The sequence below is a fragment of the Chiloscyllium plagiosum genome, unplaced genomic scaffold (genome assembly GCF_037043375.1).
Source record: "Chiloscyllium plagiosum isolate Xiang-an unplaced genomic scaffold, Cpla_swu_hap1 HiC_scaffold_46, whole genome shotgun sequence".
Classification (NCBI taxonomy): domain Eukaryota; kingdom Metazoa; phylum Chordata; class Chondrichthyes; order Orectolobiformes; family Hemiscylliidae; genus Chiloscyllium; species Chiloscyllium plagiosum.
In genome coordinates this window covers 34,798,539-34,870,627 of record NW_028270184.1, presented here as the reverse complement: position 1 = coordinate 34,870,627, position 72,089 = coordinate 34,798,539, and the positions used below count along the sequence as shown (strand labels likewise).

At 43.4% G+C, this 72,089-nt stretch overlaps 1 protein-coding gene across 1 annotated transcript; it reads right to left on the bottom strand.

Moving 5' to 3' along the window:
* Positions 1-31,748: 31,748 nt before the first annotated feature.
* LOC148136316 (putative G protein-coupled receptor 139) lies at positions 31,749-33,120 on the bottom strand. The gene is made up of 2 exons (XM_087983775.1): positions 33,051-33,120; positions 31,749-32,677 (listed from the first exon to the last, which is right to left on the bottom strand). The coding sequence occupies exons 1-2, from the start codon at positions 33,118-33,120 to the stop codon at positions 31,749-31,751; spliced, it is 999 nt and encodes a 332-aa protein (XP_087839901.1).
* Positions 33,121-72,089: the final 38,969 nt, after the last annotated feature.

The following is a 72,089-nucleotide window of genomic DNA, read 5'->3' as shown; positions in this document are numbered from 1 at the left end:
TACTTTGCTCCACAGATGGTGCAAGACCTGCTGTGCTTTGCCAGCGCCACGCACTCTCGACTTTATTCTGGACAGCGCCAAGCTTCTTGAGTATTGGTGCTGCAGCCATCTGATAAAGTGGAAGAATTCCATCAGACTCCTGTCTTGTGCTTTGCACATGATGGGCAGGCAGGAGCCAGGAGGTGAATTATCTGCCGTAGTATGCCTAGCCTCTGACTGTTTCTTGTCGCCATTATGTTTTTTTGTGCAGTTGAATTCAGTCCAGGTTATTGATAGTGTGGCATTTAGTGATCGGAACACCTCTGAATGTCAATGAGGCGGTTGTTACATTTTCTCTTACTGGTGATAGTCATAGCCTATCATTTCTGTGGCATAAATGTTACTTGCCACTTGTCAGCCTAAGCCTGAATATCGCTCAAAGCGTGTTGCATTTGCACATGGATCGCTTCAGTATCCAAGGAGTCGGGATCGGTGCTCAACATTTTGAAATCATCGGAGAATATCACCATGTCTAAACTTATGATGGATTGAACAACATCGAAAAAAGAGCTGAAGTATTTTTTCCTCTATTCAAGCATGGAATGAGGACGCTGTTGGCTAAACAACATTTATCGCCGTTCCCTAATTGCCCATGGGGCAGTGAAGACTCAAACACACAGTGTCACATATCGGCCAGACTAGGTAATGATGGCAGTTTCCTTCCAGAAAGGACATTGTTGAAGCAGAGGGTTTTTTTCTGAAAACGGGTAAAGCATTCATAGTTATCGTTGGATTTTGAATTCCAGATATATATTAAATTCATTTTTCTCCCTCTGCCGTGGTGGAGTTTGTACCCAGGTCCCCAAAACGTTATCTGAGTGTCTGGACTAACAGCCCCCTGATGACACCGTGAGGCCATCATCTTGGACAGATGTCAATGCCCTGAGAAAATTCTGCAGAGATGTTCTGGAGCTGAGTCGATTGACCTGTAATAATCGTCTTCAGATGCCACACTCGATCGAATGCAGACTTGATGTCAATGGCTTTCACTCCCTTCACCTCACATTCGACGTTGGACTGGCTGTTTGAAGTAATTACTTTCTCCAAATAACTTGTCAAATTCATCTGCATGACAATCATTTATCATAGTTATATGCCAGTTACAAAGCAAATATTGAGGCCGTTCTGTTCACATATTTTCAAATTCTTATTTTGATGGGCATAATAATTAATCTTGAACCCCTGTGCATAGTCTTGTCTTTGTTTCTTTGCGTGTTATTCCATGAACAGGTTTTTTTTAAAACAATGAAGTTTACAGTGTTACGTTCCCTCCTCGATATTCGCTATTTTAAATATGGTGAATAGATCCCAGTACAACTGGTCATTTGCCACCATTTTGGTTCACATCAAAGCTGTGTTGCTGCACTACGTTTTCAAAATGCAATATTTCTTTATGTGTTACAGATATGCACAAGCAATAATGAATCAATGAGGGAAAAAATCATCAGCAAGTGGGAGATACTAAATGAGTAATTTACATCAGTGTTTACTGGAAAGTATAGCACGTTGCGAAATAGATGATGACATTTTGAAAAATGGCGATACGACAGGGGAGGATGTTCTGGATGTCTTGAAATGGAAAGAAGTGGATAAATCCCCAGGACCTGATCATGTGCACCCGAGAACTCTGTGGGAATCTGTCGAATCCCTACTATGTGGAAACAGGCCTTTCGGCCCAACAAATACACACTGACCCTATGGGTAATTCACTCAATCTACACATATTTGGGTTATGGGAGGAAACCAAAACAGCTGGAGCAGACTCACGGAGAATGTGCAAACTCACCACAGATCGTCGCCCGAGGATGGCGTCAAATCCAGATCCCTGGCACTGTGAAAGAGCAGTGCTAAGCACTGAGCTACACTGCCGCTGCAAATCTAGGGGAAGCTATGGTAAAGAATGTCTGGCTCCTTTCTGGGAGATTTGTATCATCGACAGTCACAGGTGAGGTTCCAGAAGACTTGAGGTTGGCTAACGTGGTTCCACTATTTAATAAAAGTGGTAAAGAAAAGCCAGGGAACGATAGACTGGTGAGCCTGACGTTGCTGGTGGGCAAGATGATGGAGGCATTCCTGAGGGATAGGATTCACATGTATTTATAGTGGTGAGGATTGATCAGGGATAGTCTGCATGTCTTTGTGCGTGGGAAATCATTTCTCATGAACTTGACTGAAATTTGGAAGAGGTAACAGGATTGATGAGGGCAAAGTCATGGACGTGATCCATATGGACTTCAGTAAGGTGCTTGACAAGGTCCCCCATGGGAGACTGGATAGCAAGGTTAGATCTCATGGGATACTGGCAGAACCAGCAATTTGTATACAAAACTGGCACGAAGGTAGAAGACAAAGTATGATCGTGGAAGTTTGATTTTCAGAGTGGAGGCCTGTGACCAGTAGAGTGCCACAACGATTGGTGTTGTGTCCTTTACTTTTCTTCATTTATGCAAATGATTCGCATGTGAATATAGGAGGTATAGTTAGTAAGTATGCAGATGACACCAAAAATGAAGATGGAGTGGACAGTGAAAAGGTTATGCCAGAGTACAATGGAATCTTATCAGATGGACCAATGAGCTGAGGAGTAGGTGATGGAGTCTTAAATTAGAGAAATGTCAGGTGCTGCATTTAGGAAAAAGCAAATCAAAGTAAGACTTGTACACATAATGGTAAGGGCCTGGAGAGTGTTGCTGAACAATGAGAATTTGAAGTGCAGGTTCATTATTCCTAGAAGGTAGAGTCACAGGTAGACAGCATAGTGAAGAAGGAACTTGGTATGCTTTCCTTTTTTATTTTTCAGTGTATTGAGGACAGGAATTGGGAAGTCATGTTGCGGCTGTAGGGAACATTGGTTCGGTCATTTTTGGAAAGTTGCATGCAATTCTGGTCTCCTTCCAAGCACAAGCATTTTGTTAAACTTGAGAGGGTGCAGAAAACACTTACCAGGATTTTGCCAGTTTTGGAGGATTTACGCTAAAGCGAGAAACTTTAGAGTTTGGGGCTGTTTTCTCTGGAGCGTCGTAGGCTGAGAAGTGGCCTCAGAGAGGTTTATAAAATCATGATGGCCATGGATAGGACAAATGGATCATATATTTTCCCTATAATGGGGGAGTCCAAACTAGACGGCATAGGTTTAGGGTGAGGAGGGATTAATGCAAAAGGGACCTAAGGGCAACATTTTAAATGTAGAATGTGGTACATTTATAGAATGAGCTGCCAGTGGAAGTGGTGGAGGCTAGTGCAATTGCAGCATTTAACAGGCATCTGGATCGGTTTATGAATAGGAAGGTTTTGGAGGGATATGATCCAATGCTAGCAAATGGTACTAGATTAGGTTAAGATGTCTGGTCGGCATGGATATGTTGGATCAAAGCGTGTTTCTGTACATCTCTATGGCTCTATGACAAAAATGATAATTATGTACAAAGGTATAAACGTGCTCAGACGTGCTCAGACCGCCTCAGACTCCTCCCTCCCCTTCCTAGACCTTTCCATTTCTATCTCAGGTGACCGAATCGACACGGACATTTACTATAAACCGACCGACTCCCACAGCTGACTAGACTACACCTCCGAACACCCTGCCCCCTGTAAAAACGCCATCCCATATTCCCAATTCCTTCGTCTCCGCCGCATCTGCTCCCAGGAGGATCAGTTCCAAAACTGCACAACCCAGATGGCCTCCTTCAAGGACCGCAATTTCCCCCCAGACGTAGTCGACGATGCCCTCCACCGCATCGCTTCCACTTCCCGCTCCTCCTCCCTTGAGCCCCGCCCCTCCAACCGCCACCAGGACAGAACCCCACTGGTCCTCACCTACCACCACACCAACCTCCATGTCCAGCGTATTATCCTCCGTCATTTCCGCCACCGTCAAACGGACCCCACCACCAGGGATATATTTCCCTCCCCTCCCCTATCAGCATTCCGAAAAGACCACTCGCTCCGTGAGTCCCTCGTCAGGTCCACACCCCCCACCAACCCAACCTCCACCTGCGGCACCTTCCCCTGCAACCGCAAGAAATGTAAACCTTGCGCCCACACCTCCCCCCTTACTTCCCTCCAAGGCCCCAAGGGACACTTCCATATTCACCACAAATTCACCTGCACCTCCACACACGTCATCTATTGCATCCACTGCACCCGATGTGGCCACCTCTACATTGGGGAGACAGGCCGCCTACATGCGGAACGTTTCCGAGAACACCTCTGGGACACCCGGACCAACCAACCCGACCACCCCTTAGCCCAACACTTCAACTCCCCCTCCACCAAAGACATGCAGGTACTTGGTCTCCTCCATCTCCAGACCATGGCAACAGGACGGTTGGAGGAAGAGCGCCTCATCTTCCGCCTGGGAACCCTCCAACCACAAGGGATGAACTTAGATTTCTCCAGTTTCCTCATTTCACCTCCCCCCACCTTGTCCCAGTCAAATCCCTCGAACTCAGCACCACCTTCCTAACCTGCAATCTTCTTCCTGACCTCTCCGCCCCCAACCCACTCCGGCCTATCTCCCTCACCTTGACCTCCCTCCACCTATCGCATTCGCAACTCCCCTCCCTACCTTTTATCTTAGCCTGCTGGACACACTTTCCTCATTCTTGAAGAAGGGCTTATGCCCGAAACGTCGATTTTCCTGTTCCTTGGATGCTGTCTGACCTGCTGTGCTTTTCCAGCAACACATTTTCACCTCTGATCTCCAGCATCTGCAGTCCTAACTTTCTCCATAAACGTGCTCGACTAATAACTGTGCCAAAAAGGACAATAAAGAATTATTGTGCGAAAACACTACGTTCTACTTTAAAAATCAACATGTCTGAGCATAACTTATTCCTAATTCCACTGTTGCACATATTGCTGAAGCCAACGGCGTAACATGTAGCAATATATCCACAAGTTCATAAAAAAATCACAATATGTGGCAATAATGGTACAAGAAAAGGTGATAATGTGTGCCTCGTAATGATTCTGTGAGGGTCATAATACGAGGTCAGGCGCCAGGCTCTCATACTTGGTGAATAGCACAGAAGTCTGTGGATTAAATCAATTATTCAAAAGGGCGAAGAGGAATTTGTACACTGGTTAATATAACAATTATGTATAATTCTATGAATAACCAAGTGTTGATGCAGACAGACGGAAGGTGTTCAGAGACAGCTGCACCCAAAGCTTTATTATTTAATATTACTTGCAAATCGGAAGTGAAGTCTGTTTTCACTGAATATTGCACAGAATTTCGGATCACACTCACATTTGCATCAGAAGATATTTAAAACCCTCTAGGCTATCCTGTAGGAATGGAAGCAACAAAAGATACATTAGTTATGAGAAGCATGTTTAATGCATGTATGTAAGCTTTCATCTTGAATCGATATAGGTTCTAATATCGGTTCCAGAATCTTTCCCTAACATTTACAATGAATTGGACAAGATGTTGTACAGTCAAGAGATTTTCAAAGATATAGGTGAAAAAAATGCAAGAGCTCAGTAGTATGATAGGAGGTGCTGCAGTCCTTTGCAAAATTTCTACATTTAGTAACTTCGACTGTCGCATTATAACTAATCGATTATTTCAATTATCATTTGATGTTAACAAGTCTATTCGATACAATGGATAATCATAATAAACCGAGTAGTCAGATCGGAAATTCAAGTAAAATCTCAATGAGTTAAGGCAATGAACAAAAAGGGTCAGCAATAATTTATATATTGTAAGAAACGGAATAGATTTGTATCAGAGATAACTTGTATGTTCATACTTGACAAACTGTTAACTATTACAAAATTACGGATTTTTTGACGGATCCAATATAAGATTTGGCTGAGATTCAGAATGATTTCCTTATGCAGTAGAAAATAAGGTGGAATTGTGGGAACATCACTTACAGAGTACCAACAGACTGTTTATTGTATTTTTTGTCCTGATTCTATCCACACGATTGGACAAACCCGATGCAGTTTTGATTTCAGTGGTAATGAATCACTTAACTGTACTCTCAAAGTATCAAGTACTAGATGAGAAAATAAACGTAGATGCGCAGGTGATGGACTACAGTTTACGGTGATAATATCTTTAACAGATAGCATAATGAGTTTTTCCATTGGACTATGGATCACTCTGCTTACTTCGTAATTTATTTGTGAAAGCCAGCAATTAATTTCCAATTATCACCTTTTTAATTTAACTAATATTCGAAAGAAAAAGAAGTTAGTTTCTGCCCTTTTTTTGCAGATTAACGTTTTCAATTATCTTAAATCTGAATTTTGATCTTCCAAACATTGTACTCATCAGTTTTCATGCCTGTGAAACATTTTATTCCATACTTTCGATCCGTTTATAGCTTCAAAAACACATTTACTTGAACAGTTAAGAAAAAAAAAACGATTGCGGTCAAAACTTGGTTTTCTTCCTTTGTTTGGATGCTGTTAATGTGAACAGGTCATTGCACACCAACCACCACAGTGTGATGTCTTGAACAAATAGCATGGCAATTCATCATGACTACAGACCAGGTTAAGCTTTAGAAATTTGCTGGGTTTCTTTGAACAAAGACGAAATGGAGAGTGCTTATGTTTTCTGAAATGATTTGCAGGGCTGGTAAAAACCCTGTGAGGAAGCAGTCCGGTCAAGTTCTCTGGCTTCTGAAATGCCGTCTTGTGATTACAGAGATAAACTGATTTGTTCTTCTGAATGAATGTCCGAAATATCTTCTGAACATCGAATTTTCTGACCGTTCTTTGTCTGCCAAGAATACACAAGGGATTGCCCTTCAATTAGGCATAGCATCCCAGTCCAAAACATAGCATATTTCATATTTGACCCTTTCATTCTCTCTCCACCGACTAAAGCCTCCTAGACAAAAGAAAATAAATCCAGAAAGACAACCTTTGTACTGAAATTATTTTTCCATGTTTATTTTCAGTCGTGCATGTGTTTGTTTAGGATCCACGAAACAGATAAACATTTATGCTTTTATATTACTGATGATTATGTTCAAAAAACATTTGCTTGTCTATTGAATACGGTTATTTTCCCAGTGTTTACTAGCTAAGCCTTGTCATTAGATCTCCTTTATAAAACAGACATAGATTAGATGTTGAATTCACCATCTGAATAACTGATAAATATATGTTATTTCATGTTATTGTGGGGTAATTATGCCTGTGTGACAGAATGCGCCTGCGGCCTCACATGCATCGGAAATAATCTGTTATTTTCTCCAAGCTTATGTGATTTTAAAGAATTCCCCGCAATTTCTAATCTCACGATGTTGTTTTTGGATTTATCCCTCTTTCCTCTTACAAATAAAGTATTATATTAAAAAATGTTATGATCCTTTCTCTATTGATGCAAGATTGAAAGATTACAACCATATCCACCAGTTCTCCTATCAGTGAGCACCATTCATCCCATTCATTTCGGATAGATTTTCAGGGTTATATGATATCAAGCTGCAGCATTCAGAGGGGTTAACTGAACTACTTGTTTATTGACTGTGATTACTGCCATTCTCCGTGGTTCATTGTTATGGCCGTGAAGAATTTCACTCCCGTATTAATATGGATTTCGAGAACAATAGACCCAAATTTCCAACAATGGATCATATTCTCAGAACAGTACACTGGAATGTTATGACCATGGACAGGACTTCATCGCAGGGTCTTCACTACCATTCATTTTATAATCCGCTGACATTAACAATGAGGATTCAAGCCATTCTTTATGTAATTCGGGTAGGTCACTATACTGTCCAAGCTTTTGTTGGGATTCCTGGTAATTCTTTCAGTCCAGTTGCATAATACTTAACTTTACTATTGTTCTTGCCATTTAAATCTTGTTTTCAACGAAAGCTTTGACTTCTGTCACATTTATAATCTGTGTTCACTGTCAACATGTTAAAGTCCCTTCTTCTTCCAGACCAGAGATTAAGCCCAATGTTCACATGTTGCTCAATGTCTCTGATGCCTCCGATGTGCTCCACAGGATCTTGGGAAGGATCACTGAACTGGAAGCAGTCACTGTCCACTCCACCTGGCCACCGGACCATCGAAATATATTAAAACTTTCAAGGAAACGGGGCAACCGTGCCGGCCTGCTAGTAAGACTGAGACTACGTGGTTTCAAGACCCCCGTTCCTAGCTTCCTGCTAGCAAATGTATAATCTCTGGAGAACAAGAGGGATGAACTCAGATCATGGCTCAATTTCAGCGTGTACTGTGGGACTGCCTCGCACTCTGCTTCACAGAAACCTGGCTCAACCCACGCATTCCCGACTGTGCACTTCAGGCTGATGGTTTTTCTATCCATCATATGGGCCGTACAGCATCCTCGGGGTATAGAAGGTTGGAGAGGTTTGCTTTTCAATCAACAAATTGTGGTGCATGAACATTACAACCCTGCGCAGCCATTGCTCCCCAAACCTTAAATTCCTCAACATCAAATGCTGCCCCCTCTATCAACCACGGAATTTTACCACTACTATCTTAACTGCTGTGTACATACTGCCACTAGCAAAAGTTGAGGAAGCTCTGGGTGTGTTGTACGCCACCAATAACAGCCTAGAGATGGAACACTCCGAGGCCCTGTTTATTGTAACTTGCGAATTCAATCAAATCCATCTAAGGAAGGTGTTGCCCAAGTACCACCAGAACATTTCCTGCCCACCAAGGGCCCGCACTTTTTAGATCACTGCCATACCACTGTGAAAGATGCCTACCACTCCATTCCCCGCTCTCATTTCAGGAACTCCAATCACAATCACAAGGCAAAAGTTCAAGCAGGAGACCGTCGTGCGGATACAATTCCATTGTTGGTTATAGTAGGCAGGGGATTAACTCCAGTACTGTCTGGAATTGGCTTATTTGGATCATACTCAAACAGTCCGCACATACATTGACACACAATTTACCAGCAAGTGTGTGGAGGACTGCATACTGAAGAAGTCAATCCGGGTGTTCCCCAACAGGAAACCCTGGATGAATTAGAAGATACAGAAACTGCTAAAAACCAGGTGTCAGGCCTTCAGATCAGGCGACCCACTTAAATATAGCAAATCCAAATATGACCTCCGCAGTGATATTAAGAAAGCCAAAGACGAATACCGATCCAAATTTGAGACCCAGAGAGACTCTTGGTTGACGATGTTAAGCACTGAATGACATCACAGTTTCTAAGAAGAAGCTGTGCAAGATAGCAGGCGATGACTCATCCTTTCCAGATCCTCTCAAAGCCTTCTACGTTCGCTTTGAGCAGAATTTCGGCGGAGAGGTAACACCTATTCCGACAAGTCCTGACGAACCTATCCCAACAGTTACTGCATCAGAGATCAGATCGGTTTCCCTTCGTGTGAATCCAATGAATGCGATCGGACCTGATGGGGTACCAGGCCGTGCATTGTGAGTGTGTGCAGATCAACTGGCAGACGTTGTCTCGGACATCTTTAACGTCTCCCTGCAACAGGCCACTTTCCCTGCTTGGTTCAGGAGGGCCAACATCATCCCTGCGCCTAAGCAGGCTCATGCAGCAAGTGCTTTGAAAGGCTAGTCATGGCATTAATCAACTCCACCCTTCCCACTGCTCTTGACCTACACTAAATTGCCTATCGGACCAACAGATAATCGTCAGATGCCATGCCACTTGCCCTTCACTCCTCCCTAGAACATCTTGACATCAAGAATAGATATGTAAGAATGCTACTCATTCACTACAGGTCAGCCTTCAACACTATTATCCCCTTGAGACTGATGACTAAACTTAGTGATCTTAGACTAAGCCCCACTCTCTTTAACTGGATCCTCAGCTTACTGACTCACAGGTCATAATCGGTGAAGATTGGCGTCAATATTTCATCGTCACTAGCTCTCAACACTGTAGCCCCCCAGGAGTGCATACTCAGCCCTCTACTGTATTCACGGTATACCTATGACTGTGATGCCAAATACCAGAGTAATTCCATTGCAAGTTCGCTGATGACACTACCATAATCTCAGATGGCGACGAAACAGACTACAGACGGGCGTTGGAAGACCGAAGAAAATAGTGCACAGAGAACAACCTAGCTCTCAATGGCAGCAAAACAAAGGAAGTCATGACTGAATTTCGCGGAATGTTACTCATGCACCCGACCCCGCCACCGCCCCCTCCCCCAACACACACACACACACACACACACATACACACACACACAAACACACATTTACAGCACAGAGATGGAACAAGTGGAGAGTGTCAGGTTCCATGGAGTGGTCATCAACAATAAGCTTTCTTGACTCTTCATGCGACCACACTGGTTACAAAAGCCCAACAGCCTGCCTTCTTCCTCAGACAGCTGAGGAAATTTAGCATGGCGGTGAATACCCTTGCCAACTTTTATAGTTGCATTATTGAGAGCGTTCTGTCTGGATGTATCACTGCCCGGTATGATAACTGTAGTATTTAAATCGGAGACAGTTACAGAGAGTGGTGAACTCAGACCAGGAAATCTTCAAAGCCAGCCTTCCATCTAAGGAATCCAACTACGAGGTCTGCTGTCAAGAAAAGGCCGCAAGCATTCTTAAAGATCCATCCCACCCTGGAAATGCATTTCTACAACCTCTACCATTGGGAAGAAGGTACAGAAGCCTGCACACACGCACCAGCAGGTTTCGACCTTCCTGTTGTTAGAATATTGAATAGACTCACAAATGTTGAGCATTTGCCTGTACCTGTGTTTTGGTTTTTGCCGCCTTTATCTATTATTTTACTTACCTATGCTATTTAACAATGTGATCTGCCTATATTGATCTCAAAACAAAGCTTTTCATTGTGCCTCAGTACACATGGCAATAAATTCAATTCAATTCCTTGCTGAGTGAAATCCTAATGCATTTGGATAGGGACTGTTTCAGTGTTTGTGAATTGTATTGGATGTGAAGTACACGGATCCCGACCTCTGGCGATATACTGGATCCTGAGGATTTCTTGTACAATATCCTGAAGTAGAGATGACTGACCAAAAACAACAATCGTCATCTCTGCAAAAATGATGACAACCTATGGAGAAAGTTTCCTCTGAGTCCCATTGACTCCCATTCTTCTTAGATTTCGTGATATCCAACATACTCAAATGATGACTTAAATTCTAGATCAGACATTTTTCTCTTAACAATTAAGGTTCATGATTTGCAGAAAGTCTTAATGAGTTCCGGTATTGATTTTATTCTATTATTTTTCGGTGGTGTGAAAGTTGATAGCTATCAAACATTGTTCACCTTGTAATGCCACGATAATAATAAAATGCACGGATGTCAGTGATAGAAGAAGCTGCTAATGTCCCTGAGACTTGTTGGATCTGCAGTCCTCCTCGCCAGTGGAAATTATGCCATCGCACTACGGACTTGTGTCTTGCCAATGGTGGACAGTCATTGTAGTTTTAGAAGGTGATCCAATCGTCATAAAATTTTGAGAACTTGAGTGGAGTAACTGCTTTTGGCCTGTTAACTCAGATTTGAATATTTTCACGGTCTTGATGCATAGGGACACAAATCAAACATTTCTCACTCACCGCCCTTGACAATCACGTTCATACATCATCTCTAGCCCTATTAAGTCTCTAATCTTTAATGATACCCAATGACATTTTCATCAAATCACTTATCCCCAAATCTTCATGAATGCAGTTGCTGACCTATTCCTTTAATAAAGCCAAAGAAGACACGTCCAATGTTGTCTCAGTTATTCTCCACTTCATATCCTTACAAGTCTACTCCAGGAGCTGAACAAATGTGAGTGGTTCCCTTGCAACTTCGTGCAGAATCAATCGAGTAGCAATGCCTTTTAGAGCTCGTCCAGCTCAGTCAGTGGTGGTGCATTGGACGTTCATTGGTGATTGTCAATGTTGTAATACATCTATACAGTATTCTATACATATTAGCAGATTTTTTTTAAAAGTGCAGGTGTTTTAGGAGGATATGGTGGCATGTACTGAGAACCAGTTAAGAGGCACAAAAGCAATCTATGAAAGTTTGGAAGATTTGATGCAGCAAATGCAACCTCACTAATGAAAACGTAGAGGCAGGGAGAAGAGAAAGATAGACGGAGATGATATGTCAGCTGATGGTTTCCATCTATGCAAGGGTTGCTTGCTTGAGGAATTCTGGCTCAGAGTGGATGAGTTGAAGTCTGATCTTCAAATCAGACAAAGGTACAGTACACCTACAACTTCATAACACCCCCCCCCCCCTTAAGATACAACTGAAACATCATAATGAAAAGATGGCTTATTTTTTTTCCATTCTTTAAGCACATTACCCTAACATAATCTAAGTTCACTTTAACTTCTTCATATATATATATATATATATATATATATATATATATATATAGTGTGTATGTGTATATATATTGTTCGTGACATATACATGGAAATTTTGTAAGGCCAGTACCACACTCATTAGTACTTTTTTCGATCATGGAGTATTTCCTTTGGAAGATGTTGAGTTTCTTCGAAAAGTACAATCCCATCACCACCCTTCTCTAGCAGTACAGATGTAACTCCTCTGATACTAGCATCGATGGCAACTTTACAAGTTTTTGAAAAGTTTGGTGTGGATAAAACTGGTGTGGCATTCAACGAGGTAAAAACAATGACTGTAGATGCTGGAAACCAGATTCTGGATTAGTGGTACTGGAAGGGCACAGCAGTTCAGGCAGCATCCAAGGTGCAGCGAAATCGACGTTTCGGGCAAAAGCCCTTCATCAGGAATAAAGGCAGAGAGGCTGAAGCGTGAAGAGATAAGACATTGTTCTGTCCACTGAAACTTTGTGTTCCTTTTCAGAAAATTGGTTAGCGGTGCCACTACACTGCTGTATTTTGGAACAACCTTCCAATAAAATATGTTTCTTCCAAATAATCTAAGTACCTTTTTCTTCGACTTTAGTCGTGGAAATTCCTCGATGGCCTTCGTTTGGCATTCCGTGGGGTTAACCTTCCATGGCCGATGTTATGTCCCAAAAACATCACCACTGCTTTCGCGAATTCAGTTTTGTTTAAGTTAAGTAACAGTTTTGCTTCTCGTAGTCATTCAAAGAGCTCTTGTGCCATGTAATTTTTCCTGGTCTTGGTAAAGGTCACTACATCGTCCAAATAAACTGCACAGATTGTAACAGAGCCACAACTCTGATCATGAGTCTTTGGAATATGGTAGGTGCATTCTTCATTCCAAAGGGCATTACTTTGATATGATATAGCCCATTTGGGGTTAAAAACGCCGAAATTTGTTTCGCCATCTCTGATAAAATTACCTGCCAGTAACCATGCAGTAAGTCCAAAGTGTTGATGCAACCGGCTTGTCCAATTTTCTCGATACTGTCCTACAATCTTGGAATTGGATATGTGTCCAATTTGGAACCATGATGACCTTCGAACTCCACTCGCTTTGGCTTGGTTCGATGATATCGTCACCGAGAATGGCCTCCCACCTCCATCTGGACCTTTGTGGCTTTGAACGGATGAAGTCGATAGGGGTGTTTTTCTTTCTGAGCAGCATTCCCTACGTCTACATTATGTACAATAACATGAGTCATCCCCATCTGATTCATACATATGCCCTCGCACTGCAGTAACAAACCTTTCAGCCGTGTTCTTTGCTTATGTGGCAGATAATTTACTAACCTATCCCAGTCCTTAAGGACGTCTTTATTTTAAAATCTATTTTGAGGCACAATAAAATCCATATCATCTGGATTTGATTCCTCACTATGTGGGGTAGTGACTTACATTTGATTCTCCAGTTATTTCTCTCTATTATAGTAATGTTTCAACATGTTCACATGACATAGCCAATGCCTTTTTTTTACGGGCTGTCATCTTTACTATTTAGTTCACCTGACTCGACATTTTCTTAATTTGATAGGGACCACTGTACGTGGCTTTGAAGGGATCTCCTATCACTGGCGACATTAATAACACGTCATCCCCTCAGGAAAATGTCCGAGTCTCAGATACTTTATCTGCTAACTGCTTCGTTATAAGCAGTGCCCTTTTTAGATTCTGTTTAGCTCACTCACCTAATCAATTTAATCTCTCTGTCTCACCTCTTATGCATAATCTAAGAGTGAGATTGCCGAAGTTGGTCCTGCCAATTTTTCTTTACTTTATTTCAAATGGCCTCTCATTTCACGCCCAAATTTCAACTCCAAGATAGGCAACTACGAAAATTCGTTTGGGGCATCTCTAATTTGTCAAGAGGCGAAAGCAAGAACCAGAGGGCTGCTTGGAAGGTGACTCAAACCGGTTAAAAATTATCTCGGGCATCGAGGCCTTCAGTTGTCGTCAGGTGAGAGCGAGGATCAGAGGGCTACTGGGAAAGTGAGTGAAACTATTTTATTTGTGTAGTGGCTGAATCCGAGACACTACATTTTTAGTGTCTCTCACCTGCCCTCATTCTCTATTCGAAAAAAAAAGGACTCTGTGGTGAGTCGATCAAGTAGGGTTTTTGTATTTCCTTTCTTTATTGTTTTATCGATTGATTGGTTAAAAGCTTTCCTTTTTCGTTTACCTAAGCTAAGACTAAAGTTAAATTTAAGGTTAAAAATGCCAGGCGATCTCAGATCCATTTTATGCTCCTCTTGATCAATGTGGGAGCTCAGGGACGCTGTTCATGTTGTTGACTCGTTCACGTGCAGGAAGTGTGTCCAGTTGCAGCTCTTGTTAGTCCGCATGACTGCTCTGGAGTTGGAGATGGACTCACTTTGGAGCATATGGGATGCTGATGGGGTCATGGATAGCTGGTTTAGTGAATTGGTCACACCGCAGATTAGAAAGGCTGAGGGAAAAAATGGAATAGGTGACCAAAAGGCAGAGAAAGAGCAGGAAGGCAGTGCAGGTGACACCTGCGGTCAGCTCCCTCCAAAACAGCTATAGAGTTTTCGAAACTGCTGGGGGAGGTGGCTCAACAGGGGGTGGCAGCAGTTGCTCAGTCCATGGTTGGTTCTGCTGTTCAGAAGAGCGGAAAAGTGAGTGCATGGGCGACATTCCTAGGGGATTCAATTCTAAGGGGAGTAGATAGGTTGTTCTGTGGTCAGAAACGAGACTCCCGAATGGTACGTTGCCTCCCAGGTACATAGGTCTTGGATGTCTCAGATCAGCTGCAGGAAATTCTCAAGGAATAGGGTGAACAGTCAGTTGTCGTGGTGCATGTAGGCACCAATGATATAGGAAATCAGCAGTATGATGTCCTACAAGCAGTATTTAGGGAGTTAGGAGTCAAGTTATAACGTCGGACCTCAGTGGTGGTATTGTGAGGTTTGCTACCTGTGCGAAATGCTAGTCAGAGTCGGAATGATAGAATACGCAGGATGAATGTGTGACTTGAGAGATGGTGCAGGAGGTAGGATTTCAGACTTTTGGGACATTAGGACCAGTTCTGGGGGAAGTGGGACTATTACAAATTGGATGGTCTCCACCTGGGACGGACTGAAACCATCGTCCTTTGGGTGTTTTTGCTTACGGTGTTGTGAGGGTTTAAAATAATGTGGCAGGGGGATGGGAACCAAATGAGGTTGGAGGACAGAAAGGACGCAATAACTAAAGTCTCTAAGGAACTAGACAATGAAGCCATCGATGTTTCAAGCAGGATAGATTGGGAGGCAAAAGGAGTGGAAATTTTGCATTACTGTTCAAAGAAGGTATTACAGCTGTGCTGAAGGAGGGCACGAGCAGTGTGGCAATATGGGCAGAGCTCAGAAATAGGACGGGTGCAGTTGCAATGCTGGGCTGTACTACAGGTCTCCCAACAGCGTGGAATAGATTCCCTACAGTGTGGAAACAGGCCCTTCGGCCCAACCTGTCTACACCGACCCTCCAAAGAGTGACCCACTCCCTCTCTGATTCATGCACCTAACACTATGGGCAATTAGCATTGCCAATTCATCTGGCTTGCACATCTTTGGACTGTGGAAGAAAGCCAGAACACCTGGATGAAACTTGGAGACTATGCAAGCTCCACACAGACAGTCGCCCGAGGCTAGAATCGAACCGGGGACCCTGGTGCTGTGAGGCAGCAGTGCTAACCACTGAGCCACCGAATCGCCTCACGTCGAGAAATCATCATAATCTCGAAGGGAGTTTCTCAAAATGGAGACCTGTGACCAGGGCTGGGAGCACTGCTGCTTGTGATGCATATAAATGATTTGGAGGAAGGATTCAGTTGCCAGATTAGCATGTTTGCAGATAACACTAAGATTCGTGGAGAAGCAAATAGTGAAGGGGACTGGCAAGAATGCTGCAGAATATAGGTAGACTGGCGGTTTGGGCAGTGTATTGGCAGATAGAGTTCAATCCAGGCAAATGTGAGGTGATGCCTTTTGGAAGATGCAATTCAACAGCGCACTATTGCAATAAATGGAAAATTCCTGTGGCAAATTGATTACAAAGAGATCTGTGTATTAAAGTTCATTGTTCACTGAAGGTGGAAATGCAGGTCAATAGAGTGGTCAAGAAGGCCTACGGCGTGCTTTCCTTCATTGGCTGGGGTATTGAGTACAAGAGTTGGCAGGTCATCTTAGAGTTGAATGGTACTTTGATTCAGCAGCATTTGGAATACTGCGTACAGTTCTGGTTGCCATATTAGGAGAAGGATGTGGATGCTCTGGAGACGGTGCAGAGGAGGTTCACCAGGATGTTACCAGAGATGGAGGGTGCTAACTATGAAGAGTCTTCGAGTAGATTAGGATTATGTACATTCGAAAGATAGACATTGAGCGAGGACCTGATTTATGTCTACAATATTATGAGAGATGTAGACAGGGTGGAAAGTAAGAAGATTTTTTCCCAGAGGCGGGGACCCACTTACTGGGGGATCATCAGTTCAAAGTGAGAGGGGAAAAGTTGAAGGGAGTTATGTGTGGAAAGATCTTTATGCAGAGGATGGTGGGTACCTGGAATATGTTGCCACCAGAGATGGTAGAGACGGGCACGATAGCATCATTTAATATCTATCTAGACAGATACATGAATGGGCACGGAGCGAATGCAGGCAGTCTCTTATAAAGGAAGCAACAAGTTTAGATAGAAGATCTGGATCAGCGTCGGCTTGGAGTGATGAAGCTCATGTTCCTCTGCTGTAATATTTTTGTAATATATTTATTGGCAAAAAAAAAGCTTTCTAACTTTACAAAAATGTGAAGTTATGTAAAATATGACAAATACCAGTATAATTAAAAAAACGCGAATTACAATGCAACTACTGTGTATTAACTACTAACCTACCCGATGAAACAGAACAAAACCAAACACTGCAAAACACAACATTGCAAATAATGAACACGGAAGTACCTAAAAAGAATGCGAACACACAGGAACACAAAATATACAAAACAACAATATTCAGTGCAGAGCTCCCAAACAAAAAAAAAAAAATTGGAGTGTTGTATATATGCCTGTCGTGAAAAGTAAATGGACTCGACTCATCTATTAGGTAAAAACAATGACTGCCGATGCTGGAAACCAGATTCTGGATTAGTGGTGCTGGAAGAGCACAGCAGTTCAGGCAGCATCGATGCTGCCTGAACTGCTGTGCTCTTCCAGCACCACTTATCCAGAATCGACTCATCTATTAGCAAGAGCGAAGAAAAAGAATTCTATTATATCAGTTTAACCTGTGTATTACAGAGGGGCACAATGCAGCTAGCAAAATGCAGCTAGCAAAGCCCCGGAACATAATTCAAATTCTTGACTTATAGTGCTTCTTATCACATTATCAAGGACAAAGACTATGCACATTTGAGTTGCTATTCGTTTTCATTTCTTTCGTTATTTGGACACACTGTCCTTCGTATCTCGTAACCTTTGTTGAATTTCGACCGCTCACAAGGCTAGTTTGAATCTTTACAAAATTCTGCAGAAACAGGAACAGGCTGCGTTCTTAACTGCAGAACTCAGCAAAAGCACTCTGCGAGCTTGAGCACAGTACCAAATTTAGAAATCATTTCTCTTCTTACAAATTTCACAGTAAATGGATTTCAGATTTCACCGTAAATGTGAAATTTCCATTACATTGTCCTCCTTTTTGTCATTTTATGACAACAAGAACGACAAATAATAGAGCCAGATTTTAAAACATCTAAAGAGCCAGGTAACTAAAAATCAACGATCTTAACAGCTGTCTGTGTTGTAAGGAGCATTGAAACGGTCCCAGACACTTCTTCGCTTTCCAATCTTTCCTCCTGAAGTCTTTCACCACTGGATAGTCTCCAGGTTCGAGATCGTGCAGCTTCCCTTCTGCTGGTTGTGCTGCTTTCACTTGATTCTTTATTTCAGACAGAAATGTAGACAGTTTTATATAGTAACACAACATCTCATCCTCACAGTGGCCTGTTATCTGTCTTACCTTTGGTCTTGCGCCAATTCCTGTATTTGGCAACCTATCAATCAAAATCTCAAACAGGCTAAGATTTGCTTTTCCTCTCCTCCTAGATCACATATATATTAGCACAAACGGAAATGCCTTTGTCTATGTCACCCCTAGTTCCTCACAACATTTTGTCAATTTATTTTTTAAGGTAGCATTTTCTCTTTCCACTGCCCCACCGCTCGCTGGGTGGTTGGCATAGTGTTGGCTCATGTTTATTCCCAAATAATCACTGGCCTTCTGTAGGGAATTATTTGACAAATGGTGTCTCATTATCAGAACTTAGCCTTTCAGGGATGCCCCTATATCTACTCTAAAAAGGCAACTGGTGTACCTTCCCATTATAACATAGATTTAGGCATTGATTTATACGCATCATCATTGTACTGAACATATGATCCACGCTCTGCAATCTCAGTGCTCAATATCGGGGTGGGACTTGTTTCAGTTCCTGGAAGGTTAGTAGAAGGGATTAGCATTAGCGAGTCTTCATTGCCAAGTGTAAAGGAAAGAGGCTTACCTGTACCTTGTGGGCTGCACACCTCCACGTCAGCCATCCCCTGTCAGTCACTCTGCTGTCCAGCCTCCAGGGCCAATGCGACTGTCTGTGCAGTGACTGCCTCGCCCAGTTGTCCATTGCTCTGCAAAAAAAGCACTTGCCAGATCTTCCTCTGCTCGCATCTCTTCTGCATTCTCTTTTTCTGCAGCACCTTCCTCCAACGGCTGGGCGACCATCTTTTTCGCTATTTCATCCTTCATTCCATTCATGAAGCTGTTTCTCATGTGTGTTTCATACAGTGTCATTTCTGCTGCCGTTATATCTTCAGGTGGTCTCAGTCCACGATGATTCTTATGGACTTCAGTGAGGTGCATAAGGTTATGGGACACGATCACCTCTTCTGATTGATTACACATTGCGATTTTGGTCATGTCCATTCGCACTGGGAATGCCTCCCTACAGGTGGGTGCCAGCACTAAACTCTCCGTTCTCTTGTCCTTGCGGGTTGGCTGCTCGAGCATGAACATTTACGGCTGGTCAGTTATACTTATCTTGGCATTCTTGCTTCAATCTTTTGCGGGTACGAGATGCTATCAGTGATTCAGCAGACCCTGAGGTGGCGGCCGCTGACGTGGAACTTTCGCCAGGCGGATCTCGGAGGGAGGCTGTCGGTCTCAGAGTGCAGTCATCAACGTCAGGATCTGAAACAGACTTAAGACACTGTACAGTGTCGTTAGGTTGTTTTCCCGCACGCATCTGCATGTGCGCTGTTGTTTCTATGCGTACTTGATCTATCTTTTACTTGAGGTTTCCTTTCCCTGATATCAGCCTTCCATATGTTGTAAGCAAACCAATTAACAGGTTCTATTTTCCCCTTTCTTTTCTCCTTCTCTCTCTCCTCCAACCTCGACCTCAATACTTCCAACTGCCTTTTACTAAAACTTCCTCACTCCAGAAAACCACATTCCCTAATCCACAATTCTAACTGCTTTACAGACTCTGAGCCATGCTTATTTAGCATGTATTGTATTTTTGCTTGACCATTCCAAGTCCTCTGTGGACCCTGGTTTTGTTTGCTCTTGCTGGAGCCCCTTTTTAAAAGATCTAAACTAACAATTCAACTCTTCTGCCATTTCTTTGCTCCCCGTAATAAATCCACCCATTTCCATCATCAAGGCCGAATTTTAGTCTTAACCATTTTTTTTTCCACATACCTAAAAAAGCCTTTACTATCCTCCTTTATATTTTTGACCAGATTACCTTCGTACCTTATTTTTTTCTTTGCGTACCTTTTTAGTTATGTTCTGTTGTTCTTTAAAAGCTTCCCAGTCCTCCGGTTTCCCACTCATCTTTGCTATGTTATACTTTTTCCCTTTTGTCTTTATATAGTCCTTAACTTCCCTCGCCACCCCTGCCTTCCCTTAGGATCTTTCTTCCTTTTTGGGATGAACTGATCCTGCATCTTCTGCATTATACCCAGAAATACCTGCCATTGTTGCTCCACTGCCATCCCTGCCAGGGTATTGCACCATTGAACATTGGCCAGCTCCTCACTCATAGCTCCATCGTTTCCCTTATTCAACTGAAATATTTTCACTTCCGAATCTCTCCTCTCCCTTTCAATTTGCAGACTAAAGCTTATTGTATTGTGATCACGACCTCCTAATGGCTCCCTTTCTTCGGGGTCCCTGATCAATCCGGCTCATTGCACAACACCAGATCCAGGATTGCTTTCTCCCTGGTAGGCTCCATACACAAGCTGTTCTAAGAATCCATCTCAGAGGCACTTCAAAAACGCACTTTGTTGGGATCCAGTACCATCCTGATTCTCCCAGTTTACCTGCATGTTGAAATCCCCCATAACAACTGTAGTAATATCTTTGTGACAGGCACATTTCAGCTCCTTATTCAACTGACACACTACAGCCGGGCTACTGTTTGGGTGCCTGCAGATAACTCTCATTAGGGTCTTTCTACCCTTAGAATTTCTCATCTCTATCCATACTGAGTGTACATCCCCTGATTCTAGGTCCCCCGCACTGTGTTGCAGTGGCAAACCGACCTGCCAGAATGCTGGTCCCCCACCCATTAAGGTGCAACCCGTCCCTCTTGTATAATTTATCCTGACCGCAAAACATACCCCAGTCGTCCAAGAATTTAAATCCTTGCTTCCTGCACCAGTTCCCCAGCCACGCATTCAATTCCATTACCTCCCTGTTCCTGTCCTCTGAAGGTTGGGGACAATCTTTCATCGTCACTAACACTCAACACTGGAGCCTGTGCAGGAGTGCGTATGCAGCTCCTTACTATACTCACTGTATACCCATGACTGCGTCGCCATATATCAGACTAATGCCATTTGCAAGTTCACTGATGACGCCACCACAGTCGGTCGAATCTCAGATGCCAACGAATCAGACAACAGATGTGAGGTGGATGACCTGGAAAAATGGTGCACTGAGAACATCCCATCTCTCAATGCCGGCAAAATAAAGGAACTCATTATTGACTTTTGGCAGAATGTTACTCATGCCCCCCACACATTAACAGCAGAGAGGAGGAACGAGTGGAGAGTATCAAACTCCTGGGAGTAGTCATCCACAACAAGCTTTCTTGGACGCTTCATGTGGACGCACTGGTTAAAAAGGCCCAACAACGTCTCTTCATCCTCAGGCAGCTGAGGAGATTTGGCATGACGGTGAATACCCTTGCCAACGTTTATAGATGCGGAATCGAGAGCATTCTGTCTGGATGTATCACTTCCTGGTACGGCAACTGTACCATTCAAGAGCGGACTTGAATCACTAAGGACAACCTCCCATCTGTAGAATCCATCTACCAGGCCGACTATCAAGGAAAGGCCGCCAGAATTCTCAAAGATCCATCCCAACCTTGCAATGTTTTTCTACAGCGTCTACCATCAGGGAAAAGATATAGAAGCCTGAACACACGCACCAGTTGGTTTCACCACAGTTTCTACCCTACTGGTGGTAGAATACTGAATGGACACACAAACTCTTAACATTCACCTGTACCGTGGTTTTGTTCTTTTTTAATTTTGCCGCTGTTTATCTATTATTTACTATATATGCTACCTAACTCTGGGATCTGCCTGTATTGCTCGAAAGATAAAGCTTTTCACTGTGCCTCGGTACACGTCACAATGAATTCAATTCAAATTCAAATTCAAATTCAGATGTATTAGGGAATTGAAAGAAATTGTCTGTTTCTGGGAAACCACATAAGCAAGCAGTTTTCTAGGAGGGAGGAAGTAACAATGCTACTTAACCTGCTGCCTCATGACAAATAGTTGCATAAGATTGGCTTCAGAAGGAATGTCCTGCGGTTGTTTCAGCAAAAGCTGCCCTGCAACAGACCTTCAATTCGGAATTTATCAAATAACAGGGGATCTACCTTTGATATGAAAGCAAGCTGCGTACATGATGGCTCCAGCTGTGTCGTCAATACAGTGAACGAAAATATTGAAAGGATCACCACTAATTTTGCACTTTAAACTTGCGGGACAGAAATTTCAATAAAAATTTAACACCAGGATACTTGAGTCACCGAACTTCGGTAAACAGCACTGCACTACAAAATAATCAAATAATTGGTGCAGCTCGAAGCAAAAATATTTGTTTGAAATCGGAGCTAAATTCCTGCGGTTATTTGGTAAGGACCAGACTATGTTGTCAGATATAATTTGCTGACTTGTGTGGCCATATTTTGTTTGCTCCATGCAATAAAGTTGAAGTTAACTGTTCCAACCCATGTTTGTGAGATTTCTTAACAAGTCCCCGAATTAAATGTAGATTCTGTTAATTTACACCCAACCAAAAGCTTCAAATGTACGGGAATAATTCCTACAGTGTGGAGATAGGCCAAGTCAGTCCAGCAAGTCTACACCAACTTTCTGAAAAGCATCCGACTCAAACCTTTTTCACTACCTTACATCTGGCACTGACTAATACACCAAAGCTGCACAAATACGAACTGTGAAAGAAAACTTGAGCACCTGAGGGAGATAATGCAATCTCTACACAGACAGTCACTGAACGCTTGAATTGAACCAGCGCCCGTAATGCTAAGAGGCAGCAGTGCTAACCACTGAGCCACCGTGACGCCCAATGGAAGGCAAAGCTGCTACACAGCGCTCGTTGAATGCCGTGGAGAAACAGGTCAGCTATCACTTAATGGCAGAACAGGCTGAATTGGCCGAATGTCCTAATTATGTTCCAATATCTTGTCGTCTGAGTCATAGAGTCATACAAATGTACAGCACGGAAACAGATCATTCGGTCCAACCCGTCCATACCGACTACATACCCCAACCCAATCTAGTCCCACTTGCTGGCACCCAGCCCATATCCCTCCAAACCCGATCTATTCATACCCATCCAAATGCATTTTAAATGTTGCAATTGTACTCGCCTCCACTATTTCCTCTAGCAGCTCATTCCATACATGTACCACCCTCTGCGTAAAAAGGTTGCCCCTTCAGTCTCTTTTATATTTTACCCCTTTCACTCAAAAACTATGCCCTCTAGTTCCCGACTCCCCTACCGCAGGAAAAATACTTTGTCTATTTATCCTTTCAATGTCCCTCATAATTTTGGAAACATCTTTAAGGTCACCTATCAACCTCTGACACTCCAGGGAAAAAAGCCCTGAACATCCTGTTCAGCCTCTCCCTACAGTTCAAATCAATCAACCCTGGCAACATCCCTGTAAATCGTTTCTGAACCCTTTCAAGATTCACAACATCTTTCTGATAGGAAAGAGATCAGAATTGTACGCAATATTCCAACAGTGGCCTAAACCATGTCCTGTACAGCCGCAACATGACCTCCCAACTCCTGTACTCAATACTCTGACCAATAAAAGAAAGCATATCAAACGCCTATTTCGCTAACCTATTGACTTGCGACTCCACTTCCAAGGAGCTACGAGCCTGCACTCCAAGTTCTCTTTGTTCAGCAACACTCCCTAGGACCTTACCATTAAGTGTATAAGTCCTGCTAATATTTGCTTTCCCAAAATGCCAGCAACTCGCATTTATCTGAATAATACTCCATCTGCCACGTCTCAGCCGATTGGCCCATCTGGTCAACATCCTGTTGGAATCTGAGGTAATCTTCTTCGCTGTCCACTACACCTCCAATTTTTGTGCCATCTGCAAACTTACTAAGGGTACCTCATTCTCACATTTATGTAAATCACAAAACGTAGCGGGCCCAGCATCGATCCTTGCAGCACTCCACTGGTCACAGGCCTCCATTCTGAAAAACAACCCTCCACCACCTTCTGTCTTCTACATTTGAGGCAGTTCTGTATCCAAATGGCTAGTTCTCCCTGTATTCCATGCGATCTAAATTTGCAAACCGGTCTCCCATGGGGACCCAAGTCGAATGCCTTACTAAAGTCGGTACAGATCACATCTACAGCTTTGCCCTCATCAATCTTCTTGGTTACTTTTTCAAAAAAGTCAATCAAGTTTGTGAGACTTGATTTCCCACGCACAAAGCCATGTTGACTAAACCTAATCAGTCCTTGCCTTTCCAAATGTACGACTCTATAACTCTATGACACGATGTACATCCTGTCCCTCGGGATTCCCTCTATCAACTTGCCCTCCACGGACGTCAGGCTCACCGGTCTATCGTTCCCTGACTTATCCTATCCATCCTACTTAAACAGTTGCACCACGTTTAGCCAACCTCTAGTCTTCCAGCACATCACCTGTGACTATCGATGATACAAATATCTCAGCAAGAGGCCCATCAATCACTTCTCTAGCTTCCCACAGAGTTCTCGGGTACACATGATCGGGTCCTGGGAATTTATGTATCCACCCTTATGCGTATAAAGACATCCAGTACTTCCCTCTCTGTAATCTGGATATTTTGCAAGATGTCACCATCTATTATCCTACATTCTATATCTTCCTTATCTTTTTCCGCAGTAAATTCTGATGCAAAATGCTCGTTTAGTATCTCCCCCATTTACTGCGGCTCCACACAATGACCGCCTTGCTGTTCTTTGAGGGGCCCTATTCTCTCCCTAGTTACACTTTTGTCCTTAATGTATTTGTAAAAACCCTTTGGATTCTCCTTAATTCTATTTGGTAAAGCTATCTCATGTCCCCTTATTCACCTCCTGCTGCCTTTATATTCTTCTAAGGATTCACTTAATCTATTCTGTCAATACTTGATATGTGCTTCCTTCTTTATTTTAACCAAGTCATGTTAAAGTTGTACAAGACGTTGGTTCGGCCGCATTTAGAATACTGTGTACAGCTCTGGGCGCCACATTACCGAAAGGATATGGACGCCTTGCAGAGGGTACAGAGAATGTTTACGAGGATGTTGCCTGGTATGGAAGGTACTAGCTATGAAGAGAGGTTGAGTAGGTTCGGTTTATTTTCATTAGTAAAAGGGAGATTGAGGGGGCACCTGATTGAGATTTACAAAATCATGAAGGGTATAGACAGGGTGGATAGAGACAAGCTTTATCCCAGGATGAAAGGTTCAGTAACGAGAGCACGCTTTCAAGATGAGAGGTGAAAAGTTTAAGGGGATACACGCACTAAGTACTTCACACAGAGGGTAGTGGGCGTTTGGAACGCGTTGCCAACAGAGGTGGTAGAGGCAGGCACGGTAGATTCTTTTAAGATGCATCTGGATAGATGCATGAGGAGGTGCGGAGCAGAGGGATTCAGATGCTTAGGAATTGGCCGACAGGTTTAGACAGTACTTCTGGATGGGCTCAGGCTTGGAGGGCCGAAGGGCCTGTTGCTGGGCTGTAAACTTTCTTTGTTCTTTGTTCTTTGTAGTTAAACCCTCAAATAATTTGGTCCTCCAGCTTTCACTATACATACCAGCCTTCCCTTTCACCCTGACAGGAATATACTTTCTCTGGATTCTCATTATCTCACTTCGGAAGACTTCCCCAATTTCAACCATCCCGTTACCTGCAAACATCTGCCTCCAATCAGCTTTCGAAAGTTCTTGCCTAATACTGTCAAAATTGGCCTTTCTCCAATTTAGAACTTCAACTTTTAGATCTAGTCTGTCCTTTTCTATCACTATTTTAAATTTAATAGAATTATGGTCACTGGCCCTAAAGTGCTCCCCCACTGATACTTCCGTCACCTTCCTGTGTTATTTCCCAAGGGGTAGGTCAAGTTTTGCACCTTCTCTAGTAGGTACAACCACACACTGATTCAGAAAAAAATCTTGAACACACTTAACAAATTCCTCTCCATCTAAACCCTTAACACTATGGCTGTCCGAGTCGATGTTGGAAAGTTAAAATCCCCTATCAAAACCACCCTATTATTCTTACAGACAGCAGAGATCTCCTTACAAATTTGTTTCTCAATTTCTGTCTGACTATTGGGGGGTATATAATACAATCCCAATAAGGTGATCATCCTTTTCTTATTTCTCAGTTCCACCCAAATTATTTCCCTGGATGTATTTCCGGGAATATCCTCCCTCAGCGCAGCTGTAATGCTATCCCTTATCTAAAATGCCACTGCCCCTCCTCTCTTGCCTACTTTCTATCCTTCCTGTAGCACTTGTATCCTGGAACATAAAGCTGCCAGTCCTGCCATCCTTGAGTCATTTTTCTGTAATTGCTCTGATATCCCAGTCCCATGTTCCTAACAATGTCCTGAGTTCGTCTGCCTTCCCTGTTAGGCCCCTCGCTTTGAAATAAATGCAGTTTAATTTATTAGTCCTACCTTGTCCCTGCCTTCCCTGACTGTTTGACTCACTTCTGTTCTCAACTATACCAGTGTCAAATTGATCTCTTTCTTTACTATCTCCCTGGTCCCACCACCGCCCGCCTCTCCCCCCCACCGCCACCTTACTAGTTTAAGTCCTCCCGAGTACCTCTAGCAAATCTTCCTGCCAGTATATTAGTCCCCTTCCACCCTTCCAATTTAGATGCAATCCGTCCCTCTTGTACAGGTCATTTGTGTCTTCCTTCACATCTGATAACCTAATTACCATTTGCCTGATCAGGACTGCTCGATGAAGGGATCATAAATTACAGGTGCTGGTACAAGGTGTCTTGATGAGAACTCGCTCCTGTAATAATTGTATTTGCATGAGGGCTTTTTGTTATATTATACTTTTAAGGTCACGTTTTAACTTTCTCTTTGTTAATTAATTTTATTAATCCTTTTGGTATGTGGTCATGGAACAGCGACTCATGTGGTTGGATTACAAAGTTTCCCTTGCCATCTGTATTGGATGGTTGATTTTCACTCATTGTGAGAACAAAACCTTTTTAACTTTGAAAATAACACACTTATGATAGTGTACATTTGGCACCAAGTACCTTATTGACGACAGTTCAACGAGCAACGTGAGCACGGTGGTTTACCTGATTCTCGATTTGTTTTCCCAAGTTAAGATTTTACCAATTAAATTGCTGCTGTAATCGCTGATAAATGAGATTGCAAAATACACAAGTATTATGAGGAAAATCCTGTCATTTCACAAAGGGCACCAATATCCAACATTCATTATGTCGTTCACTCTTTTCCTCCCCGTACTTTTAAACTGTGTTCGTAGTTAAATGAAGCAGTCAGTTACAGTGTAGCCAAACTCCCACTGGACTGGTATGACTATGAGAAGTCATCTTCACAATGGAAGAAAGATATGAGCTGCCATCTTAGGAGAAGCACGATATGAAATATCCCAAATTCCGACTTGTTATGAATGGTAGTCCCTAAATAATGTAATTTTTCAGAATACTGAAGAGTTCTTTTGTGGGACTGAAGGTCTTTGACCAGCCGTGTCCCACAGCGATCAGTGTGGGATCCACTTTTGTTCGTCTTTTATACAAGTGATTTCGATTATAATATCGAAAGCATGGTTTCTAACATTAGAGATGACAATAATATTGTTGGTACTATGGACAGTGAAGAGAGTTATCTAAATGAGAAATAGATCTGTTGATCACTTGGGTCATAGTGTTAAAGGTTTAGATGGAAAGGAATTTCTTAGGTGTGTACAAGACAATGTTTTGATTCAGTATGTGGATATACCGACTAGAGAAGGTGCAAAACTTGACCTACTCTTGGGAAATAAGGCAGGGCAGGTGAACACTTTGACCATAATTTTATTCGTTTAAATCGTGATGGAAAAGAATAGACCAGATCTAAAAGTTGAAGTTCTAAATTGGAGAAAGGCCAAGTTTGACCGTATTAGGCAATAACTTTCAAAAGCTGATTGGAGGCAGATGTTCGCAGGTAAAGGGACAGTTGGAAAGTGGGAAGCCTTCAGAAATGAGATAACGAGAATCCAGAGAAAGTATGTTCCTGTCAGGGTGAAAGGGAAGGCTGGTAGATAAAGGGAATGCTGGATGACTAAAGAAATTGAGGGTTTGGTTAGAAAAAGGAAGCATATATCAGGTATAGACAGGATAGATCGATTGAATCCTTAGAAGAGTATAAAGAAAGTAGGAGTATACTTAAGAGGGAAATCAGGAGGGCAAAACGGGGACCTGAGATAGCTTTGGCAAATAGAATTAAGGAGAATCCAAAGGGTTTTTACAAATGCATTAAGGACAAAAAGGTATCTACGGAGAGAATAGGGCCCCACAAAGATCAGAAGGGCGGCCTTTGTGTGGAACCACAGAAAATTGGGGAGATACTAAATGAATATTTTGCATCAGTATTTACTGTGGAAAAGGATATGGAAAATATAGACTGTAGGGAAGTAGATGGTGACATCTTGCAAAATGTCCAGATGACAGAGGAGGAAGTGCTGGATGTCTTGAAACGGTTTAAGGCGGATAAATTCCCAGGACCTGATCAGGTGCACCCGAATACTCTGTGGGAAGCTAGAGAAGTGATTGCTGGGCCTCATGCTGAGATATTTGTATCATCGATAGTCACAGGTGAGGTGCCGGAAGACTGCAGGTTGGCAAACGTGGTGCCACTGTTTAAGAAGGGCGGTAAAGACAAGCCAAGAAACTATAGACTGGTGAGCCTGACCTCGGTGGTGGGCAAGTTGATAGAGGGAATCCTGAGGGACAGGATGTACATGTATTTGGAAAGGCAATGACTGATTCGGGATCATCAACATGGTTTTGTCTGTGGGAATTCATGTCTCATAAACTTGATTGAGTTTTTTGATGAAGTAACAAATAAGATTGATATGGGCAGAACAGTTGATGTGATCTATATGGACTTCAGTAAGGCGTTCAACAAGTTTCCCCATGGGAGACTGATGAGCAACGTTCGATCTCATGGAGTAAAGGGAGAACTAGCCATTTGGATACAGAAATGGCTCAAAGGTAGAAGACTGAGGGTGGTGGTGGAGGGCTGTTTTTCAGACTGGAGGCCCGTGACCAGTGGAGTGCCGGAAGGATCGGTGCTAGGCCCTCATATTTTTGTCAGTTACATAAATGATTTGGATAAGAACATAAGAGATACAGATAGTAAGTTTGCAGATGACACAAAAATTGGAGGTGTGGTGCACAGCGAAGAGGGTTACCTCAGATTACAACAGGATCTGGACCAGATGGGCCAATGGGCTGAGAAGTGGCAGATGGAGGTTAATTCAGATAAATACGAGGTGCTGCATTTTGGGAAAGCAAATCTTAACAGAACTTATACACTTAATGGTAAGGTCCGAGGGACTGTTGCTGAACAAAGAGACCTTGGAGTGCAGGTTTACCGCCCCTTGAAAGTGGAGTCGCAGGTTGATAGGATAGTGAAGAAGGCGTTTGGTAAGCTTTCCTTTATCGGTCAGAGTATTGAGTACAGGAGTTGGGAGGTCATGCTGCGGCTGTACAGGACATTGGTTAGACCACTGTTGGAATATTGCGTGCAATTCTGGTCTCTTTCCTATCGGAAAAATGTTGTGAATCTTGAAAGGGTTCAGAAAAGATTTACAGGGATGTTGCCAGGGTTGGAGAATCTGAGCTACAGGGAGAGGCTGAACAGGCTGGAGCTATTTTCCCTGGAGTATCGGAGGCTGAGGGGTGACCTTATAGATGTTTACAAAATTGTAATGGGCATGGAAAGGATAAATAGACAAAGTCTTTTCCCTGGGTTAGGGAGTCCAGAACTAGAGGGCATAGGTTTACGGTGAGAGGGGAAAGATATAAAAGAGACCAAAGGGGCAACATTTTCATGCAGAGGGTGGTACGTGTATGGAATGAGGTGCCAGAGGATGTGGTGGAGGCTGGTACAATTGCAACATTTAAGAGGCATTTGGATGAGTATATAAATAGGAAGGGTTTGGAGGTATATGGGTCGAGTGCAGGCAGGTGGGACTAGATTGGGTTGGGATATCTGGTCGACATGGATGGGTTGGACTGAAGAGTCTGTTTCCATGCTGTACATCTCTATGAATCTATGACTGTATGAGCCAATGGGCTGAAGTGTGGCAGATTGAGTTTAGTTTGGAAAATGCAAGAAATTGCATTTTATAAAATAAAAAAAGCAAGCCATAGCCAGTTAAAAGTTGGTCTTTCAGTAATCTTGTTGAACAGAGAGACCTCAAGGATCATGTATATAATTCTTTCAAGTCTCCATCACACGCTGATAGGGTAATTAAGAAGTGTGTAGCAAGCTTGCCATCATTGGTCAGATGTGGGGTTGGTACGTTATTTTGAGATTGCACAGGATGTGGGGAGGCCTCTTCTGGAGTACTGCATACAGTTCTGTCCTCCCGTTTTTAGGAAGGATTTATCAAGCTCGAGAGTGCTGAGAAGAGGTTTACTAGGATGTTACCGGGAACTGAGTTTGTATTATAACTGGAGACTGGATATGCAGGAACTTTTCCACTGAAACATGGGAGGTTCAGAGCTGACATTGAAGAGGTTTATAAAATCATGATGCGTATGGATGAGGTGAATTACAAATTCATTTTCCCTAGCTTGGAGGAGATCAAGACAACGATATAAATTTTCAAGGTGGAAGGAGAAAGATTCTAAAAAGGCATGAGGTCATTTATTTTAATTTACACAAAGAAAGGTTCGCTTGTTGAATGAACATCCCGAAGAAGCAGTGGATGCGGGTTTAGAACATACAACATAGAAAAGTACAGCACAGAACAGTATTATACCTGTGTACACTGTGGGCTGATTGACAGAGGTTATTTGCTACATCTGTTAAAATATTTTTTTCTTATCATGCAATAACCAGGACGGCAAGAATGGACGTTCCTTTGTTTGATTTGTGCCTGTTGAAAGTTGCTGAGGGTGGCGTTTCAGTGTGTAGTCATGTCGGAAAATCAAGTGTCTTTCTTGCAAAATTTGCATAAAAATCGCCAGTCTCTCATTTTGAGGCGGAAATATCTTTGATTTCCTTTTCCAGACAATTTCAACCTGACGCATCTGATCACGGTGGAAAGTGAGGACTGCAGATGCTGGAGATCAGATGCTGAAAAATGTGTTGCAGGAATCCTGAAGAAAGGCTGATGCCCGAAATGTCGATTCTCCTGATCCTTGAATGCTGCCTGACCTGTTGCGCTTTTCCAGCAACATATTTTTCAGTATCTGATCCCGGTATCAGTAATAGATTCATATATTTGTGTAAAATATCACAGCTCAAGTCTATTTTGTTAAACATTGATACCTGAGTTTGAAGATATCATCCTTGAAAGGACATGCAATTTGTACAATTCAACCAAACATCGTACTAAACAGAAATGATTGCACATGTCGAATTTAGGGGTTCGATAATCCATGAAATAACTGCGTGAATCATTTTGTTTTTTAACTACCGAGGGATGAAGAGAACTCCATTTTGGGAAACAAGATGAAATTAAGTCTCAGCTACAAAAAGATTCCCCTAAAATACATTTCCCTTGTCCACAGTTTTAAAAATATATTTGAAAGTTTGTCTCAATAGCGATTTCACCACATTCTTCAGCTCCTCTCTGAATTTGTTCTGGGTTGCTGCATAAATACATGGGTTCAGGAAACAGCTCAACAACTTGAGACTATTTCCCGTTTCAGTTGCGATATATTTAGGGTCGTTAAATTCACCTCGGTAATAATTCGGGTTTGACAGCCTGGTAATGACCAAAGTAGCGGAACGTGTCAACCAAAGCAATATGAAACTGACAGATACTGAGAACAATAAAACGATCGACTTCCTCCGGTTCTCCATCTCTGTATTGCTTTGATTCTCCTTTCTGTGTCCATGGAGTTTAATCCGAGTTCTGTTCGCCATTACAATACGGCGGATGGTTAAACAATTAAATGAGACAATTAAGACAAATGGAAGCCAAGCAACCCAGGTGCTGTAAACCCAGACAAAAACTATCCCTGGAGATGAAGCAAAGAAAGTTACGCTTGACTGGCAGCCCCATTGGATTTTATTAAGGATTTGCTCTGACACATATGCAAACAAAAGTGGAATATTTTTTAACAAGGTCAGGACCGAAATGGTTATTAATACCGCCGTTGCGGTTCTTTCTGTACAATATAGTGTTTTAAACTTCTGGCAGCAGATCACCACAAATCTGTCAAATGTGAAGGAAACGGTGAACCAAACAGTTAAATCGAGACTGGTGGCACCTATGTATATAATGAACTTGCAAACAGGTGTATAGGAGAAGAAGGAAAAAGGAAAATGATAATGCAAAATGCGATATGCGATAACATCATAGATAATGACCAAGAGATCCGATGTTGCCATGGCTACCAGATAAGCAGAAATGCATTTAGAAAGACCACAGTTTCCTCGTACGATAATTATAACAGTCATCGTGTTCGCTGAAAAAGAGACAGAGCATTTCGGTCATATTGCAATGCATGTTTGAAATAGAGGAGAAGATACTTTTTAAGAGGATGTGAATACTTTCTGAGTGATCTACAAAACAGGAAATGTACCCATATTTAATGTGGTCCCATCTATCTGTATGGTATTGTCAGACTGTCGAAAGATCAACAAAAGCCTTTGCAGGCGACACTTTTGTGAGGGTTGTTATTACATCAGCTATGCTTCCAGATAAAGGGAAAAAGTAGAGGTGTTCAAACACTGTTTTTGACAATGATATGTGAACACTGACAATGGGAAATGTATGATATGCAACATTAACACGGATAAATTAAAATCAACTCGAAAGAAACAAGTTCAATGTCTTACCTGGAAGACAAACAGCTGCAAGAAGTGGATAATAAATCTCCTTCAATAATAAAATCGGTGGTTTCTCCATTTCTGAAAATGAATGACTTCTGTCGGAATAGAAGTTCTATGGCTGCAGTATGACCAACATTAGGCAGATGTAATCTGTATTTATACATGCATCACATCTCCAGAGAGTCAATTATGTCAACTCATCACTTACATTAGTTGCAATCATGTAGAATGTTTTATTTCCATAATACACTAAATAAACTAAGATCTGATCCTGGCATTCTAGACTTCACTTTCATTCTCTTCTCTGCGTTGGACCCCAAATGTCATGTATTTTAACTTATTTATGCATTTAAACAATTGTCCTTTGTAAAAGATAACCGTGCCTTGTGAATTGTTTTTTTTTTGTCATTAATCCCATTATGGTCTGTGGTCTGGTCTTCCCAACTGCCAACAGTTGACTCCACACGTGTACTGTAGCTCATCACATTCGAGCAATTGTCCAGTTTCTGAAATTGTCTACTCAGTTGCGAATAATGGATAAGGGACCATGACTAGATTAACAACTTTGGAGAATTTTGTTTCCACATCCTCCCTAATTTTACGTGAAAGTTATCGGACTGAATTCCATCCTCCCAGCCAGTAAAACGTACTTGACAAGTCGGAAACTTACTCGAATTCGTCTGAATGCCTGGGAATGAACACACAGCACAAAATGTTTTTCAGTGTTCCTTCCAGAAAGCATTAAATATCTTCAAGCGAGCTGTTAATGATAAAGAATAGAGGGTGGAATTAAGGATCAAAGCCATCACTAGAGAAGTGGTATAAATATAAAGCACTGAGTGTGTGACGATGCTGTCAGTTTATAAAGGTCATTTCGTCCTTGTTCCTGGAGAGGTCCTAAAGGCAGAGGTGCCTTAGCGTCTCGTTCAATAATGGAATGGCAGTGGCCAGTTCGCCGAGTTCAAGTTTATTCCTCGAGATTGTTTAGCTGGCCTGCTGGAGTGCTGGCGAGTTGCAAGCTTCAGTAAAGGGTTTTTCTAACTTTCTATTGAAGTCTCTCTCTTTGGATGTTGTTCCCTCCGACCTGTATGAATCTGTGTTTGTATTTACCTTTTTTGCCATTAATCAGCTATTACTGTATTGGAACAATTAGTTATTCATTGTTACTGCATCGGATCGGCGGAGTTTTTCCACTGTTAGGTCAATTAACATTCTGCTTTCCTTTGGATGTGTTTCCAGTGTAGTGTTTAAATGATTTTTGTTTTGCTTAAAGCTGAGTGATTTCACGAGTTGTATCACAGCGGGAACACCCACTTCACATCTTCCTTTATAATTAGAAAAGCTTAGGGGCCAGGCCACCTTTTTAAAATATTTGCAGGGCGTCTGGCCAAGTCCATAACAGGAAGTGCGTTCTAGCTGTCATTGATCCTATAATTTCACTTCGGGTTCAGTGTTGTCGGATACAAAGACGAGTGGTAGGTGTCAGTGACTTTTGGGCTGGTTGTTGAATTCGGTTGATTGAAACAGTGTTTTGTACAGTAATGGCTTTCAGTCACTGACAGATTTCTGGGGGGCGGGGATATGGGGGTTTTACAAAAGGCGAACAAGGTAAAGCAATTTGAAATGAAATTGTGTTGCTGGAAAAGCGCAGCAGGTCAGGCAGCATCCAAGGAGCAGGAGAATCGACGTTTTGGGCATGAGCCCTTCTTCAGGAATGAGGAAAGTGTGTCCAGCAGGCTAAGATAATAGGTAGGGAGGAGGGACTTGGGGGAGGGGCGTTGGGAATGCGAAAGGCGGAAGGAGATTAAGGTGAGTGTGATAGGCTGGAATGGGGGTGGGGGCGGAGAGGTCAGGAGAAGATTGCAGGTTAGGAAGGTGGTGCTGAGTTCGAAGGTTGGGAAGGAGACAAGGTGGGGGGAGGGGAAATGAGGAAAGTGGAGAAATCTGAGTTCATCCCTTGTGGTTGGAGGATTCCTAGACAGAAGATGAGGTGCTCTTCCTCCAACCGTCCTGTTGCTGTGGTCTGGCGTTGGAGGATTCTAAGGACCTGCATGTCCTTGGGGGAGTGGGAGGAGGATTTGAAGTGTTGAGCCACAGGGTGGTTGGGTTGATTGGTCCTGGTGTCCCAGAGGTGTTCTCTGAAACGTTCCGCAAGTCGGCGGCCTGTCTCCCCAATATAGAGGAAGCCACATCGGGTGCAGGGGATGCAGTAAATGATCTGTGTGCAGGTGCAGGTGAACTTGTGGCGGATATGGAAGGATACATTTGGGCCTTGGAGGGAAGTAAGTGAGGAGGTGTGGGCGCAAGATTTGCATTTCTTGCGGTTGCAGGGGAAAGTGCTGGGAATGGAGGTTGGGTTGGTGGGGGATGTGGACCTGATGAGGGAGTCACAGAGGGAGTAGTCTTTTCGGAATGCTGATGGGGGATGGGAGGGAAATATATCCCTGGTGGTGGGTCCGTTTGGAGCTGGTGGAAATGCCGCAGAATGATATGATGTATATAGAGGTTGGTGGGGTGGTAGGTGAGGACCAATGGGGTTCTGTCCTGGCTGCGATTGGAGGGACTGAGCACAAGGGCGGAGGAGCGGGAAGTGGAGGAGATGTGGTGGAGAGCATCGTCGATCATGACTATGGGGAAATTGCGGTCTTTGAAGAAGGAGGCCATCTGGGTTGTACGGTGTTCAAACATGTCCTCCTGGGAGCAGATGCGGCGGAGACGAATGAATTGGGAATATGGGATGGCGGTTTTACAGGGGGCAGGGTGGGAGGAGGTGTAGTCTCGGTAGCTGTGGGATTCGGTCGGTTTATTGTAAATGTCCGTGTTGATTCGGTCACCCAAGATAGAAATGGAGAGGTCTAGGAACGGGAGGGAGGAGTCTGAGACGGTCCAGGTAAATTTGAGGTCGGGGTGGAAGGTGTTGGTAAAGTGGATGAACTGTTCAACCTCCTCGTGGGAGCACGAGGCAGCGCCGATACAGTCATCGATGTAGCGGAGGAAAAGGTGGGGGGTGGTGCCAGTGTACCTGAGGAAGATGGACTGTTCAGACTGTGTTGTTTGAAAAATAAAACAGCATATCAGGCAGCATCAGAGGAAATGCATTGGATTTGGCGGCTGGAATTGCCAGATAGTTGGGAGTCGTGTTTACCTTCGTCTGAGAAAAGGGGAAGTAATTACAGAAATCGCTCAACATTTACATTTTCAGCAAACACCATCAGAAATTTTGGAATTGACTAGAATTCACTTGGATATGAAGCAGTTCGAACGTAAAAAATAACTGAAACTGTTTTAATTACGGTACATGCAGAATAAAGATTAAAAAGGAAATAATCACTCTCACAGTAAAGGAAGAAAAGGAGAGGAATGCCCTTATGGAAAAAAAATAGAGGGAAATAGAGAGAGGAAAAGGAGAAAGAGATCGACTTTGATCTTCACAACTTGGCACTTAGAAGGGAAAGTCAACCTGAAAGTGTAGAGGGGAAGGTGGAGGAAGCGGGAATCTGTTTAAATTTATCCATGTACTGCATAGATTTGATGAGGAGGATGTAGATGCCTTGTTAATTTCTTTTCAGCAACTGGCTAAACAAATGAAGTGGTGAGTCACCATTTTGTCTGAATGATCCAAACAAAGTTGGTAGATATAGCAAGTGACATATTTGCATCACAATCAGAAGAGGGATTATGGGTGTTTGAGAGGATGAGAAAGCCATACTGAAGTGTATATGAGCATGTGCCTACAGTCTACAGACAATGTTACAGGAATATAAGGATGGGTCATGGTCAGCCATACATTGAGTGTGAAAAGATCAAACAAATTAATTTTGTTTCCTGGATAAAGGTGTTTAAAATAGATCCAACCTATATCACTGTCAGAGACAATAATTTATGAGAAAATTAAAAGATAATTTCTTGAAGTCATGCAGACTGGCGTGGAAGATCAGAGAGTTAAAACAGCAAGATTAGCAGCTGAATCCGACATCAACTTCAATTCATGAGGCATAGAAATTAAGCTCAAGAGAAATCCTCAGGTGACAAGGGCAAACTAGACCTCAATGAAGAAAATAAAGATAGATTACCACAGTTTACAATGGGAATCCAGAAAGGGAAAAGAGAGGTTAAAAGGCTGGGTGTGTACACTGCAATAAAGTAGGCCATCTGAATTCACGGTGTTGGTCGTTTAGAAAAAGCACTGGGAAGTCCAATGTAGGAAAACAGGATGAATCAGTGAATTTCGTTGGAGTGGTAAAAGAAAGCATTATTGGCTGGGAAAAAAAGCTGTAGCAGAATGTCCAACCTTACTGGATGTTTGTGGAGAAGGAAGTGCCAGTTCTTCATAAACCATTTGCTTGCAAAGGTAAAGATTCTAGCAGGATTATGGTAAGGTCCTAGGGAGTGTTGCTGAACAAAGACACATTGGAGTGCAGGTTCATAGCTCCTTGAAAGGGGAGTCGCTGGTAGATAGATTAGTGAAGAAGGCGTTTGGTATGCTTACCTTTATGGGTCAAAACATTGATTATAGGACTTAGGAGGAAATGTTTAGGATGTACAGGACATTTGTTAGGCCACTTTTGAAATATTGCGTGCAATTCTGGTCTCCTTCCTATCGGGAAAATGTTGTGAAACTTTAAAGGGTTCAGAAAATATTTATAAGGATGTTGCCAGGATTGGAGGATTCAAGCTCTTAGGGAGAGATTGAATAGGTTGGGACTGATTTCCCTGGAGTGTCAGAGGCTGAGAGGTGACCTTATCGAGGTTTATAAAATCATGTGGGACTTGGATAGGGTGAATGGACAGGGTGAAAATGGGTACTGCTGATGCAAGAGATTAGAATCAAGATAGAGCGGTGCTGGAAAAGCACAGCAGTTCAGGCAGCATCCAAAGAACAAGAAAATCGACGTTCCAGGCAAAAGCGCTTCATCAAGAATAAGCTCTTATTCCTGATGAAGGGCATTTTGCCCCAAACGTCGATTTCCCTGCTACTCGGATGCTGCCTGAACTGCTGTGCTTTTCCAGCCCCGCTCTAAACAGAGAAGGCCCGTTCCATGGGGTGGAGGAGTCTAGAAATAAAGGGCTTAAGTTTAGGGTGAGAGGAGAAAGATATAAAAGAGACCTAAGGTGCGACGTTTTCACACAGAGGGTGCTGCGTGTGTGTAGTGGACTGCTACAGGAAGTGGTGGATACTAGTACATAGAACATAGAACATAGAAAAGTACAGCACACAACAGGACCCTTGGCCCATGATGTTGCGCAGTGGATTAATCCTAATGTAAAATAAAATAATCCAACGTATGCACCCCTCAACTCACTGCTATCCATATGCATGCCCAGCAGTCACTTAAATGTCCCTACTGATTCTGCTTCCACCACCTCTAACGTAAAATGCCTTCCTCAGGCGAGCCCTCTAAGTCTTTCTACTAATATCTTAAAACTGTGACCCATCGTGCCAGTCCATCCTGCCCTGAGGAAAGGTCTCTAGCTATTGACTCTATACATGCCTCTCATTATTTTGTACACCTCGATCACGTCTTCTCTCTTCCTCCTTCTCTCCAGAGAGAAAAGTCTGAGCTTATTCAATCTCTCTTTATAAGGCAAGCACTCCAGTCCAGTCAGCATCCTGGTAAACCTTCCTTGCACGCTCTCCAAAGCCTCCACATCTTTCCTATAGTAGGGCGCCAGAACTGGACACAATATTGCAAGTGTGGTCTCACCTCGCGACTCTTAAACTCGATGACCCATTAATTAAAACCCAAACCTTAAATGCTTTCTTAACAACCCTGTACACTTGGGTGGCAACTTTGAGGGATATATGTACTTGATCACCCAGATCCTCTGTTCCTACACACTGCCAAGAATCCTGTCTTTAATCCTATATTCACCATTCAAATTCGACCTTCCAAAGTGCATGACGTCGCATTTATCCAGGTTGAACTCCACCCGCCATTTCTCAGCCCAGCTCTGCATCCTGTCTGTGTCACGCTGCAGCCTGCAATAGCCTTTGTGTCATCAGCAAATTTACTAACTCACCCCTCAACCTCCTCATCCAAGTCATTGATAAAAACTGCAAAAGACAGAGTCCCACGATCAGAACCCTACGGAACACCACTCAACACTGACCTCCAGGCAGGCCACTTTCCAACTGAACTAGTCTCTGGTTTTGACAGCAAAACAATTCTGAATACAGATAGCAAAATCTCCCTGTATCCCATACCTCCTGACTTAATGAGTGAACCTACCTGGAGAACCGTATTAAATAGGAGAAAGTGAGAACTGCAGATGCTGGAGATCAGAGCCGAAAATGTGTTGCTGGAAAAGCGCAACAGGCCAGGCAGCATCCAAGGAGCAGGAGAATCGACGTTTCGGGACTGAGGCCTTCTTCAGGAATGAGGAAGGTGTGCCAAGCCGGCAAAAATAAAAGGTAGGGAGGAGGGACTTGGGGGAGGGGCGTTGGAAATGTGATAGGCGGAAGGGGGTTAAGGTGAGTGTGATAAGGTGAGGGTGATAGGCCGGAGTGGGGTGGGACCGGAGAGGTCAGGAAGAGGATTGCAGTTTAGGAAGGTGGTGCTGAGTTCGAGGGTTGGAACTGAGACATAGTGGAGGGGGAGGGGAAATGAGGAAAGTGGAGAAATCTGAGTTCATCCCTTGTGGTTGGAGGGTTCCTAGGCAGAAGATGAGGTGCTCTTCCTCCAACCGTCCTGTTGCTATGGTCTGGCGATGGAGGAGTCTAAGGACCTGCATGTCCTTGGTGGAGTGGTTGAAGTGTTGAGCCACAGAGTGGTTGGGTTGCTTGGTGTGAGTGTCCCAGAGGTGTTCTTTGAAATGTTCCGCATGTAGGCGGCCTGTCTCCCCAATGTAGAGGAGGCCACATCGGGTGCAGCGGATGCAGTAACTGATGTGTGTGGAGATGCAGGTGAATTTGTGTCGGATGTGGAAGGATCCCTTTGGGCCTTGAAGGGAAGTAAGGGGTGAGGTGTGGGTGCAAGGTTTGCATTTCTTGCGGTTGCAGGGGAAGGTGCCGGGAATGGAGGTTGTCTTGGTGGAGGGTGTGGACCTGACGAGGGAGTGACGGAGGTCGTGGTCTTTTAGGAATGCTGATAGGGGAGGGGAAGGAAATATATCCCTGGTGGTGGGGTCCGTTTGGAGCTGGTGGAAATGACGACGGATGATACAATGTATATGGAGGTTGGTGGGGTGGTATGTGAGGACCGGTGGGGTTCTGCCCTGGTGGCGATTGGAGGGGCGGGGCTCAAAGGCGGAGGAGCGGGAAGTGGAGGAGATGCGGTGGAGAGCATCGTTGACAGCGTCTCGGGGGAAATTGTGGTCTTTGAAGAAAGAGGCCATCTGGGTTGTTCGGTATTGGATCTGGTCCCCCTTGGAACAGATGCGGCGGAGATGAAGGAATTGGGAATGTGGGATGTCGTTTTTACAGGGGGCAGGGTGGGAGGAGGTGTTGTCTAGGTAGCTGTGGGATTCGGTCGGTTTATTGTAAATGTCCTTGTTGATTCGGTCACCCGAGATAGAAATGGAGAGGTCGAGGAAGGGGAGGGAGGAGTCTGAGACGGTCCAGGTAAATTTGAGTTCGGGGTGGAAGGTGTTAGTAAAGGTTTTACTCGCCCGTGGAGAGTGAGAAATCAAACATCTTGGCCATTGTAATTGCAAAATTTAAAATTCATCTTGATAGGTATATAAATAGGAAGGGTTTAGAGGGATATGGGTCGGGCAATGACAGGTGTGAATAGATTGGGTTGGAATATCTGGTCGGCATGGACATGTTGAACCAAAGGTTCAGTTTCTGTGCTGTATATTGCAATGATTTTAAGGCCGCATAGACCAGGAGCAGTAGGTAAAGAAGTTACATGAAGCAGGTCACATCAGTCTTTGATGTTGATGAATAAAGAGATATGTAATGTAGAAAGAATATTGCCGGGAAATGTGTGTGTCCATGGAATTCATGGTATGACGAGAAGTTATCCATTATGAAGAGTGAGATTGGAGTGTCAAGAGAAAAGTGGAGAAGTGTTGCCAAGAATAATGGAGAAAATCAACTTCAGGAATTCAATTTGCGCTTTATACCGATATAGCTGACCCACAGGTAGGGGTGCTGCCTGCTGTCGTCGAAAAGCCAGTGGAGAATCAGGCAACAGAGTTCTTAAAGGAAGTGTTAGCGTTTGATTTTTTCTTGACTGTGTGATAACAAGATCACAAAGTTACCTGTTGAAAAAAAGAGGAGAATTCCATAAATAAAGAGAAGAATGTTAATGTAGAGATTTCAGAAGTCATGTTTGATTGAATGTTTGAGCCAAATCATGAACAGATGGAGGGAAAAGTGGATTTTTTATCTTTTAAATATTTATCTGTGCTATAACAGAAAGATAGAAAAGTGAAGCAATTATATCAAAAAACGTACGCAGAAAAAGAATCGGCATGTATTCCCAAATGTTTCTCGTTTAAAATTATGTCTTGATGAGGAAATGGAGACCATCATATATTCAAGTGGGTTATAAAAATGCGGTGTTGCAGGTAGCACATGAATGACCAGTCGGAGAAAATCTCAGGTTAAAATGCGAAAGCATTTTTTACTGCATAAGGATGTGGTTAAATTTTGCTGGAAATGTCATACGTGTCAGGTAATTGGCAAACCTCAGGCAATACTGAAGCCAGCATTGTAAATACCCATTCCTGCATTTGAGGAAACTTTTCTCAGGTCTTAACTGTTTGCACAGGACCCCTACCTGAAAAGAAATTGATAATATCAGCACACATGCAGGCAGGGTGCTGCTGAACACTGAACACTTGTGATTTAAATATCAGAACCGTTTCATGAGGCGTCCAAGTAGCATCTTGAATTTTTTTGTCAGAAAAGGAAATGACAGAACAAGTAAGACCATTCAGCATGTCCCATTGGAATGGAAGGAGATTGTTCAGTCCCTCTGATCTGTTGTCAATTAGACGAGATCATTAATCCACACAATCTTGAGAAACAGGGAAGTGCTGATATCGCTGAACTCTATTTGTACTGCAACACAGAGACAAAAAGAAACTGTTAAACTCCTTAACAGTGACAAAATAGATCTTGACAGCAACCACTTTACACTTGATCCTGTCACAAAGGAATGGAAGAATGTTAAGCAGTTCCTGAAACCTGTTCCATTGAAACAGGAGAACACCAGTCTGCTCCATCTGTTTGTCACTAAAAAAATATTGAGGAAAACATTATATCTGTCACAGAAGGACAGTAGGTCTGTGTTCAGTCTGCCTGCACTATCTGCTTTGGTGAAATAGGCAATGGCATATTTACAAATTAACAGTTCATCTACTCAGAGAATATTTAGTCTCTACTTGCTTTATCATTGTCTTCAAAAATGAACCGGCAATTGTGCAATTTTCCAGCTAGTGCAGCGTTTATTGGTCATCTGTAATTGTGCTGGTAAAAAAGACATGAATTGCTGCCGTCCTTGTGCTGTGTGGACTCACACTGTTATTCCAGAATTTTAACCCAGCGAAGAAACGTTGAGAAATTTCCAATCAAGTGCGGAGTGGCTCGGAGAGGACAATGCAGAAGGAGGTGTTCCCATGTCTCTGCTACACAGTTAGTGATGGTGGGAAAAAGAAAGTGATTTCTCATGAACATAGTGATTTTCTGAAGTGCATCTTAGAGATAGCGTCTGAGTAATTTAAGTACACGTCAGTGTTGCCGGGAGCCAATATGGTGCCAATAAATGGAGATAATATATGTTGGAGGTGGGCTAGCCCAAGTCAGACGTAAAGCATTTTTTATGCCTATAGTTTCATGGACAGCATTAAGCATTTCATTCCAGACACACGTTGATTTCAAATTCCACCATTTGCAGTGGTGAAATTAAAGACCAGGCCAACAGGGGATTTTCTGGATCTGTGCATTAGTCATCTTGTCATCGATTTCACAATGCCAGCATCACCAGAGTATTCAACCATGTGGTGTAACACTTTGGTGGAATCTCCCCATTAATCTTCTAACATTATTCTTCAATCAACATGACTCAAAACGTTCTAAGACACTTATGGGAGAGGTGAAATTTCAACTTAATGTTCCAGAGATGTTATGACTACTCCACAATTAGAACGAATGCAATTAACTGGTTTAAACGGGCAGTGATACCTCAGGGAAGGTGGGATTTGAAGACAGGTTTTTCAGCTTTAAACTAGGGGTACTATTGCTATGTCATAAGGTTTTCCACAGTGAACTATTCAGCTGAACTAAATGTCTATGTGTTCCACACAACCTGTCCTGAATATTCAAATTGTTTATCATCAACTCCAACCATCCTGCCCACTATCCTTTATCGTGGTCGCTGAAATATTTAAGTCACGCGGTAACCATTCAGACTTTGAACGACCATGTCCAGAGGAATATCATCAAGTTCGAACTTGCTCTGATCTTTCCCAATGTTGGCGACCCTGCAGCATCTGTCACAGTTCCCAGGCTCTGCCTTATTTCCCTCTTCTCCCCTTCCTCTATTGCGTGATCAGGAGGTGACTTGGTATTGATTTGGTTTAATTTCATTTGATTCATTATAGGGTCACATCTTCACCTCCAGAGAAGTAAATTTCCATGTTATGCAGATCTTCAGGACAGCAGTTATTCGGCCATCGTACGATGCGATAATGAGCGGGGGAAGAATGTTGTAATTGATTAACTGGGTGTGAAGCAAACGGAAGTCAGCATTGACCAGCAGAGAAACAGAACAAGATTTCGTTACTGAACGAAGATCAGTGCAGATGTGAATATTCAGACAATAAACCAAATGATTTTCAAATCGTAACAGTAAATGTTCTTCTAACTCCACAATTCTAAGAACTTGCAGGATCTGGAATCCTTTTCACTGACTGATTACAGACTGAAACATATAGAGAACTTCCTCCCCTAGTTTTGTCAATTAGTTGCAACCTGCCTTGATCCACCCTGTCCACACACCCTGTCCAGTCATTGATCACATAATCATTTGAGGAGTCTTCATTCCAGAGAGAGTAGTGGTCCTCCGATCAGTTGATCCCCTTCCATCTGCCAAGACAACATTTCCCATTCGGTGACAACAATTTGTTCAGCCCAGACACAAGTAATCTGACAATGGCTACCAGTGTCAGGTGGTAAAGGGAAAGGGAGCAAGTACTCATTCTCCACCTGAGTTGGCACACTTCCAACCTCTTGCCATTCACCAGTGTGCCCATTTTGAGACCAGGTGCTGTTACTTGAGTTGGGAGGCCCTTTCTCTGGAGGTCATTTAAGAGTGAGAAAAAAATAAACTAAAATACATTTTTACTGGCATTAACTGCACGAGGATGTCTTTGAAGATCATTTTAAATATGTCTTAATTGATTGAATAGAACATCTACCTAAAACAAACAATTGGAATCAGTATTTGTTAGCAATAATGGATGTGCCACTACATTTCCAGAGTACATTCCATTGTGCAATATCACAGCTGAAAGTATTGTCGAGGAGTCACGCACATCTTTCACTGGATAATGACTACCCACAGAGATACAATCAGATCAAGGGTGAAAGTTTATATCAAAGTTATTCAAGGAAGTTTTGGATACCTAAGGAATACAACAATTCAAACCTTCTGCGTACTGTCCAGAATCACAGGGAGCGCTAGAAAGATGGCATCCGATGTGAAAAACCCTGTCAAAGGCATGTAGTCAAGATTCCCCAGATGATTAGGATAACGGAATTCCATTTGCAATTTTTACCATCACAAATGCACCAAATAAATCGACCAAATGCACTCCATTTGGATTAGGTTTTCGGCAGGAAGTGAGAGAACCACTAAAAATGATGAAGCAAAAATTACTAAGTTCGAATTCAGAGACTACATATTTGGACGATGCGTCAGCTTTTAGGGAATGATCAAACAGCGTGGGGGAGCTGGCTAAACAACATTTAAACTTATCATAGTATGTAATGAAACAAAAAGCAGACACGAAATCAAAACTTTTCAATTTGGGGTTCAGGTGGATAAGGTATCAGTGTAACTTCCAGTGATATGTGAACCTTTAAAATCAAGTTTTAGTGGACCTTATCAAGTTGAAAAAAAGGTGAGTGAGGTATTTGAAAGGACTTGAGACAGAAATAAATCTCATAGAGTGTGCCATATGAATATGCACAAAAGATGTTTTTATAAGGAAAGAAACCAAAATGAAACTAAGCTATCGTTTGCAATACTGAAGAACCAAATTCAGAGGATCCTGATCTGGACATTCCTCAAATGAAGTTGGACAATGAAGACGTTGTCAAAAATTGGGATAAATTACCGAATTAACTTCCAGAGGAAAATCCAAATTACCTGAAAGAGTTATTACTATCACATGGGGAGATACGCAGACATAATCAGGGAAGTACTAACCTAGTTATGCATGATGCAGATATTGGACATTCTTTTCCGTTTAAGCAACATCCTTATAGGCATAATCTTCCTAAGTGGGAAGGGGTGCAAGAGGAGATTGAACGCATGCTCGAAGATGACATAATCCAAGTGAGCTACACTGACTGGAGCTCACCCATACTATTTGCACCAAAACCAGATGGTAACCAAGGGAAATGTGTGGAATATCGCAAAAAACACAGTTACTAAGATTGATGCCTATCTGATTCCACATTGGGAAGACTGTGTTGAAACAATGAAACAAGCAAATTAAAGTTCTAATTTTTGACTTTCTCAGAGGATACTTTTTCAGAAAGAGTGAATATAATTTCAGCTTTTGTACTGCCGAAGGGACTGTATCAGTTTAAAGCCATGCTGTTTGCTACGAAAATGCGCCATTCACATTTCAATGGCTACCAAATAAGGTTATTTCTAGATGCCAAATTGTGTCATTTATATTGATGACCGAGTGAATTGAAATCATAAGAGGAAGGAACATTTGCACCTTTATTCAAATTTGTTTGATCGTCTTCGGGAAGCAGGCTTGATGATACGTTTGGGTAAAGGTGAACTTGCCAAATCCCAAGTCACCTTCCTGGGCCATGTTATTGGACGGAGACCTTGATAGAAAGAGCAATACTATTATCACTGGGATTGAGTGGTTTCCTATCGGAAATTCTTACCAAATGTCAGCAATATGGCTTCTACACTCACTGAGTTACAGAGGAAAAGCAAAACAAAAATCAGTGGATGACAAACTGTCAGAAGGCATTTTCTGCTAACAACTGCCTCAGTGTTAACCATGCCTAATTCTGCCAAGTCATTCAATGTGGCTATCGATGCATGTGATGTAGGTGTCAGTGTGATGCTCTATCAGGAAGATGCTAAGAAGATATGAAGACCAATCGGGTATTTCTCCAGGAACCTGGACATTTACCAAGAGAAATATTTGACATTTGAGAAGGAGTCTTTGAGGTTGCTGTTAACGTTACAACATGTCAATGTTTATATTACCGGTAATGTGTCTGAGACAATCAAATAGACTGATCGTAACTGACTGAAGTGTGTGGAGAATCTTACGGGCACAAATTCCAGATTGTTTAGATGGGGATTGCCGTTACAAGCGTTCAATTTAAAACGTGTGCATGTGGCAGGACGAGAAACGTGATTGCTGACACATTGTCGAAATTTGAATGAGAAACGGAGGCATTCGGTTCTCATTCAAGTGGCAAAGCAGTAAAGCAGACTGACACAGATTGTAATCGTGCATGTTTGCATATTATAGTCAAAGTAATGTATTTGGGGTTTGCAGTGTACTAACAGTGTAAGATTAAGTGGTTTTAAAATTAAGTCATCTTTGGATATTGGTGTTGCTTTTTTTAAATGGCGGGGTGGTGGGAGGAAGTTGCTGCTGCTCCATTATCAAGGTTATGTAGTCTCCTTGGTTTGTTTTTTCAGGGGTTGAATTGATAGACGTTCTGGTATTTCTTGAAATATATGCTTGAAAAAGCTTTTAAGAGTTTTTATAAAACAACTATACAACGAAAGGCAAGTGATTCGTTCGGTCAGATCAGGGTTTTGGTTTGAGCAAACCGCTGTGTTTGCAGCTGCTAGTCAAGTTTCAGCTGGGAACCCAGAGAAGCTACTGGGGAACCAACGGAGGAGTTCCGTGCTAATCCTCCCTCTCTCTGACTTCTCCCCTGGCAGAACATGTGTTTAATATTACCTGTTTTTGAAAAGGAGATGTTTGTTTGCAGGTATTTGGAAGAGCATCGTAAAGTTGTGATGGATTTGGTGGGATTTTCAGACAGATTGTTATTTTGAGCTCGGTTCTCTTTTGCTTGTGTTTCATTCAAGTAATCTATAAGTAAATTCTGTTTAGTTTATAACTGAGTTGTTGGGCCAGCTGCATCACTCCTGGAATATCCACCTTATACCTGCTTCAAAGAACTGGTCAAGTTAAGGTCTGGGCAACTTCTTGAAACGTTATTGGTTGGATAATGGTGGCTGCCCTGGTCCATAACAACGTGAATATAATTCTGCCTCTTAAGTAACAAGAATAGCAGCTCTATCACTTTTTAGAATATATACTTTTATTAAAAAGAAGATTTTTTTCTTTTGAATATTATGATGAATCCAAAAGCAAATAAATCAAATCAATATATAAAAGAAAATCGCTAATAACATATATAAATAATAACTAATAACTAAGCTTAAAACAGGAAAATCTTATCAATAATAATAATGATAACAATTGTAACAAACCTTAGCAAAACAAAGCAACAGCCCGCTATCATCGAGAGCACAGGCTTATACGTATTAATATGTTCATAGTTCATTCCCTCTGGATACCAAACACATTAGTTAGAATTACCATGGCTATATCAAAGTTCTTATTACTATGGAGAACAAATCTGTACCCAGGTAGTCCAAAAAGGGCCGCCACATCTTATAGAAATTCTCAGTTTTATTGTGCACCATATTCGGCAGACATTCCAAGGGATTGTGCTCCATGACTAGCTTATGCCAGCTTGCCAGCCCCAGGGGATTTTCCAACACCAAACCGAACAGAATTTTGTTTTTTGCACAAAAAGTGAGGATACTGAAAAGCCTTTGAGGTATGCATCTAATAAAAGTGAATTTACAAAGCCAAGAAAAATTGAAACGGGTCCATTTCCATCTACGTCCCAAGGCCTTGTCTATGTCACCTACCACAGCACTCCAGAATGCCCGCAGTCTGTGGTAGGACCAGAGGCAATGAGTGAGCTCCCCCACGCTCTCTTTACATTTAGAGATGCTACTGCTTTAAAGTTAGTGAGGCGGTCTGGGGCCAGATGGACACTGTGGAGAATCTTCGGTTACCAAGCGTGGGTCTGTGGTAAATCGCGATCAATCTTGCAGATAGCCTCCCATAATTCAGAAGAGATCTCAATAAACAACTCTCTCTCCCATACCTTACAGAGCCATTTGGTCTGTCTGAGGGACCCTCTCTCAATAGATGATAAGTGTTGCTAACAGATAATATGCCCTCAGCACTCAAGACCCTCTTCTCCATGTCGGGCCTATAATGATCAACTTGAAGTGTGGTCTCTTTTCGTATGGAGTTTCTAATTTGAAAGAAATGAAAGAGGTTCCGACTGGACAATTAATATTTCCGAGCAAATTGCTCAGAGGACATGCGGCACGGTGGCACATTGCTTAGCACTGCTGCCTCACAGCGCCAGAGACCCGGGTTCAATTCCCGCCTCAGGCGACTGACTGTGTGGAGTTTGCACATTCTCCCCGTGTCTGCGTGGGTTTCCTCCGGGTGCTCCGGTTTCCTCCCACAATCCAAAGATGTGTAGGTCAGGTGAATTGGCCATGCTAAATTGCCCGTAGTATTAGGTAAGGGGTAAATGTAGGGGTATGGGTGGGTTGCGCTTCGGCGGGTCAGTGTGGACTTGTTGGGCCGAAGGGCCTGTTGCCATACTGTAATATAATCTAATCAAAAAGACATCAGTGTGTCCCCTTCAAATAAACCATCCAGGCAAGACAGCCCCTAGCTGTCCATAATTTAAACCCAGAGATCATCATCCCGGGCTGAAAGCCTGTCATACCAACCAAGGCTGTCAGAAATGATGTTTTGGCAATATTACTCTCACTCTGGCACATTGCCCTCCACGCATTAACAGTATTGATCAGTGTTCAACAATGGTATTATTCCTTAACTGTTCTCATTTTGTCTAAGAACAGCAGGCTAATGAGGGTCACCTTGCCTGAGATACTTCGCTGTCCAAACAAAGTGAGTGAGGGTCCCCACGGGCCCAATCATCCATGTAAGACAGCAACGAACGTACCTAATAGTCCTTGAGATCTGGAATGCCCACTCCTCCCAGTCTGTAAGATAACTGCAATTTAGTTCAATTTAATTTTGGGGCTGCTTGAGATATCAGATAAAATAATGGAACCAGCCATTCAATCTTCTAAATATTTGCTTCGTAACAAGCAGATGAAGCATTCTTTTAGGATACAACAGCTGAGGCAAAATGCTCATTTTAGTGAGGGTTATCTGACTATACAAGAGTTTGGAACGCCTCCCATCTACAAAGGTCCAACTTGATTCTGTTGAATAAATCGGCAAAGCTGCCATTAAATAGCCGAACATAAATGAGAGTAATAAATATGCCTCAGTTGAAAAAGCTCTCATGTGACCAACTAAAAGGGAACCGAGATCCAGCCTCAGGATCAGGCAGTCTCGTGAGACCACCTGTGGGCACCGTCTCTGACTTCGCAAAATTGATCATATAACCCAAGAAGCCACCAAATAAATTGATGCATTGTATCAGGTGCGGCACTGAGACTGTCATGCACATATAGTGTGATTTTATGTGACTTCGTCCCCACTTCTGGAGCAGTTATATTAGTATCGCTCTGCCAGTGGTTCAACCACCAATGTGAAAAGCAAAGGTGGCAAGGCACAGCTCTGTCGACTGCCCCGACAAATATTAAATTTGCTAGATCGTCCACCATTGGGGAGGACTGTGGCAAGAGGGTCACTATACAAAATGTTCACCCTCCTGGTGAAGGTCTCTCACAGGCGAAAACAATTCAAAATATGAAACAAATATGGCCACTGGGCCCATTTGACCCACTTCAGCCTATCAGCCGAATTGATCAGGATCCTTTTGTAATCATGGCTAACCTTCTTCACTGTCAACTGCATCACCAATTTTGGTGTAATCCACTAATCTACTGTGGGGTTCCTTTCATTAACTCATTGATGCACTTTATATTTACTCATTCGTAAATCCTTACTATAACAGGGTGTCATTCATTCATTCATTCCTTCATAAAAGTGCGGTTCTGTAGTATATTTAACTATCACAAAATAGACCAAATTAAAATAAACCATTGCTGCAGTTGAGTTTCAGCAGAAACCCACAGAGCAGGAATGGATGAAAGGGGACAATTAATTGAATCAAGGAAACTTAATTCGATCAGGATCAAAGTTTCCAATGGCAATACTGATAAAAAAAAGGGAACTAAAGAGAGCAGGTAATCTGACCATTCAACATAGTAAAGGCCCTTGAGTGCACTGCAAGAGGCAACTGTAGTGCTTACAATTTGGAGATGCTGGTGTTGACTGGGGAGTACAAAGTTAAAATTCACACACCAGGTTATAGTACAACATGTTTAATTGGAAGCACACTAGCTTTTGGAGCGGCGCTCCTTCATCGGGTGATAGTGGTGGGCTCAATCCTAACACAGAATTTATAGCAAAAATTTACAGTATGATGTAATTGAAATTATACATTGAAACATTGATTGTCTGTTAAGCCTTTCATCTGTTAGAATACAGTGATAGTTTCAGTTCTTTCAAGTGTAAATCACAAAACATTTTATTCAAAAATTTCCATTCTCGGGTTAGCTGTTAAGAAGGTGATAGCTAGACAATATGTTGAAGGTGTTGGCCCCCTGTGTTCTCTGTCTGTGCCATGATGTTTACCTTGATTCTAACCTAAAAAAGTGAGATAACGGAGTTTTACATAAATTCATGCAGTTTTTGAGCTCAGCATTCTATAAGAATGCATACAGTTTTTTTTTAGCAAAGTACAATATAACCCTGCAAGTACAAATTCACCCCACAAAATATATGTGTGCATGTGGGTCTTTGTCAATCTGTGTGTGTGTCTGTCTGGGTTGGAGGTTGTGGGTGTGAGGAAGTGTATGTGTGTGTGTAGTGAGTGCAAAGTCTCTTAAGTCTGTGAGGTGGTGCATGTGAGAGTGTGGGAGTGTGTGTGACTGTAAGGGTGTGTGTGGGTGTCTGTGTGCGCATCTGTGTGTATGTGTGTCCGTGTCTATGTGTGTATATGAGTGCCTGTGTGCGTGTGAGAGAGAGTGTGCGTGCGTAGGAGTATCTGGGTGGTGTGTATAGTTCAATGGTGGTCACTTGTAATGTGACATGAACCCAAGGTCCCGGTTGAGGCCCTCCCTATGGGTACCGAACTTAGTTATCAGCCTCTGTTCGGCCACCTTTCTCTGCAGCCTGTCCCGAAGTCCGCCTTGGAGGATGGTCACCCGAAGGTCCGAGGCTGAATGTCCTGGACTCCTGAAGTGTTCCCCAACTGGGAGGGAACTCTCCTGTCTGTTGTTTGCTGTGTGGTACCCATTCATCCGTTGTCGTAGGCTTTGCTCGGTTTCCCCAGTGAACAATGCCTCCGGGAATCCTTGCCTGCAACGTATAAGATAGACAACGTTGGCTGAGTCACATGGTTACCTGCCATGTACAAGGTGGGAGGTGTCCCCACACGTAATAGTGGTATCTATGTGCACACTCTGTCAGAGTGTGTGTCTCAGAGTAAGAGCATAGATACCACTATTACCTGTGGGGACACCTCCCACCTTGTACATGGCAGGTGCTCATGTGACTCTGCCAACGTTGTCTATCCTATACATTGCAGGCAAGGATATCCGGAGGCATGGTACATTGGGGAAACCGAGCAAAGGCTATGACAACGGATGAATGAGCAACGCACAACAATCAACAGACAGGAGGGTTCCCTCCCTTTTGTGGAACACTTCAGTGGTCCAGGACATTTAGCCTCGGACCTTCGGGTGACCATCCTCCAAGGCGGACTTCGGGACAGGCAGCAGAGAAAAGTGGCTGAGCAGAGGCTGATAACTAAGTTCGGTACCCATAGGGAGGGCCTCAACCGGGACCTTGGGTTCATGTCACATTACAAGTGACCACCATTGCACTATACACATCACCCAGATACTCCTACACACACTCTCTCTCTCTCACACGCATACAGGCACTCCTATACACATATACACACGGACACACATACACACAGTTGCGCACACAGACACCCACACACACCCTTACAGACACACACACTCCCACACTCACACATGCACCCCCTCACAGACTTAAGAGACATTGCACTCACTACACACGCACATACACTTCCTCACACCCACAACCCCCAACCCAGACAGACACACATACACAGACAGACAAAGACCCACATGCGCACATATATTTTGTGGGGTGAATTTGTACTTGCAGGGTTATATTGTACTTTGCTAAAAAAAACTGTATGCATTCATATAGAACGCTGAGCTCAAAAATTGCATGAATTCATGTAAAACTCAGTTATCTCACTTGTTAGATTAGAATCAATGTAAACATCATGGCATAGACAGAGAACACAGGGGGCCAACACCTTCAACATATTGTCTAGCTATCACCTTCTTAATAGCTAACCCGGAATGCAACTTTTTGAATAAAATGTTTTGTGATTTACACTTGAAAGAAGTGAAACTATCACTGTATTCTAACAGATGAAAGGCTTAACAGACAATCAATGTTTCAATGTATAATTTCAGTTACATCATACTGTAAATTTTTGCTAAAAATTCTGTGTTAGGATTGAGCCCACCACTATCACCTGATGAAGGAGCCTCGCTCCAAAAGCTAGTGTGCTTCCAATTAAACCTGTTGTACTATACCCTGGTGCTGTGTGATTTTTAACTTTGTAGTGTTTATGTTTAGTCTAAACCACTTAATTAAACAGACAATTCTGAAGTATCTGTCTGAATGGGACAGGTTCAAGTACTTTTCAATGAATTGATACCTGTATCCTGAAAATGCTGATCATATTAATGAGCTATCTGTTATAAGAAAGTCACTTCAGCTCAATGTTGTAGCTTCAGCTCAGAAACCTGTTCTCTGAATAAAAATGACTGAAGGTCATTTTACCATCGCTGAGTCTCCAGTTCACAGTCTAAACAAGAACCTCAACATTACTAACCATGCCTCCTAAATTCTCATGCAAATCATTATGTAAATGGTAGACAAAAGTGGACCTAGTATCAATCGTTGTGAAACCCCAATTGTCACAGGCGTCTAGTCTGAAAAGCAGCGCTCCACCACCACCTTCTCCTACCGTCAATCCAATTTTGTGTCCAAATGGCAAGCTCTCCCTGAATCCCATGAGATCTGACTTTCCTAATCAGTTTACCATGTGAAACATTGTCAAAGGCTTTACTGAAGTCCATGCAGACTCTGCCCACAAACATGTTTGTGAGACACCATCTCTCACGCCCAAAGCCATGCTGACTATCCCTAAAACTTGTGTCTCCAAATGCATATAAATGGTATTTCTCGGAATCCCTTTCAACAACTTACCCACCACTGATGTCAGACTTACAGGTCGATTAGTTTCCATTCTTCTCCTTAAATAAAGGCACAACATTAAACGTCCTCCAGTCCTCCAGCACCTCACCCTTGTGTGTACATGATGATGCAAACATCCCAGCAAGGGGCCGTGCAATCCCTTAACTTTCCACAACATCATGGGATACGCTTGATCAGGTCTCAAAGATCTATTGATCTTTTATTTTTTTAAGACCTCCAGTTTTCCTCTCTGTAATGTACATTGTTTTCAAGGCATCAATATTTATTTGCCAGAAATCCCCAGCCTCCAGTTTTTCGCCACAATAAAAATACTGATGCAAAATATTCTTTATCTCTCCCTTCTCCTCATGTTGACGACTTTGTTGAAATTTAAACAGCCCTATTCTGTCTTTAGTTACTCTTTTGATCTTAATGCACTTGCAGAATCTCTTTGGATTATCCTTCACCTTGGCAGATAAGGTTTTTGCCCTCATGATAAAAGGAAGAAGTACCTTCTACCCCAAGAAAAGGGAGGCAGTCAGAAAACAAAAGTTCATCAAATACGTTGTGTAAAAGTTAAAGTTGGAAAATCAGCATGATGTACAAATTGATGTGTTGACATGTTTGTAGTGATGAGAATAAGTTGGTTGCAGAATATTGCTTGTGTTATTGTTTTACGAGGAGAATATAAATCATGGACATTTGCAAAATATCCTAAACACAAGAGAAGGTAAAAATAATTGGCAAAACATGACTATTTAATCTTAGTAAACTGTGAGGAACATTTGTAAAATATATGTCATCATTTCAAAGTTTGGGAGAAGATTTGTAGCTCGGGTGTTCGTTGTTGTGGTTCTGTTCGCCGAGCTGGGAATTTTTGTTGCAAACGTTTCGTCCCCTGTCTAGGTGACATCCTCAGTGCTTGGGAGCCTCTGGTGAAGCGCTTCTGTGATGTTTCCTCCGGCATTTATAGTGGCCTGTCTCTGCCGATTCCAGTTGTCAGTTCCAGCTGTCCACTGTAGCGGCCGGTATATTGGGTCCAGGTCGATGTGTTTGTTGATGTGTACAAAATCCCATGCAAGGACTGCACAAAACACTACATAGGACAAACAGCAAGACAGCTAATGATCTGTATCCATGAACACCAACGAGCCACGAAACGACACGACCAGCTATCCTTAGTAACCACACATGCAGATGACAAGCAACATGAATTCGACTGGGACAACACTACCATTATAGGGCAAGACAAATAGACAACAGCCAGGGAATTCCTGGAGTAATGGCACTGATCCACAGACTCTATCAACAAACACATCGACCTGGACCCAATATACCAGCCACTACAGCGGACAGCTGGAACTGACAACTGGAAGCGGCAGAGACTATAAATGCCGGAGGAAACATCACAGAGGCGCTTCACAGGGGGCTCCCAAACACTGAGGATGTCACCAAGACAGGGGACGAAACATTTGCAACACAAATTCCCAGCTCGGCAAACAGAACCTCAACCTATATCATCATTATTAATCAAATGGTTTCCAAGGAAGAGAATGATTTTTTTTTACATGTTGGGAATTATGGAAAAAGATTGTCCTCTGGTCTCATTCCTTAAAAGTGGTCCCAGTATTGTTCATGAATTTCAAAAACCATCTGCTACTTTAAAGCTCCAATTCCCCTGTAAGGACTTTATATTCCAAACACAGGTGCACACTGGATAACAAGGAGCAATCCCAGGAATCTGTGCTGTCGCAGTGTTCTTTCCTGGAGTGGAAAATCTCCTGTAAAACTGTCAGTGATAGACACATGATTTTTCCATAATCCCTCCACATATGAGGATCCACCAGGACTGGGCCTTGAAATTTAACAATGCCTGCACTTGCTGTAAATGTCCACCTGTTTCATGGGCAATAAAGTGGGCAACAACCCTCCTCAAAACCAGGACAACATGTATATTTCAACTTTGTAATAGCATAGAATAAGATTTCCTTGTTGCATAACTTCGAGGGGGACAGATTTTCGATCAATAATTAGTCCACTGGATTAAAACCCCTAAATATTTACTACATTTTCAGACAAGTAATTTCTCCTCATCTCAGTTCTAGATGATTGGTGCCTTATCCTGATGTAAACGCTCTGGGTTTTAAATTCCATAACCAGGGGAAATAATGCTGCATCTAACCTACTAAACCTCTTTGGAATTTTATATGTTTCAATGAGATTTCCTCTCATTTTCTAAGCTGTCGAAATCAAGCCAACTTGACTCGGATGGATATCATAGGACAACCCGGTCATTTAGAATGTAGAGCATTACAACGCACACAGGCCCTTCGGCCCTCGATGATGTGCCAACCTGTGGAACCAGTCTGAAGCCCATCTAACCTATACTTTCAGTTCTCGTCCATTTATCTATCTAATGGCGATTTAAATGGCGTTTAAAAGTTGGCGAGTCTACTACTGTTGAGGGCAGTGTGTTCCATGCCCCTACTACTTTCTTAGTAAAGAAACTACCTCTGACATCTGTTCTATATCTATCACCCCACAGTTTAAAACTATGTCCCCCTGTGCTAGCCATCGCCATTCGAGGAAAAAGGCTCTCCCTGTCCACCCTATCCAACCCTCTGATTATCTTACATGTTTCAATTAAGTCAGTTCTCAACCTTCTTCTCTCTAACGAAAACAACTTCAAGTCCCCAGCCTTTCCTCATAAGACCTTCCATCCATACCAAGCAGCATCCTGGTAAATATCCTCTGAACCCTTTCCACATCCTTCCTATAATGCAGTGACCGGAACTGTACACAATACTCCAAGTGCGGCCGCATCAGAGGTTTGTATAGCTGCAGCATGACCTCAATGTTCCGAAACTCGATCCTCTATTAATAAAAGCTAAAACACTGTATGCCTTCTTAACAACCCTGTCAATCTGGATGGCAACTTTCAAGGATCTGTGTACATGGACACCGAATCCTTCTGCTCATCCACACGACCAAGAATCTTACAATTAGCCCAGAGCTCTGCATTCTTGTTATTCCTTCCAACGTGAATCACCTCACATTTTTCTGCATTGAACTCCATTTGCCACCTCTGAGCCCAGCTCTGCATCTTATCAATGTTCCTCTGTAATCAGCAACATCCCTTGTCACTATCCACAACTCTACCGACCTTAGTGATATCCGCAAATGTACTAACCCATCTTTCTATGCCCTCATCCAGTTCATTTCTGAAAATGACAAGATAGATCCTTGCTGTATCCCACTAGTAAATGAACTCCACAGTGAGTATTTCCCATCAACCAGCACCCTCTGCCTTCATTCAGCTAGCCAATTTCTGATCCAAACCGTGAAAGCACCCTCAATCCCATACCTCTGTATTGTCTGCAATAGCCTACCACGGGGAACCATAACAAATGCCTTACTGAAATCCATAAGCACCTCATCAACCGGTTTATCCTCATCCACCTGTTTGGTCACCTCCTCCAAGAACTCAATAAGATTTGTAACGCTCGACCAGCCTTCACAAAACCATGTTGACGATCCTAATCAACTTACTCCTTTCTGGATGATTATAAATCCTATCTGTCCCCATAACCCTTTTCCAACACTTCACCCACAACCGAAATAAGGCTCACTGGTCTATAATTCCCAGGGTTGTCTCTACTCCCCTTCTTGAACAAGGGAACATCATTTACTGTCCTCCAGCCTTCTGGCACTATTCCTGTAAACAATGACGACATAAAGATCAAAGCCAAAGTCTCAATAATCTCCTCACTGGCTTCTCAAAGGATCCTAGGATAAATCCCATCTGGCCCAGGGGACTTAACTATTTTTACACCTTCCAGAATTGCTAACACCTCCTCCTTGTGAAACTCAATCCCATCTAGCCTAGTAGCTTGCATCTCACAATCTCCCCAACAATAGTATCTTTGTCTCATGTGAATACTGACAAAAATTTCATTTAGTGCTTCTCCTATCTTCTGTGACTCCACATACAACTTCCCACGACTATCCGTGATTGGTACTAATCTTACTCTCGTCATTCTTTTATTCCTGATATACCTAGAGAAAGCCTTAGAGTTTTCCGTGATCCTATCCACCAACAACTCTTCATGTCACCTTCTAGCCCATCTGAAGTCTTTAGGTCTTTCCTGGATAACTTGTAAATCTCAAGCGCCCTAACTGAGTCACCACATCTCACCCTAACACAAGCCGCCTTCTTCTTCTTGACAAGAGATTCAACTTCCTTCGTAAACCAGACTCCCATGCTCGACAACGTCCCTGCCTGACAGGTACATACTTATCCAGGATCCACAGGACTTGCTCCTTCAATAAGCTCCACATTCCAACTGTGCCCATCCCCTGCAATTTCCTTACACATCCTATGCATCCTAAATCCTACCGAACTGTATTGTAATTTCCCCGAGCTGTAACTCTTGCCTTACCTATCCCTTTCCTTCACTAAAGTAAACATAACCGAATTGTGGTCACTATCACCAAAGTGCTCACCTACCTCCAAATCTAACATCAGGCCAAGTTCATTATCCAGTACCAAATCTACTCTGGTTGGCCTGCCGAGATACTGTATCATAAACCCTCCTGTACACATTGGATAAAAACTGACAAATCTCAAGTACTTGAACTATAGTATTCCCAGCAATACATTTTTAAACTCTGATCTCCAGCATCTGCAGTCCTCACTTTCTCCTACAGTATTCCCAGTCAATATTTGGAAAGTTAAAGACCCGATAACAACTAACCTGTCGCTCTTGCTCTTATTGAGGACCATCCTGACTATCGTAACCTCTAGATCTCTGGACCTATTCGGGGGCAGATAGAAAACTCCCAAAAGTTTGAATTTTCCTTTGCTATGTCTAACCTCAGGCCATACTATCTCAGACAAGTTCTCAAAAGTACTTAGTGCAACCGTCATATTGTCCTTGACGTACAATGCGCCCCCCACACCCTCCCCAGCCTTTACCATTTTATCTGTTCTCTGACGTGACCCCAACATCGAAGTCCCAGGTTCTAACCCATGCTGCAAGTTCGCCCACCTTATTCCAGAGGCTCTTGGCGTTGAAGTGGACACGGGCAGCAAACCAGAGACAACAACTCTGTTTGTCCTCGTTCTAATCTTCCGTCCTAGCTCCCTGAATTTCTGCCTTAAATCCCCACCTCTTCCAAACTATGTCATTGGTGCCAATGTGGACCACGACTTGGGGCTGCTCCCCCTCCCCCCGAAGGATCCCCAAAACACAATCAGAGACATCACGAACCCTAGCACCTGGGAGGCAACACACCAACGGCGAGTCTGTCTCGTCCCCACAGAACCTCCTATCTGTCCCCCTAACTATGGAGTCCCCAATGACTACTGCCCTGCTCCACTTCCCCCTTCCCTTCTGAGCAGCAGGGTCAGATTCTGTGCCAGAGCCCTGTGCCCCACTGCTTACCCCTGGTAAGTCGTCCCACCAACACATATCCAAAACGGTATATCTATTGTTGAGGGAATGGCCACAGGAGATCCCTACACTGCCTGCCGGTTCCCTTTCTGTCCCCTGTCTGTAAGCCATCTAACTTCTTTTTTTACCTGAGGTATTACTACCCCGCTGTAACTCCTCTCGAAAACCCCTGCCACCTCCCGAATGATCCAAAGTTCATCCAGCTCCAGTTCCCTGATGTGGTTTTCAAGGAGAGGGAGTAGGGTGCACTTCCCACAGATGTCGTCAGCAGGGGCACTAATTATGGCCGTTACCTCCCCGATTCTGCAGAAGGAACATTCAACTGCCCTAACCTCCATTCCCATTGTTCAAAATTCCTAAAGAGACGATTGAACCTTTGTTTGTGGTTCGAGGAGGAGGATGGGTGGGAGACACTGCCCGAGTAGTGTTTCGGGGAAAGCAACCACCCAAATATAAAGCCTCACTTACCCTGCAGTCCCGTGCGCGCTCTTGCTCAGTGGTTCATTTCAGGAACCAGTTTACTTGAACCATTGTTACACCATCTTGAAAGCAATTATCTACCTCCTTAATTATGGAAACCAGAACTGCATGTAATAATCATTGTTTCAATGGAATTTATTTTTGTTAAATGTTTTGGATTTTAGATTCTATTTCTTTTCAGTTACAGACATAATACCAGTTAAGGAATTCTGCATGTGAAAATCATAGCTTCAGTCAGTTCACCAGTGATGTTTTTCTGACACAAGGTACAACCAGCTCCTGTTTCTCACCTTCATGGTGAAATACAACCCATTTTAACAAGTTTCTGACTCTGTTTGGACTGAGTTACAATAATCTTGGAGATTTGGGTATGATACTCTGCAACTCTGAAGAATGCAAACTGGAAAATGCATACTCTGGAGTAAATACCAGACTCAGAATTGTTTATAATGACTAGTTCTGATACTGGAGGAGAAAGTGAGGACTGCAGATGCTGGAGATCAGAGCTGAAAATGTGTTGCTGGAAAAGCGCAATAGGTCAGGCAGCATCCAAGGAGCAGGAGAATCGACATTTCGTCATAAGCCCTTCTTCAGGAATGAGGAAAGTGTGTCCAGCAGGCTAAGATAAAAGGTAGGGAGGAGGGACTTGGGGAGGAGCATTGGGAATGCGATAGGTGGATGGAGGTCAAGGGGAGGGTGATAGGCCGGAGTGGGGTGGGAGGTCAGGAAGAAGGTTGCAGGTTAGGAAGGCGGTGCTGAGTTCGAGGGATTTGACTGAGACAAGGTGGGGGGAGGGGAAATGAGGAAACTGGAGAAATCTGAGTTCATCCCTTGTGGTTGGAGGGTTCCTCGGCGGAAGATGAGGCGCTCTTCCTCCAACCGTCGTGTTTCCATGGTCTGGCGATGGAGGAGTGCAAGGACCAGCATGTCCTTGGTGGAGTGGGAGGGGAGTTGAAGTGTTGGGCTACGGGGTGGTTGGGTTGGCAACCCAGATACCTCCTTCTTCAAGGACCGCAATTTCCCCCCAGACGTAGTCGACGATGCCCTCCACCGCATCTCTTCCACTTCCCGCTCCTGCGCCCTTGAGCCCCGCCCCTCCAACCGCCACCAGGATAGAACGCCCCTGGTCCTGACCTACCACCCCAGCAACCTCCATGTCCAGCGTATCATCCGCCGTCATTCCTCCACCACCTAACGGACCCCACTGCCAGGGAAATTTCCCTCCCCTCCCCTATCAGCGTTCCGAAAAGACCACTCCCTCTGTGACTCCCTCGTCAGTTCCAAACCCCCCACAAACCCAACCTCCACTCCCGGCACCTTCCCCTGCAACCGCAAGAAATGCAAAACTTGGGCCCAAACCTCCCCCCTTACTTCCCTCCAAGGCCCCAAGGGACACTTCCATATCCGACACAAATTCACCTGCACCTCCACACACATCATCTATCGCAACCGCTGCACCCGATGTGACCTCCTCTATATTGGGGAGACAGGCCGCCTACTTGTGGAACGTTTCAGAGAACACCTCTGGGACACCCGGACCAACCAGCCCAACCATCCCTTAGCCCAACACTTCAACTCCCGCTTCCACTCTACCAAGGACATGCAGGTCCTTGGACTCCTCCATCGCCAGACCATAGCAACACGACGGTTGGAGGAAGAGTGCCTCATCTTCCACCTAGGAACCCTGCAACCACAAGGGATGAACTCAGATTTCTCCAGTTTCCTCATTTCACCTCCCCCCCACCTTGTCTCAGTCAAATCCCTCGAACTCAGCACCGCCTTCCTAACCTTCAATCTTCTTCCTGACCTCTCCGCCCCCACCCCACTCCGGCCTATCACCCTCACCTTGAAATCCCTCCACCTATCTCATTCCCAACGCCCCTCCCCCAAGTCCCTCCTCCCTACCTTTTATCTTAGCCAGCTGGACACACTTTCCTCATTCCTGAAGAAGGGCTTATGCCCGAAACGTCGATTCTCCTGTTTCTTGGATGCTGCCCGACCTGCTGCGCTTTTCCAGCAACACATTTTCAGCTAGTTCTGATACTGTTAATTAATATTGCAGTAATTGTATTGTTGTTACACAATGGATGTAAGAAGGGACACGTAACAGGTGCAACATCATTTGTTGGTGGTTAGATTTGATTACAATAGATCCATATCACTTGTTAGCCATGCAGAACTGCCTATTCTGCGTCCAGTCTACGGCCAAAAGTGAGGTCTGAGGCATTTGGAAGCATTGTCACCCAGAGCTGTCACCCATTGTCACCCAGGACTGTCACCCATTGTCACCCAGAACTGCCAAGTTGAATGATCTTTTTGCAGCAGCAGAGGGTCCCAGCATCACAGGTGCCAGCCTTCAGACAATTCAATTCACTCCATATGATATCAAGGGACAACTGAAGACACTGATTGCTTTAAGGATTATAGGTTACCGTGTCATAGAGATGCCCCTTTGATCCAACTTGTCCATGCTGCCCAGATATCCTAACCTAATCTAGTCCTATTTGCTAGTATTTGGCCCATATGTCGATGAACCCTTCCTATTCATATACCTATCTTAAATGTTGCAATTATACTAGCCACCATCACTTCCTCTGGCAGCTCATTCCATACATGTACTATCCTCTGCGTGAAAAAGTTGCCCGTTAGGTCCCTTTTAGATTTTTCCCCTCTAATCCTAAACCTGTGCCCTCTAGTTCTGGACTCCCATACCGGCAGGAAAAGACCTTGTCTATGTACTCGATCCATGCCCCTCATGATTTTATAAATTTCTTAGACTCTGTTCCAGGAAAAACAACCACAGCCCATTCAGCCTCTCCCTGCAGCTTAAATCGTCCAACCCAGGCAATGTTCTTGTATTTTATTTTCTGAACCCTTTCAAGTTTCACAACATTCTTCCAAGAGGAGGGACACCAGAATTTCACACAATATTCCAACTGTGGCCTAACCAATGGTGTGAAAAGCCGCAACATGACCTTCCAACTCCTGTACTTAATACTCTGACTAATAAAGAAAAGCACACCAAATTCCTCCTTCACTCCCTGCTACTCTGCTTTTAAGCAACTGTGAACTTGCACTCCAAGGTCTCTTTGTTCAGCAACATTCCCCAAGGCCTTACCATTAACTGTGTACGTCCTCTTTCTCTGTGCCTTTCTAAAGTGCAGCACCTCACATTTATCAAAATTAAACTCCATCTTCCACCCCATTGGCCCACCTGATCAAGATCCTGTTGTAATCTGAGGTAACCCTCTTCGCTGCCCACTACACCTCGAATTTTGGTGTCATCTGCAAATTTACTAACTATACGACCTATGTTCACATCCAAATAATTTATGTAAATGACAAAAGGTAGAGGGCTCAGTACCGATCCTTGTGGCACACCACTGGTCACAGGTCTCCAATCTGAAAAACAACCCTCCCCCACCACCCTCTGTCTTCTACCTTTGAGCCAGTTCTGTATCTTAATGGCTAGTTCTCCCTGTATACCATGAGATCTAACCTTACTAATCAGTCTCCATGGGGAACCTTGTGAAATGCCTTACCAAAGTCCATATAGATCATATCTGTCCCCATCAATCCTCTTCATTACTTCTTCAAAAAAACTCAATCAAGTCCGTGATTCCCAATGCACAAATCCATGTTGCCTATACCTAATCAGTTCTTGTCTATCCAAATCCTGTCCCTTAGGATTCCCTCCAACAACTTGCCCACCACGGACGTCAGGTTCACTGGTCTATAGTTCCCTGTCTTGTCTTTACCACCTTTCTTAAACAGTGGCACCACGTTAGCCAACCTCCAGTCTGACGGCACCTCACCTGTGACGATCGATGATACTAATATGTCAGCAAGAGGCCCAGCAATCACATCTCTAGCTTCCCACAGAGTTCTTGGTCCTGGGAATTTATCCACTTTTACGCTTTTTAAGACATCCAGGGCCAACTCCTCTGTAATCTGGACATTTTTTCAAGGTGCGACCATCTATTTGCCCACATTCTACATCATCCACGTTCTTCCCCACAGTGAACACAAGGCTCATTTCCATGCTCAATTTATTATCTCTCCCTCACCAGTCCCACAAGCTTGGTCCAGGCTTTGGGGAAAAAACAGATACGGTCATAATTGTTAATCAACCGGGTCAGTGGCGAATTCAAATACTGAGCCACTGTTAATTGTTTCTCTGGTTTGTTTATTGATTGTTCATGTTAAAAAAATGAGTAAAGTTAAGGACTAAGACAAGACAATGCGGGGGGAACAATGCAGCCTGAGAATTGATCGGATTGATTAGACCATTGAATTTGTGTTTATATCATTTCATGGTATGTTTGATGTCATTGCAAGTTTTTTTGAGGGGAAGGAAACGAAATTGGGGCAAGTTGCGACACTGCACACACTTAAATTGGTTGACATAAGACCTTAGAGCTCGTTCACTCAGAAAACAAGTTGGCCGTGTCTAACACAGTTCTCAGGCCCCCAGAATGAACGTGAATTAAGAGCCCTGATGGGCCATGTGATGGCGAGGAGAGACCATCGGTTGGAGGGAAAAAGGGAATTGAGAGATCGAGAAAATTTTCAATCACTCAGCCAAGTTAAGAACATGCAATAAAAGAATATGATGGTATTGGAACAAGCAAAATGGGTGACAGGATCACATAGCCTGCTGGTTCACCGCACTCTCACTCTCTTTTTTCTTAATTCCTTTTTTATGGTAAGTATCTGAATAGAATGCAATAAATAACCAAATTCAAGCTGCTTTCGGCAATAAGCCAGCCTGAGACAGATTCAAGGGAGTGCAGCCAGTGACTCTGGAACAAAAATGAATAAGATGCATAGAAAACTCCCAAGACCTCGAGATGAGAACTCAAAACTATTAATGAATTATGTACCACAGTCCGATGCTATGAATCTAGCATAGTGTTAATAACCAGAAAGCCCAAGCTCACACCATACCTCAGACCAATTTCATCATCCAGAATGCATAGGGGGATACCAAAATGAAAATCCCAGCCACTCTGGCCAGCAGTTCTGACCATTAGAGTTGCACCCAGCTGCCTCCCTCGCTCAGCTGCTTGTTGTGGTAACCAGTGTGCTACAAGAGCCCGCGGTCATTGTCCACTTCGGTGACATAGATATAGTGATGTGCAGGTGCTGGTGTTCGACTGGCGTAGGCCAAGTTAAAAATCACCCAACATTAGGTTATAGTCTAACAGCTTTATTTGAAAGTACTAGGTTTTGGAGCACTGCTGCTTCATCAGGTAACGAGTGTTTAGTGGACACTAGAGCAACGTACTCCCAACTCCACCACCTATGTTACAGTCTCAGAGTTTACGGGCACCCCACAGACGATATCACTTTCCGAGCCTCTGCATGTAACTACTCACAGCTTGGATCATAACCATCTGTTCCTGCTGCTGATGAGTCCCCTTTGAACTGGTGCTGGAGACACTGTGGAAAATGAACACAGTCATCATATGCTAAGAAAATGGAATTGAGACCAACATCCCGGAGGATGAGCATGTCGAGTGGCTATTGGCAAAATAGTTAAAACTTACACTGACAATTTGGCTTTGCTCATGACTGTGGAGAGATCTGGGAGCTTTGGGGTTATCTAATCTCTACGGGTTCAGCAATCAAAACTGCTGAACATGTTGACAAACTCTTAGTACATCGTGGGAAAGTGGGAAATGTTCATCTCTCCAATTTTTTTTTATTCAAGCTAGTGGTTATGGAACAACATATTATAAATCTCCCAAATTTACAAAGTTATGGTAACAGCAGGGATACAAAATTGGCTAAGGGACAGAAGCGAAGGGTAGTGTGAGCAATTTGTTTTACATGCTGGAGGGAAGTATAGCAGGCCTCCGTACTCGCTCGTGGGGATATGTTCCAAGACCCACCGTGCCAGCCCAGAACCACAGCTCAGAGCGAACACATTCATTTAAATGGGAAACATACCTTCCCGGCAGCTTCCTGGTCCCAGGTTCTGGAATGTTCCCTATAATATGTTCGGGCCATGGTAAACCGTGGGTAACTGAAACCGTGGAAACTGGACCTGCGGGTACGGAGTCACCCTGTTATATTGTGATGGTCTCTGGGGTCACTATTAGGATCACTGCCTTTTTTGATAAATTAATGACCTGGACTTGGGTGCATGAGACAGTCTCAAAGTTTGCAGCTTATGCAAAATTCATAAATATAAAACTGATCAAGATAGTAACAGACCTCAACAGGTCATAAACAGTGAAATATGCAAAGATACAGCTGGTGTGATTTGTACGGCTTGGTTACTTTGTGCAGCTTATCTTCAAAGATGTTTGAAGTGATACATTTTGGTCAGAGGAGTGAGGACAGAGTTTCAAGTGAACGATTTTAACATGGCTCCAGGAATAGAGAAACCCTGTGAAAGTCCATTTTAAACCCTTGAAACTGGCAGAGCAAGTTGACAAGATGTACATGTTCATGTAAATAAAACATTTACAAGAATGTTGCCAGGATTGGAGGATTTGATTATTGGGAGAGGCTGAACAGGCTGAAGCTGTTTTCCCTGAAGCTTCGGAGACTGAGGGGTAACCCTATCGAGGTTTATAAAATCATGAGGGGCATGGATAGGGTAAATAGACAAAGTCTTTTCCCTGCAGCCGGGGAGTCCAGAGCGAGAGGATGTAGGTTTAGGGTGAGAGTAGAAAGATATAAAAGAGACCTAAGGGGTAACTTTTTCACGTAGAGGGTGGTACGTGTATGGAATGAGCTGCCAGAGGAAGTGGTGGAGGCTGGTACAATGACAGCATGTAAAAAGTGGATGGGTAAATGAATAGGAAGAGTTTGGAGGGATATGGGCCAGTTGTGATAAATGGGACGAGATTAGGTTAGGATACCTGGACAGCATGGGCGAGTTGGACTGAAGGGTCTGTTTCCGTATTGCACATCTCTATAACTCTATGACTCTTGCGTGCTGTTCAATGTCCAATTATTAAAGATCAGACATATACAGGCAAGCAAGATGAGGTTGTGCTGGGCAATAGCAGGAATGATCGAGTGGTTCACAATACCACCTTGTCTGACAGCAATTTGCCGATCTTGGCCTTTGTTTTGAGATGTTCTGATTTACTGCCCACAATTACGGATGCGTTGGCCTTCCCGCCTCAGGCTAGTGCTGAGTAGACTTAGCCCGAGTGCAAGATCAGTGCGATAAGATATGAGAGATGGTTTGGGTTCAACATGACAGCTGTCTGGTGGTGCCCAGAGCTCTGCTTCCATTGCAAACGGGGGATGGTAGACTGCATTTTGAAATCATAGCATGCACCGGGAATTCCAGCAATTGAAAACAAATTGGTGAACGGTGCGTTACGTGCCAAACACTGAATCTGGGGAAAGAAACAGAAAAAGTGCAGGCTGCCTCCCACCTAAATCTTACAGGGCGTTCCGAATGTTTGAGAATAGGTTTTATCGAACTAACCCCGTGTACGGGATTTAAGTGTGTCCTTGTTAGTATTGATGTATTCTGTAAATGTATCAAAGCCTTTCACCGTCGGAGAAATGATGCAAATACAGTCACTAAGCATTCGTTAAAAGGATATGTACCATGGCTCAGTATACCTGTGCAGCTATCAAGTGATAATGGGAACCATTGTTAAAGAAATGTGTACAACTCTGCAGATAAGCCAGAATTTTCACTGCAGCGACAAACCGCAGTTGGCTGGACTAGTAGAAATATGTAACGGGATGCTGAAAATAAGCTTGTGTGAGGAAACTGGCCTTAAGTGGATCAAATTCTACCTTTGGGCCTAATGAAGATGCAATAAATGGACATTCATAAAATGGAGGAAATATTTTAAATCATTGTATGTCACTAACCCAATGTATCTCTCACTTACATTCATAGACGAAGTCCCGGCTGGAACTAGGAGAATTCATGGACGTGAAAGTGTTCAAGAGAAAGAACAGCCTCCAGCTGAGGTTCGAGGGGCCATTGCAGATCTTGCTGACAACCAACACTGCTGTAAAGGTAAAAGGGCGCCCGACATGGATCCACACCTCACACTACAAGAGAGCTGCCAGTGGGGAGGCCACAACGTTATCGGCAAATGGAAATGGACAGTAGGACTATGTTTTCGATTGACTTATACTAGCCCGCACCTCACACGTTTCTGCACTTCAGTAACCGTCAGATCAGTCTAGCTGCTGGTTCCAATGCACTCGAGTGGAGGATTTTCCCTCATACCCATTCCCTTAAAAACTTCTGAAATGGCAGAATGGGTCACTCACCAAAACAAGTCCCTGCTGACTGAAGTTCGCATGGATAGCACATCTTCGATAGAGCAAGGGTTACATTGGGTCAATGTCATGGCCTCCTGTGATATGTGGTATTAACATCAATTTAATATCTCCCACCCTCCACCATTGGAAAACTCGATTTGCCTCACCAGATTCGGGAGTATATTTTGGTCGGCAGCACAAGATAATTGTACCCAATATTTTAATTAAACTCGTTGTGCCTCCCTTTGTCAAACAAACGATGACTGCTTCCACGATGGTCTAACATGTTTTCCCTTCAGTCCCTCCCTCAGAAGAAGAACCAATCTGCCTGAGAGAAGTGGACTCCATTCAGATTTAGAATTTGGTTATCCTTTTGGGATAAAAAGGGGAAATGTGGACGAATAAATTGTTCATGGATTTACTTCAAATCATAAAACAGTAACCATGATGAAACAGATAACTTGTTCGTCATAATCCATGAGTCCTGGCAAGTATAGACCTTTTGGCCCAGAATCCCTGGATAGGAGCAGACAGCTTCTGTGAGCTGAACTAGCTGTAAAACTATAGTTTCATTGAGTCTCTATCAGTCTGGATCATTGTCATATCTGTGCTTGCTTCTAAAATAAATAAGTTACCTAAAGACTTTGTATGATTATTTTATTAAAGTTTCGAACAACTTGTTGAATTATTACCTTCTTCAAAGACTGCAATTTTCCCCCCAGACGTGATCGACGATGCTCTCCACCACATCTCCTCCACTTCCCGCTCCTCCGCCCTTGAGCCCCGCCCCTCCAATCGCCACCAGGACAGAACCCCACGGGTCCTCACATACCACCCCACCAAACTCCATATACATCGTATTATCATCCGTCGTCATTTCTGCCATCTCCAAACGGACCCCACCACCAGGGATATATTTCCCTCCCAACCCCTATCAGCATTCCGAAAATACCACTCCCTCCGTGAATCCCTCGTCAGGTCCACATCCCCCACTAACCCAACCTCCACTCCTGGCACCTTCCCCTGCAACCGCAAGAAATGCAAATCTTGCGCCTACACCCCCCCCCCCCTTACTTCCCTCCAAGGCCCCATGGGATCCTTCCATATCCGCCACAAATTCACATGCACCTCCACACACATCGTTTACTGCATCCGCTGCACCCGATGTGGCCTCCTCTATATTGGGGAGACAGGCTGCCTGCTTGCGGAACATTTCAGAGAACACCTCTGGGACATCCGGACCAACCAACCCAACCACCCTGTGGCTCAACACTTCAACTCCTCCTCCCACTTCACCAAGGACATGCAGGTCCTTGGACTCCTCCATCGCCAGACCATAGCAAGACGACGGCTGGAGGAAGAGCGCCTCATCTTTCGCCTAGGGACCCTCCAACCACAAGGGATGAACTCAGATTTCTCCAGTTTCCGCATTTCCCCTCTCCCCACCTTGTCTCAGTCCCAACCCTCGAACTCAGCACCACCTTCCTAACCTGCAATCTTCTTCCTGACCTCTCCACCCCCACCCCCACTCTGGCCTATCACCCTAACCTTAACCTCCTTCCACCTATCGCATTTCCAACGCCCCTCCCCCAATTCCCTCCTCCCTACCTTTCATCTTAGCCTGCTGGATACACTTTCCTCATTCCTGAAGAATGGCTCATGCCCGAACGTCGATTCACCTGCTCCTTAGATGCTGCTTGACCTGCTGCGCTTTTCCAGTAACACATTTTCCGTTCTGATCTCCAGCATCTGCAGTTCTCACTTTCTCGTCGAATTATTACCTATAGCAACTGATGTATATCAGTGGTCTCTTCCCTTGTACACAAACAATGTTGAACAAATCACTTTGGACAACAGAAATCATTCGCCTGAGCCTTGTTTCCGGTTGGTATAAAACTTCGACAATCTCCGGGTTGGATAATAATACTCCCTCAGATTCGTGTTCAAGGTTCTCACCTCCACTCTCACTGGTGAATGTGGACTTGGCTTCTAATAAACGAGGACGTTCATGTTTGAAACTGCCTGTGCATCTGAGGAATACAGACTGTAAACTGCAAAGACTGGGGTAAGTACGATACGGCGATATCCTGCAGATAATTTGGTAATTGGATATCTGGCACTTTCTCATCATCAATGTGCATCATGTCAATAAATGCTGCACATTAACATTACTGTCAGTGCTAATTTAGTCTTTTTAATAAACAGTCTGGGTTTACTCTGATTCCTGTAATTTTTCTCTCTGATGTACAAGACAGACAGTAACAGCAGGCCATATCATGGCTCCAAGTTTTAATCTAAGTCAGAGTTTCTTAAACTCCAAGTTTCAAGAGTGAAATTGTGGGATAATCATCTAAAATTACTGTGATTAATTTGAGGGAGCTGAGCAGAAGGGTGTGTGGGGTTCAAGGATGTGACATTAGCAACAAAAGGTGGTTCCCTTGCCTGTGTTTGGCCTGATGCCAAGAGATGTCATTGGCTCCAGAGTGACTTGTGTAAGCTCCCTGGACGTCTGTCTCCCAGGGACAAATATGAGTGTCCTTCCTGAAGTGTTGGGTCTTAACTGCTGCTGGACCAGGACCTACCTCAGGATGGTGATATGATGCTGGTGTCTGGGACGTGGTAAGCAGAAAGATTTAAACAAGAAGAGACGAATGATGGGAACCTGGGAGGGGAGACAAAAATAAGTGAAACCAAAAAGCAAATGATGGATTGAAAAGGAGTACAACCAAATTATGCAAATAATGTCAGAAAGATCAAAACTAAAGTGGCACGGTGGCTGAGTGGATTGCAATGCTGCCTCACAGCGCCACGGACCCAGGATTGATTCCACTGTTGGGTAACTGTCTTTGTGGAGTTTGCAAATTCACCCCATGCCTTTGCGGGTTGCCTCCCACAGTCCAAGGATGTGCAGGTTAAGTGGATTAACCATGTTCCCATGGAATAGGGTGGGAGGGTGGGTCCAGGTGAGATGCTCTTCAGGGGGTTGATGTAGACACAATAATCTGAGTGGCCTGCTTCCAGATTGTAGGGACTGTGTGATACCATATAATGGACGGAACTACTTAGTAGAGGTAGTCAGTGATTTGTAAGTAATTCCTTGACAGTTTGAGTTTACAAAGGAGCAGTTTACATATTATACATTACTTAGTTTGGTAAAGAGAATATACGACCAGGATCATTTGAGATGGTTTACTTATACCAGCGGACAAACGTACTGTCAACATAAAATGTTTCCACCTCCCGAAATTGGTGCGGGCAACATCCTGCCCTCTCGCCGAGGTGGCAAGAAAATCTTCCCTCACGTTTCCTCCCCTCCTGTTTAAGTCCTCTGATGAGGACTGCCCTCTCACTCCATCTCTCTGAATCCAGCGCTTGTTGTGAGCTCATTTTTCCATGGACAGGGGATGTGCACTGTGTCAGTCAATTGTCTGAATACTTTTGTCCAGTGACCATTGGACAGCTAGTTCTGATGGTCATTGTTCCCTTGCCCACCGTTATCATTCTGTTTAAGAGTAATTATTTAATAATCAAAGTGGTGCATTTTGCATTAGATAAATTGATTACTTCAGTTCAATGGCCATTGTGACCTTCGTATCTTTTGTAATTCTTCCCTCTGTTCTTCTTTGGACAGATGATTGAAAGTTACATGCTGCTGGTATAGCTCTTAAATGTAAATTTCATGCTACACAGTAAATATTTGGAAAAAAAAAACTGTTTTTAAGTGGCCAAAATGTTCAGCAGGATCTATGTGACAGTAATGACAAAGCCGTTGAAATGGGGTGACCAAGGCTGGGAACTTTCCTTTCAAGAATAGTGACAAGCACGGTGGCTCAGTGGTTAGCACTGCTGCCTCACAGCGCCAGGGTCCCAGGTTCGATTCCAGCCTTGGGTGACCGTCTGTGTGGGGTTTGCACATTCTTCCTGTGTCTGTGCGGGTTTGGTCTGGTTTCCTCCCACAATCTCAAGATATGCAGGTTAGGTGAATTGGTTATGCGAAATTGCTGATAGTGTTCACGCATGTGCAGGTTGGATGCAGTCGTCAGGGGTAAATATCGAGGAGGGGAATGAGTCTGGGTGTGTTACTCTTGTGGGGGTCAGTGTGGACTTGTTGGACTGAAGGGCCTGTTTCCACACCAGGGGTAGAGTGGGACATTGCTGATAGAGTGAGACAATGCTGATAGACTGGGACGACGCTGATAGAGTGGGATATTGCTAATTCAGTGTGACGATGCTGGTAGAGGGGGACAAGACTGATAGAGCGGGACAATACTGCTAGATTGGGACATTGCTGATAGAGTGG

What these genes read in the sequence shown, in the direction of transcription:
- LOC148136316 (XM_087983775.1), bottom strand. Translation starts at nt 33,120, where the DNA reads ATGGAGAAACCACCGATTTTATTATTGAAGGAGATTTATTATCCACTT. An exon ending in TGCAGCTGTTTGTCTTCCAG is followed by an intron (nt 32,678 to 33,050) that starts GTAAGACATTGA and finishes TCTCTTTTTCAG; the next exon opens with CGAACACGATGACTGTTATA.